Raw genomic sequence first — 52958 nt, 5'->3', positions numbered from 1 at the left:
GTCCCGAGTACAACAGCTACACAAAATGGCTTTATGTGGTGAAGGGACGTTATATAGCTTCTAAGAAACTGATTCCAGAGCGGATATGGCCAGAGACGGAGCATTCCCAAGCTGAGAGCAGAAATGAACCACCTTTCACTTTACGCTGGTCACCGAAAAGTCAGGTGCACTCACTTGGCCTTGCTGCGGACCCACTTAGCTATGCTTCCCCCAAAATATTCCAGCAGAAAGACAGCTTTCCCCCCAGCACCCCATCCCTCAGGTCAGAATACCAATTGCAGATGAAGCTTTCCCATAGACAAGTATAAAACTATCAGAAAAAAAAGAATGCCATTCAAAAGAGCAATGAAACAACTGCTCAAGCCGAGGGGGTTGGCCCTCCTGTCCCAGCTGCCTTCGTACCGTAAAACATTTTTCCTCCCTGGCTCCACTTACCTCGACGACCAACCTAATGTCAAGATTTACTGTGCCAAAAGCTCCACCCAGTTGTTGAAGCAAGCACGTATGACAACCTCACCAGGCAAGTCCCGACATTTACACACTCATTTTCTCTTTCAACACTCCAACAACTCAGACAGACAGACTCTCCTTACCCCGAAAGCCCCAGAGCTCTGCCGCAGTCCAGAAACAGGACGGAGGTTCTGACTGGAGAAAAGCAGAGACACGTCACCACACCATCACCAGGAGACCTCAGAGCTCAGGGGCTGCTTCTGGAGATGGTCTTCATTTCAAGATTCAGCACAATGCTTTGCATTTGAGATTAGTCTGCAGTTTCCTCTTGAAGAGTAAGAGTTCAGTTTTCATAGCTGTAAGAAGCCAGCTAGCCAAAATAATTTGATTTAGCTCTTTTTGTTTTTATAAACACGAGCGCTGAAAACACCAGTATTTCAACACAGAAAACCCTTGGTCGAAAAGCAAACAAACAAACGAAACTAAGAAAAAGCTAAGCAGCCAGAGACAAAAACATTTGAACTTTTATTACATTTCATTTACAAATAATGCAAAGATACAAAGACAAAAGCCTTCACACAAAAAAGAAAAGATCGAAAAGAATGTACATTGAGTTGAGCTGCTTTTTCACATCATTTCTCAGATTGCAAACACTTAAAGCCAACTTCAGTTTTCCACTTTACCTATAGAAAAACACAATAAATAAAACTTTTATGTCGCAGGGACAACTTTTCCAGAGTTCCTGTGCCACCAACGCTGTAGCTGAATATAGGATTGCATATATCAGTGAAATAATCCACAAATTAGTTTAATAGAAAAAGTTTAGCTTGTAAAGAACAGTGTATTATACTGTCTCTGAAAATGCATAAATCTGACATTTTTCCCCAAGCTCAATGAACTACGTAAAGTTGTTTTTAGCTGCCAGTCTGAGAGAGAAGCTGCCAAAAGCAGCTGTATTTAGTTTTATTAAAATCAAACTTTCCCTTCATGACTACTAATACTAATAACTTCCACCACTTCTACAAGGAATCCTTCCACAGGTGGGGGCTCCGTTAGGGTCAGAAGAAAAAGTATCTAAAAGTTCTAATTCCTCCCCAAAATCAAACCTCAATATCTACTGTCTTATTAGTTAACAGCTGACTGAAATACAACATTTTAATTACTACGCTGTATAATGCTGACTGAAGACCGGCGGACACGTATGTGGTACATTTATACACACAGTTACCTTCCGACTGTGTCGACGCTCATGCCATGAATATTCAGGATCCAGTAAGAACGTTTTGTTTAAGCAAGCCCTATACCCCCCCCAACATTTTGCCCCATAAATATTATAACTTTTATATTCACCATCTACCCTGCAAGAACGGAAGCTTTACCTATTTATCGTCTCGATCTTTAATTCTTAGAAATTCCCAACCTAAGCCGAGTTTCACCTTTTCCTTTCAAACAGAGACTCGTGACATGAGACATTAGCACGGGTATTGGAGAACCGCTCACTTTTCTGTCTGGACAAACAGCCAGAGCAGATTTTGTTGAATTAAAAAACAGCCCTTCGCATGGTATAATTCAACTCTGTTTCTATGAGCAAGTTTAAGCCTGTAGAATTTCTGAAGGAAATGCTGACAACTCCACTATTCCAGTTGCAGGAACCAGTTCTTAAATTAGATTTATAAATGGAGACCTTTCATCCCTTTTTTTCCTCAACCACGGTATAGAAAAGCTGGATGGAATAATCCATAGAAATGAACTTTACATTTCACTGCACAGATACAGCAGCTCCGAGGCCGAGTGAGACACGGCACGAGCAGAAGTCTCTCCTGAGAGCCCACAGCGCACGCGGCGCTCTCCTGGGACATCACCTCGTACTTTGCTCTTTAGAGGATCCCAGACAACCGCCTCCGCACCCAAAGCCCTGCCCTGCTTTCACCGATTTACTCGAGATTCACTACAAACATAAACCTCTTACCACCAGCTGAGGCCTCACCCAAGGCTTCCCTTCACCGTTAACTCAGTTCTGACAACTGAAGCTTATTGAGGGGAAAACTCCTATTGCACGCTGAAGAACCAAAAGGCGGATGAATCTGCACAGGTGTCACGCTAATCCTTAAAGATTTCGCAAAATTTGCATCTGGTAGACAATAACGCTCCTGGGGGAGAATACACATTTCCCTGTAACTCTGCATTTTCCTAGTTAAAAATCTCAACCGCAATTAAAAAACCTCTCGGCTTACTTGCAGCACAGGGCGCCCTTCGACAGACGTTAAACCTTTCTCTGCAGGAGGTTGTAACCATATTCACTACAGAAAACTGGAATGAATCAGAGCTTATAGCCTGGCAAATTTACATCCCAGCTATGTGCTGTCATGCAGCGGTTCCACCAGAGAACCAGAGACCAGCAGCCTCAACGCGCCGCAACACGGATCAATCCCGGCAGCATCTCCCAAGGAAAGCGGTAAACACCGGCTCCGGAGACATTTAACATACGTGAGCAGTTCTGCTCTTGCAGAAGGTTCAGCCCCCTGCAAATGACAAAAGCGAGATTTATTTATCGAAGGATTCTCTCATGTCTAAGGCAGCCCGGGAGATGAAATCAAGGTGCATTCGCATTGTTTAACTGTGCGTGTGTCCCTCGGCCTCTCGGGGTTTTGAAAACATTGAGCAGAAGAGTCAAATACCATCAGACAGCAACTGCCGTCTGCCAGCGTGTTCAACACCCACCGGTTCCCAGCGTAACGAAGCCCGCTTCGTTCTGACTCATCCACTGCACAAAACGAAGAAAAATACTATAAACCAAGAACTCGATCCAACGTAGATTAAAACCCAACGATTTTAAGACCGACAGAAGCCGTGCTAACGCAAAGACGCCTGGTCACTCAAAGCCAGGGCAGGGCTGCCTGAGCTCCCAGCCCTAACCCAGATTAAGTTCCCTCCTTGGGAAGTTTCTACCACACCGTTACCAGCACGCTAGTCCAAAGGTAGCTCAGGTCTTACTAAAACTGCAATTAAAGCAAACCTCAAGCTCAGGTTTACACTAACACAGGAAAAGCACCGTCCGTATCGAAAATCGATCTGTTGAAGAGGAGGAATCCTTACAGCAGCTCGGGAAACGCCGTCCCTTCTGCAGACAGACAGAACGGTTGGTTTGCAGTGCAGCCGGTGGAAACGGGTCATTAACGTCCCCGCTAAGCAGACCGACCGCTCAAGTTATTTTGAGTTTCAAGCTCAATAAAAGGAGAGTGGAGCCAGCGACAAATTAAACATCAGCACGTCTTCATTCCAAACCACACCTCTGCACCACGTGCCCGCCTGCAATGGCAGATCCCGGTTTCCTAAAAACCAAAGGGACAAGGTTGGCAAGAAAATGCAATTTATCCCTAATCCTGTGCAGTCCCATATGCGGCTCCCACAAATCCTATGAGTAGTTTTTCTGCTGGTAGGTTTACCGCTCTTCCCTGAACAAATTAACAGCCACCAGCTACTGACAGCCGAACCGCTCTTGGTAATCTGCTACCAAGGTCCACGAGGCCTACGGTGACAGCAAACGTCGACAACTGTCAGCGGTTTTCCCTTTGTCTCAAAAAAAAAAAAAAAAAAAAAAGAAAAAAAAAAAAAGTGTTTCTGCCATGTGGGTTTTCTGCTCCGAATTATGTTGCCTTGAAGCTGAACCAATATACTAAACTGAAACACAATCAACAAAACAGAACCTTTGTACACACCAGAAAACACCAACATGAGATCACTGTGATTCTCCAGCAAGCAGAAAATGTACGTCAGAAAATTCAACACGTAGCATTTGCTTTATTCTCCTGTAGCTACTTAACAGCCAAATTTAAAGTAAAAAGAACAAAGATAAACGAAAACAAGTGTTATTTTGGCATTTCCCTGCTCACTGCTGAGTTACGACACATGCGACCTTAAAGCAGCGGCAGGTTGAGCTGGTTATGAGGAGGCAGCCGGGGTCGGAATCCAAGCGGGGAGGAAAAGCTGCTGCCCCACTGCCGATGCGACGGCACCGTCCTTCCCAGAACCCAACCGCCAGAGCCCCCCGCTTCTCCCCACCGACACACGGCACCCGCCGCCAGCGCGGCCCTACGGTCCCGCACCGACATGTGCGAAGCGCGTCACCGCGACGCTGTTCCCAGACAAAAACCAGGGAGGCAGAACAGGTTCGCTCTATTCGAAACCCGAGGGGGGAAGGATCCGCACCTGCTCTGAGCACCAAACTGCAGGTGGGAACTCAAACCACCCGGGACAACCAGAATCGCGGCGCCAGGGACGTTCCCCCAGGCAGGGCCTCGGTGGCCGCGTGGCATCTGAACCGGAGGAAAGGAGTGCAGGCGCCCGTTCTTGCTCTTTTCTCTTTGGCCTCGTTACCTTCAGAAACCTGCAGCGCTCGGACTGACGCTTCCTGTTTCCAAAGCAGAAAACCTGCGACAGATAAAGAGCAGCGGGGTCTTCTAAATGCACCTGCGCTGCTGTGTGGGCAACGTTAGGATCAGAACTGCAGGACGAGTCTGGGGTAAGGTCGCGTGAGAAGAAATTTTCACAGCCGGTCCGAAAGACGGCGACCGCGTCAAGTTTAACGGAAATCGGGACACACAAGGGTCAGACAAGGCTCCTCAGACTCGCTACGCAATTACCGACGTCAGGTTGCCACGTAAGACTCAAACCACTCTCAGACGAGCTCCTCCCTACCTGTAGGTAATGTATTAATTACACAGCCGTGTTTTCCTTCTGCACAGATCCTCTACGCTACGGATTTGCTTCCCTTCACGCTTTCTACTGCAGAGTTTTTCCCCAGCTGCCTCTGCGGCAGCCACGGGTCAATTTACTGAAGAAAACAGTAAACGTATTTTACCCCTTTAGGCCTTTATTTTGATAAAATTGGTCAAGCCCACATAAGGCAATATACACCACAGGTAAAACCACCCCCCTCCCCCCCAACAAAATAATAAAATAAATAACACAAATGAAGATAGTACGTAATGTAGTGTTTTGTTTTGCAGTATAGAAATTCCACACAATGATTCGGTTTAAAAAGGTAAAAATGATTTATAATACACAGTTATAATGTCATCATGGTGCCCGCATAGAAAACTGACATGCAATCCATGCCTACACTGCACAGTATAAATAATATGCAACTAAAAATACAAAGAACAGGAACACTACAAATTGGTTTGGTGGTTTGTTTTTTTTTAGCTTTTTTGTTTTTTAAAAAGAACAGACACATGTAACAAACGCTACCTGCGCTTTCACATTGCCATCACAGTGACAGGGGTTCCATTTTTCAGAGGAATAAACGCTTTTTTTTTTTTTGCCTTTTTTTTTTTTTCCCCGAAAGCACAGCGTACATTGGAACCTACGGGACGACGAGGGGGCTTTCCTCTTCCTTCTTGTACAGAGGGGGTTTCCAGGGTGAGTACCATGCTCGTTAAGGGACAGATCTCAAGCCTTAATTATTAATTCTACAGAAATCCAAGCTTTTACAAACAAGCACAGTCAAGACCTTATTTTTGAGGGAAGTTTAAGTGATTCTGTCAGTTATTGGATGCTGCTTTTACGCAAACTCAGAGGGCAGCTCTTTCTTTTCATCCATAAGCGTTCTTGTCGCACGGGTTCGCACCGGTGTTTTTCTCAGGCACACTTGTCAAAAAAAACCCAATTAAACTTAAAATAAGGTAGTAAAATGTACAAATAAGTAACAATTTCTTAAATTAATTTGCAGCCTCTTTCTGGAAACCTTTTCCCCTCTTTTAAAAAAAAAAGAAAAAATAAAAAGGAAAAAAACAACCCAAAGGTTCTCTGTACAGGGAAGGTTTTGCACAGTTACAAACCGCTGGCGAAGTGTTCACTGACATGCAGAAGCAGGTTCGGTGCTGCCGCGGTCAGTCACGCATGCGGCAGAGGGACCGGAACTCGGCCCGTGCGGGTTCGTTTGACCGAGGATGCAGCAGACTATGTACAATGACAAGAGCCTCCCCCCTCCCGCCTGCCTGCGCTGCAACCAACAGCGGAGTTCTGGTTTGTTTTTGAAAAATCACAGTATTTTACAGACTGAAGGTTTATTCCTATTATTTCCCCATTGTATTGGCAGATGCAACAGTCTCGCTTGGGAACTTTTTTTTTTTAATATATATATATATAAAAACCCCCACATGTAGGGAGGGGTAGGGTTCACTCAGCAGGTATGTTTGGACAGTAACCCTTTGAGACACCAGACAGTTTCAACATCATTGAACTGAAAAAGTTATAAATAATACTACTTCTGGTTGGGTTTTGTGGGGTTCTTTTTAGTGATCTTTTTTCTTCCCATCCTCGTCCATCCCTGGACAGGAAGGGCCAGCCGCTCCAGACAGCTCTCGCCCTTCCGTGCACAATTTAAAATGAAAACGCTACTAGATTGTCAAATGAAATCAGATTACTTGTTCCAAAAACACTGGGGAACCGCTCCACGCTTACATCTGACAACTTACTAGATTGGTTTTGCGTTAAAAATCAGCCTTATGCACACACGTTACAAAAACATAAATTTTAAGGGGAGAGGGGGAGAAAAAAAATCCCTCTCACTGTGCAGCTCCTACATGATGCTGTCAAGAAACCAGCCCCCCGGGAAGCAAAATGCAAGAGCTGTTGAAATAACTGCTCCAGTTCTCAAAGGGTCGGGAGTAAAAGCAGCTTTTGCCTGCCCGCTACCGGGGCTTACGAGATGAAGCACATCTTGTCATCCAGAGCCGTCATCTGCTTCCCACGATGACTTCATCCGCCTCCTTCCTACTCCCAAAGCACCCTTCTCCATTTGCCCCGCACAAAAGGAACAAAACCTGGATATCTCTCAACTAGATGGTCCCTAATTTTGACAGTTGCATCCAGACGTGTTATTTCTTAAATTAAGGCCATTTTAAATGTCTACTTACAAGTCTAATAAACAAGATCTCTTATATACACATGTAGTTTAAAAAAAATTAGAAGGTAGCATTTAGCAACAGCTCCCTGTAAAAGTCTCCAGTGAGGAATCTCATCTCCTACTTGGATGCTGCATTCGGAAGTGACTCTGGTTTTAAAAAAATAAATCACAAACAAGAATTTACACATTGAACAAGAGCGCAATACAGACAGAAATCCCATCAAGGAACTACGTGAACTGCAAGAAGCGTATTCGACTCACACTGTACCTGTGGCTGTTTCAAAGCAAAGGAACCGAGTCCCCTATGCCCAAATTACTCCCGTTCTTTTAGGGTATCCTCCTGTCTGAAGCTACCTTTGTTGTTTTGGGTTTCTTCCCTCCTTAAATTGAAAAAGCATTAGCAATCTGAAATAAGCAGACACCAGAAGTTAACACGTACTACCAGGCTTAAATCCTGACACACACAAAGAAAGATGCAGGATAACCTTTCAGTTGCGTGGGAAGGAACAAAAAAGACACACGCAAGCTAAGAGATTGAAAGAAAAAAAACCAACATTTTTTAGTGCAAATGGTCAATGAATGGCACAAATGTGAGCAAACACGCACCCAGGTTAGAGAGATCCCAACAACGATTCTGCTCAGCAGTTTTTGCACGAGTCCCAGGACGGCGTCCCACCGATTTCTGGAAGCACACAGAAACCTAGTATAACTCATTAAGAGCAGGCCAGCTCCTCTGCCGACCTTCATCACCACTTGCTGAAAACAGCAAGGAAAAAGGAAAAAAAAAAATTTTTTTTTCGAGGGGAACAGGACAGGAAGAAGTGCTGAAGGTTGGATTTGGGTTTGGTTGAAAGTCATGACATCTGAGAAAGAACAGACACGTTTTTAGAGAAAAAAGAAATCCAGCTGATGCAGACCAAGTCAAAAGAGCAGACGTGGAACTACCATGCCGGGGGGGGGATCAACAAAACACAACTCATCTTGAAATGAAAACTCAACCGGCTCTTTTATTGAGGCTCTACTGAACAAAAATAGGTGTGGATGTTCAACCCCCACCGCATGGAAATGCTTTCCTCTAGCAGGTAGTGGTTCAGCTCACGTTCAGGCTGTTAAGCGCAACGTCGCTTTTAATTTGTTAATAAGACTCAAACATTAATTCGTAACTTCTACTGAAGAGAAGGGTCAGGTACTTCTAGGTTCTGTTACTGTGCAGACTATAGTGTAACGAAGGCAGCGGTTTAACGATAAGCCCGTTGGGCTCTTGATCGAACTTTAAACGCCTTTTTAAATTTGGGAAGAGTCCCAAGTCCAGAGATCTGGGAATCATCATCAATCCAGCCATGACACGTAGGTGACATCACCCATTTGGAGTCAACGGGCGGTCTGCGGTTTGGGGTTGGGTTGGTTTTTAATTTGCCATTGATAAAGTGTCATTCACTGGTCCGTTATACTGCAGCACAGAATATTAACAAGGACTAACAGAAATAGTCTATTATAAATTTAACAGAATCTCAACATTTTTGAGGGTACAGTGCTATTCACTGGAGCAAGCTATTTTTTTTCCCCAGGGTGAAAGAAGGAATATCTAAGTTCCTGCCACCCTATTTTGACTTATATAAAAGGAAAACATCTAGACTTGCCTTAGGCTTCCTTACTTCCGCTCAACATCTGTTTAAAATTCCAGTTAGTTAAAAATACCTATATATATAATATATATAATATATTTCTGGAATAAAAACACAAAAAAGATGTACTGTACAAGTATTATGTAGAGTGCTTCAATTGGCTGTATGTAGTTTAGCTACTTTCCTAATATCCAAATACTTAAATAAAAAAAAAACAACCAAAAAGATCATAAATAATGGTAACAGAATAAGTAATGAATAAGAATAAAAAATAAAAAATAGTCATCATGATTTGAGCCAGGCATTGCTATAGAAATGCCCTTCCTGTTGCCCAGGAATCTCTCACAAAGGAAAATTAGAAACATGCTCTGCAGGTTAGTCTCCTATATTCTTTCAGCTGCTTTAAAATGTTCTGATCCTTCCTCCATGCTAATCAAGTAATGAATTATAGTACTTTTTTGTGTGCTCAGAAATGCTATATATATGTATACATATATTTATAAATATATATATTACATATATATTTTTTAAAAAAAAAAAAAAAAAGCTTTGAAAATAGTGTTTACAGTTGCCTTTTTTGACTAGCTGGCTACAAAAGGCCATTGGGCTGCCAGGCTGCTTTTTCCGCTTTGCCAAGTAGGCGAGTTTGCTCGGGGCACGAGAAGGGGCAGTGGGTGCAGGACGACAGTCAAGGAACCAAAACCTGAAAACAAACACGGCAGATCCATAAAGGAAGAAGCATTTTACTCTACGAAGCAGCTGTCACAAAGCAGAGTCAAAACGGCCGAAGCTCCCCCAGCCCCTCCCAGAGGGTGGCAACACAGATTTGCTTTCGAATCGGTGGAGGGGGGGGGGAAGGGGGAGCCATAATCGGCGCTTCCCCCCTCCCCGTCTCAAACAGCAGCCAACAGTTTGGTACATTAGAAAGAATCTCTTTACCCTCAGCTCTGAACCTGCCTCGCCTGCCCCAAACCGCCCCCTTTCTAGTGCAAAGGATAAATCGACAACTTAACGCTGGAGCTTTGGTGGGGGGGAAGGGGGGGCTCTGGAGAGGAAAAGGCTGATGGAAACTCCTTACTCATTAATGGCAATGAGTGGAAAAAGGGGTGAAATACGGCGCGACAGGGAGTAGGGGTCTGCAGCGCTGCAAGCTTAGAACGACAAGCTTTACTCATTGTACACGTTGTACAGGACAGAGCTACCGCTCTCAGCAGCTCCTGTTCTGACACGACTGACCCATCGGACCCTCCAGTTCGGCTGGGCGCCAGGAACAAGCGTCACTCCCACGCTCCTGGTGTCCAACGCTTCACAGCCGGTCCATCCTGAACGTGTCCTCTGTGGCGGGGTCAGTGAGGACCATGTCTGGGTCATTCAGCATGTGCAGTCCATCCAAGGTTAAAGGGTCAATTTTGAGTTCATCCAGAGGGAACTGGGAATCCGTGTCAAAGCTGACGTCTCCCACTCCTGCCAAAGAGCTGGTCAGTTCTTTTGATAAGCTGGGAGGAGACTCTCCTGTCACTGCAGGGAAGAGGAAGAGAAAGATGTCAGTAGGACTGAGCAGATACATATTCGCCAGGCAGATGAGTCAGAAAACAGCTTGCAAAAATTCTGGAGTAATTTATGGAACTAAGTTCAGATGGGAAACTTCTATCCTCATCTCCAGCTGGATGAGTTGCATGTCTGTCAGAGCACCTCAAAGCCTAACACAAACCAAAATCCATATATACACCTTTGTGGGGTCACTTCAGTCTCTCTTCTCCCCCTTCAGTTTACAAGCAACCACCTTAATTTACGTGACTCTAATCAGCAAGTCCTTGGCTGAAATATGGACTGAACCACAGTTTTCTCAGTGACCTGTGCACAAATTGTTTCCAAACATCCAACTGTGACCAGATTCGCTACCATATGTGACGCTAAAAAATCCTTTGCTGGCAAGCTGGACCAGAGCAGCAGAGGAAGCTTTCGCCTCTTCTCCCTTGCTGAGACAGGGGAGCCAGTAAATTCAGAGGTGGGGAAAGTCTGTAAGGCAACTAGTGCTGCTGGTGCTGCTCTACCCATTTGCTGGGATTAACAAGAGCGTCAGGCTCCCCAGCACTGGGGGAACACAAACATCTACACAAGGTGAAACAAAACCTTCAAAGGCAACAACACCCTTTTCCTTCCTTGGCTTACTTCTAACATCGCACCACAAAGTAGAAACACCGACACCGGGATGGTTTTACTTGTGATTTTCTTACCTGTAAGAATGATGTTGGGGATGTTTCCATGGCTGGAGTAATTCAGCTGCTGCGAGTCCTGCAAGCTGCCATGACTGCCGGTAAGTCCCATCATGGCTGCCTGGGAGTAGTTAAGGGTGGAACAAGGGCTGTACAGGCTGTTGGAACTAATGGCGTTTTCTATCATATTAAACTGTTCAAGCTGAAGACCAAGGCACAAAGGAATTATTACTTCTAACCATCAGAAAATACAGCAAAACAACTTACAAAGCTCAAGGACGGGAAGTAATGTTGAAAGAGACAGGCAAACAAATTCATCTTTAGGTTCCGTTGATCAAAATGTGGTCTATTCTCACTTAACTTTCCAGAATAGTTTAATGCCAAATTCGGGGGGGGGGGAGGAAGGGGGAATGAGGAGAGGGGAGATGCAAAAATAAAATTGTTGCTTTCGATATTAAGAACAAAAGAAAAGGTAGCTTTAAAACAAAGTAAAAAAACCCCATAATTCATGCTACTAACTCAGGCATCTGCCCATCGAGCATTGCCTCTCAGAAGCCGTCGCTGTTTTTCCTGCTACCGGAGCAGATTTCACGGTGGAAGGAGTCCGTGCACTGGTTGGCCAAACTAAGGGACGCACGGATGGGTCTGCTGGCTAGGTTTGGTACCATGCACGAGCTGTTCGCCAAATTCAGGAGTAAATATTGTTACCACCTACAAGTGAATCCTTCCCAAATGCAACTATGGCCAGAGATGTGGGGGTTTTTTTAAATTTATTTTCATTATTTTTAATCCAATAAACTTGGCAGAACACCTTTAAAACCATCTGCTACAATGGCTAAGAGGGAGGAAGGGGAAGGAAGAGTGGAGGGGGAAGAAAAAAAAAACAAAAACAAACAGAAGAGAAGAAATCCCCGAGTATTGCAAACTCAAAATAGCAGAAGTAAAACTATACGGACAAAATGTGATCTCACATAAAATAATCAGAAGTTGAGCTATATTTATTTTAAGCTGAAAGTGGCCGAAATATAGCTGAAAATCTGAGATGAATTTGCTCACCTGATGGGATAGGGCATTAGCCTGCCTAGCTGTCATCTGCTGATCATAATAGGAGTCACCAAATACACTCCCCAGAATGGAAGAATGCTGAAAACAAAACAGAGTCTTTATGGTGCAAAAATCTCACAAACAGACGTACCCACGGCGTGCGAGTGACTTGAGCCTTCCGACCAATTCTTCTCAAAGTTAGTTAGCAGCACCCTTTATTATGAACCACCACTAACCATCAGCAAATTCGTAAAACATTCAGTAATTCTCTCCGACACGCGAATCCTTCCGTGTAACACTGCCTTTCGGTAAGCACAAAAATACAGTCAAGTAAACCAAACAAACTTCCTTACGGAGGACGTACAACACATAAAACTTCTGATTTATGCATACAGACGAGTGCACTAGGTAACACGAGAAATAAAAATCACTCTGCAACTTTAGCTTTTTTGTGAACTACTGGGTTTTTTTTATGTGAAAGACAAACCCCACACTGAATTAAACTGCATGTTAAATGGTGACTCGCTCACCACCTCTGCAACCTCGTGTTCACAGAACAGCCAGGTTCACCGAGACAACAACATGCCAAAATAAAACTGACATTTTAAAGTCATTTCACTTTAGCTGCAGATCAGAAAAGTTAACGAGAAAGCCCGGTAAAGCATTTTATCAGCAGTTCGAAGGCAAGAATCTCAGGAAGAATTCCTCAGCCTTGCTAATTTTACTGTCCCTTCTAGCACGACAAGCATTTATCAGTTATTCCCCATCACTTATCAATTATTCTAAAAGTGACCAAGAATTTGAGGTCAATATTTTAATACTATTCAGTACTGTCTCAAAGAATTGTCAGATATAAAAGAAATCACACAGAGATCACTTCTTATTTAAAACTGTCACAAATTCTGATACTCCAGCTGGAAAAAAAAAAAAATACTGACAAAGAGAGCACCTCTAAAAGATGGTGTCTCTGAAAGACAATTTGCATGGAGAGTTTGTATCAAACGTGGAAAAAAACTTCAGTACCTTGCATAGCATTTTCCAGCTGTTTTATCTACGCATTTAAAAAGGAAGGCTACAAATTTTCTCCTTAGAAACCTAATCAGCATGTGAAATTAAGCAAAAGCCCAGGAAGTATCAGAATACCACGGTTAAAAGCACTGACCGCAGCCAAAGATTAAGGTACTCCAAAACCGCAGGATGATGTCCACAACAGTGAACATTAAAGTTTCAGCAAACATCACATTCTAAACATTCTCCCTCCTACATCAGGAGTGTATCTCAGCGCAGCTTCTTTGCGGGTTGCATGCAAGGAAAAGAATGGAAATCTCGCATTAAAAAAACCACATCATCTGAATTGCCCACAACGTCCATGAGAGGGAACTATCAGGATAGAAGCAACCATATATTCTTTTTAAAGCAAACAAAAACCTTCGCACCTTGAGCCAGAATCCTCAGCTATCACATTATATGGACATTTTTGGATAAAAGCAGCATCAAGGAAAGAATTCACAGCCTGAGAACGAGACTCCGTGGGGGAAGGTGGCCGAAAATTCAACACACGCTGTGTGTGCTGCTCAACTCCTCGCCGAGCAGATCCCGTCCGATCCAAGAACTGCTCTGAGCATCACCGCAAAGCTCTTCCCACCCGCTGCATGCGAGGGCACGGGTACGATTTGAATGCGCTTGGAGGAGAGAGAAATTTGCCGCAGAACAGCGCTGCTGGATAACGTCAGGGCCCTGGAAACACAAGGACCTCCACGGTGCTGCATTTAAAGCATGATACTGGCAGAGTCAGACACCTGCCTCCAAATCTTTGTCAGAGAAGATCATAACGGTAACTTCTCAATAAGAAATGGTTTAACTAAACGAACCCAGCTCATCCTCAAGACTGATTAAATAGAGCCTGAGCCAAGAATAGGGTTTTATGGACAAAAATAACATCTTGATTCCCTTTCCTGGGCATTTATGATCTGTCACAGCAAGGAGCGCAGAACAATAATGACATCTTTGCAGCTTAACACCCTACTTGATGCCCTCCTTAGAAGCAGATAAAAATGGAAAATGGTTGTAATTGGAACCAGTCTTCCAATTTATCATCCGGTCCTCAAAACGACAGTGGCTGCTCTCTCTCTCGCATGAGACAGGGCCACGAGGAAGGTATCAAACATCACAAGCAAGAGCCACGTTATAACTGATAAGAACAAAAGCAAAGCACTACTTAAATTTAAAATAAACCCCACACTTTTCTATAAACCACTGGGTATCTTACTTGCTGCCCAGTCACACTTTGCTCAACTACTCAAACTTCACATTATTCAACCTGTTACTTTTTGGTTTAATGGAGTCAGGACACAGAGCTAACCCAAACAAGCAGATCGGGACCAGCCAAGCTTAACTCCATCGTGGAAAATTGTTCTCATCTTAAGCAGCAGGCCTGGCTTCAGAACCATGTGATGCTTTATAACAATTTCTAATGACAAATTTGTACTTCAGGGTGTCACATCCTCGACGTGAATCAAAGCCAGTTTGGACCGACACTAGAAATACAATTGCATTCCAGAGCTCCAAAGAGGATCAAGATTTTTTTTTTCTTTTAACTTCTGACACTTCATTTTTACAGGGGCTTTTCAGAAGTAGGACTAAACCTAAAATCTTTGCGTTCCACTATGCATTGTTCCCATCCTAAAAAGATTGGGCAAGATGAAAAATAATAAACAGGAGACCAAAATCTATTTGTGCAAGTCTATGTTTGTAACTCCTAACAAAACATACAAGCCCATATTTATTCCTCAGCTCAGAAGTATACCGGTTATTACATCTGTAAGCACTGAAACTCCCAAAGGAAATCAACTGGAAATGTCATTACTTCAACACTTCAGTCCTAAAATAATTTATCGACAACTCTGTGAAAAAACATCTTGCTAACACCATCTCCTCCAGAAACACTAGATGAGGTCTGTTTTGTCAACAGTACATCTTCTTGGGTTAATGATGTGGTGACTGCAAGAAAAAAAAAAAACCAAACCCAAGCCACAAAACCCCTGGCTTAAATTATTAATCTAAAAATACATACCATATTATCCAGTACACAGCCATTCTACTAAAAAAAAAGCAGATTTCTATCTAATTGGAGCAGTATGCCAGGTGTTAGAGGAGAAAAGCAAAGTAGTAATAAACAAGCCATTGTCAATGAAAAGCCATGCAAACACAAAGCTGAGAACTACAAGCAGAGCTTTTCAATTCATGTTTGAACAGGAAGACCTTCATATAACAAACACCACAGCTAAAACACAAGAGCAAATAGATTTGGAGATGTGGAAAGATGAAAAATAACTTCTGGTGAATGAACCGTTATGTGATAAAAATCAAACCACAGATTGCTATTTTTAGAGCATGTCACTCATCATACTGATACGCTGCAGAACAATTTAACCTAAAATTAATCAGAGAAACAGGAGCAAGTGGGGGATGCCTACCCGGTCACACCTACTTTATTCCACTCTCGTCAGGCAGTGCCAGACTGGTCCACAACAGGCATGTTCTGCTGTTGGAACCTGCCTGCCTTGACTCTCGGCAGATCACCTACAGCCTAACGGATCCTGCTATTTGGGAGCTGCCCTCATAATCACAACCGACCCAAATTTTTCTTCCGAACTGTTTTTTCTTCCCCCATTGCTTCTCTCCATGCTTAATATTTGCGACCACCACCACAGATTGCTCACTCGCCACTACTAGCTTTTTGGTTCATTGATGGAGGCAGGAAAGCTGTCTCATTCTTAATTTAGCAAAATGCAAAGAATTATGTGGGTATTTTTAAGAGGCCAATACTAAAGTAAGCAATATTAATAAACTCTTTTCCTTTCACCCGGAGTTATGGTGTCCCACTTGAAAACAGCAAAACCTGAGCAAGAGTTTACAGGATAAAACAGGCCCAGTAGGAAAAATTAGAGTCGAGTGCTTGCCGCACTCCAGTACTTTGGACTGACCAGTGGCAACAAGGCTGTGGACGAAACCAGGAAAGTGTTATCTGAGAAGTCAAGGGGGAAAGAAAATCAATGCAAAAAATCAAAATCAGATGCACTGCCCAAATGAGAACTGGGCCTGAGATTTGCAGCAAGACTGGCAACAGCTTTGCTCTACATGACAGCCTGGAGGACTAAGTGTTTGTTTTCTTTGAGCCACACACAGAACACAGCAGAACTGGCAGAAGCAGGCAGAAGGGAGAGATGTTAAGAAGCAATTAAGCAAGGGTTAAGAAAATCCAGACAGTCCTGACACTCGGATCTAGTACTGAGCTTACCAGTGACCTGTCTCTGGCTAATGGCAAGGAGAGACGAAGCTTCTGCTTTGGAACCATGAAGGGGCAGCACTTATTTAGAAAGGATCCTCCTTACAGCCTTAAACGTTAAACGATGAAACAGAAAATGTATTTTCAGACTCCGTTGTGATGCTCTGTAAGAATTTACTGCACCTCCTTTCTACAGGTGGGATTTAGGAAAAGGGCAGCCACGTGGAGCTGGTTTAGCAGCATCAGATTATTTCCGTACTGAAAATGCCCTCACTGCCCTACATGGGGGCAACCCCAAAGACTGCCTTGGTTTTAACTGTCTTGCTGCTGGCAGATAAAAATTCCCCTTCATTGCATTACACACAACCCCAGCCACAACTTGCGTATAGGATGTGGCTGCATGAGTATATACACACACAGGAAGAAAAACCAGCTAGCATGCAAGAAAGCGTGTTTACTAACCCATTACTTGCAAGCCACAAGATACAATTGCTAATTTTAAGATCATTTTCCCCAGTGTTTTATTTCTTTCCCATGTAAAAAGAAGGTCCTGATGTAAATGCATTTGGCCACACAACGGATATTTAGTGCCCCAGGAGTTATCCTGCTGCAGGAGGCACTTCAGTTTCCCCCCTTCTCTGCCCTGCCCTCCCAGCCGTATCCGTCAGCTCCTACATGATATTGCTAATTGAAAGGGGTCTACCTGGAGGTTCTGTCCACGGTACACCCCCATGAGTATTAATAGCATTCAAATAGTAGCTTTGATCAATAAAAAGGCAATTCACCAGCTATTGAAAAACTCTGGAACTGAATGAAACTGCAAACAAGGTGAGACATCAGTAATGCATGAGGCACATACAATTACAGTGAGACAACTATGGGTCAGTAATGGAGAGACTCAACTAAAAACAAACACAAGAAGCAAGGCCTGTGGAAGCACAGAGTCCCTTACTTGAGGGGAGCTGCCAGGAGAGAAGCCTTGATTGGAGACAGGAGAGGTGGGAGACTGGTTGGCTGGGGACCCAGCATTACTGCGGTACTGCTGGAGTGAAGCCTACAGAACAACACAGAATTAAAGACCATGGGATTGATGGAAGGTTGGAAAGTTATAAATTTCTGGCGTATACAGCTCGAGGAAGCTGGGAGAAACCATCCTCTTCAGCAATTCTTGGCTACGTATGAAGACATGATTACTGTGAACAATGCCGCAAAAAGGACAGAGTTAAGATATCAGCATGGCATGGTCTCATCTGACTGAACGGCTGAGAGCAGCGCAGTGCTGTTGTATAAGCAAAACTCTTGAAATATTTTCTCCCTGTTCTCAGTTACGCTCAATTAAAAAAAAACCAAACTGGTCAGCCAATGATTTAGGGAAAAGAAGTCTTGAAAGCTGGGAATAACTCAAAAGTAACGTAATTTATTCTTGAATTCAACTGCCATACCCACACATTCTTAACCTGTGTTTACATTGCTCTGGAAATCCTTCTTGTATTACTCTGCCTAGTCTTAAACAGCCTGGGTGTGCTACCGAGACTGAAGTGTATAACCATGCAGACTGAAATCCTTCTCAAAGCTGCATTTCACCCCAGGGCGTGGAACAGATCATGTCTGAGAATTCACACTGCACTTTGCAGGCTTGTATCAGTAACATTTACGTTGTTCTCAGTCGCCTTGAGAACACATCTTCAAAGATTTACCTTTTTTCAGTCAGAAAGAATCCTGGATTTGAACAAATTAATAATCTTAGTGGCATTTAAATAAAATGTTACACTAATCAACATTAGTAGTAAGTATAGCTCTTCTCACTATACTTCCTTTGGAAATTAACAGATGATTGAGGAAAACCTGCACGCCAGTAGTTCTAAGAAAAGGAGTAATTTAATCAGATAGCTTTGCAGTGTGGCAGAATGCTGTCTGACACCCAATTCTGCAAATCTCCAGAAAGTATGTCTTAACCCTTTTTGCTATGCATTGCTACTTATGCGCTTTAAGCAGACATCCAAACTACAGCAAAATTAATTTCAGTATCACTTTACAAAAACTGCATAATAGTTGTCAGTGAGACTGTAACACAGCCCAAATGGCTTTCTGATAAACTAGCTTTAAATTTATGTTTATTTATGAATTATTTCAGTTCCTTTAAAAGATAAGCACAGCACCCTAAAAGTTAAGGTCATAAAGAAGTTTAGGATGAGGAAAGCAACACAGAAAGCAAAGAATGAAAATCAGAATCATCTGTACTGGTAGCTATATGAGCATTGGAATCAAAAACCTGGGACACGTTTTGAGTGGGTCGGTATCCTTTCCACTGCTGGATTTGTCCTTCCCTTTTCCCCTTCCAACCCTGAAAGGGAAGCAGCTTCTTTCAAGAAGCACTTAGCACCAACTGTTAAAAATTTCATCCACAAATTAAATCCACAATCAAGTGCTGCTAGATCAATAGACAATGATTTCTTCTCATTCTCAAACCAGGTACTGTCACTACAACACTGCCAGGAGGACACAACAGGTTGGACAACCAAGATCCTGCAGAGAACGAGCTGTGACGTTCTTCCCTCCCTAGCCTCTAACCCTCATCTTGCTCTGCATTTTGGGTTTTCGTATGCAGAGAGAGACCCAACGTTTCGTAACAGACCACGTTAAAACAAGCAAGAAAAGAAACCTGTCCATAAATCATAGCTATGTATACATATACACTCCATTTCTCCTGGGCATCTGAATGCAGGCACAAATCCCATATTTGAAGATAATAATGTATGCTTTACAATTCCTTAAAATGAAAGGGTTCTAAATATAGAAAGCATAGAAAATACCTGGTTCTCTCCAACTTTTGGAAAATGCTTGTTAGCAGATCAAAGTTCTGTTAACTCCTCCAGCCTACAGCATACTTAGTAACACACGATGTGTTGGGGGTGCATTACGTTTAATCCTGAAAATGTATCAATGCAATGGCAGCAGCAAGGTATGAAATAAATGCTGATATATTTAAGCTGGTTTAATCAAACACAGGATTCATAAGGGACACCATTTTATGAAAACAGGGCCACCCTAAGGACACATTAAAACCAAATTTTTCTCTATAAAACATTTAAACATGGATTCAATCAAACCCATTCTACTTCAGACTCTGCCTAAAAGAATACTTATTCCAAGGGCAGTCCAGCTTGAACTCTTGACACTAAGCTGCACGCTACCAGGTTTTCTGAACAAAAGCTCATTTTCGGCAGTGCCCAAGCTTACCGAGTTGATGTCTATTCCCATTGATGGCTGGGTCTGGCTTCCCGGAGGGGACTGTGGGATGGTAGAAGGTACCGTGACGGAGAGTGGGGGGAGTTGTGTTCCTCGCTGTAAACCAGAGGTCTGCATTAAAGGAGTATTCTGAGGCAGGGTACTCGCCACCTGGGTCTGCTGCTGTTGCTGGGAAGTTGTCTGGGTAAAAAACGGATATGGGGGAAGCTGCTGCTCCAGAGACAATGCGTCCATAGCCACGGCCTTAAAAAGAAGAATCAAAATCATCCACGCTGGCACGTAATTCCCCTTAATTTTCAAGCACATCAAGTTTCACACCAAGTGAACTGTACTAAGTCAATCTCATCTTGCATTTTAAAAATGTTACCTAGAGGTTCAGAAACAGTCAGGAACATGTTTCAAAGGACTTAGTATCACCTCCAGTTTACAACAGACACACACTCTAAAAGCACAGTTGAACGTCCAGGTCAGAAATTGATAACCTAGTCAGTCACAGAGTCACCACACCTATGAAATCAATTTAAAAAAGCTAATTGAGCTCGTCTCATGAATTAGAGAAATGTCTTTTGAATTTCACAACTAACTTTAGGACAATACCATTACAGAAGAGTGTCCTAATAGATGTTTTTTCCCCCACAGTCTAGAAAAGCAGAAGTAAAATCTGTGTCCTCTACTAACCTCTCCCTTTTTACGGCTCTGAATTAATGAACATATTTAAAGAAGAAAATTACAGAACAAGAGAGGTGAAGTTACAGCCAGCTTCTCCCTAGGTAAAACAATTAATCTGTGACTGAAAATGTTTAATTCTCTCCAAGTAAGTTCCTACCTGAGTAATCGGTGACAAAGGGGAAAGCGTAGGAGACATCTGCTGTGACTGTGGTCGTCTTGAGTCTGCACTCAACGAGAGAGGACTGACGGCTGGCTGACGGTGCTGCTGGGAAGGGGCTGGTGTCGTCGTCATTCCTGCCAGGAAGAAACAAACCAGCTTAAACGGGAACACAGCAATGGTTTATTGATACTCATATGGAGGTAATTACCTAAACGATGAAAAATGAATGGCGTTAAGTGGACAACCACTTAAGGCAAAGTGCTGAATGTGCCTTGGCCAACCAGGCTGAAACTCATTAGCTAATTTGCAATTAATTTTGTCAGGCTGAAGAGCATCAGGATGAGAGGAAGATCCCTGTGGTTTATCCTGGACCAAAACCAGTCACAGTTGTTCAGGTTTGGGCACAGATACTGAATTGAAATGGAAACAGGCAGAGCAGCTTCAGCGGTTTACAGAAACCATAGGTATCATCCTTGCACACCTCCCGGGCTGCACACGTTGAACCCAGGAAAAGCACATTCTGCTCTATTTGCAAGGGCTCAAACTTCAGGAAGAAGATAACAGATCATATAACAAGACTAATCAGAGGGCACTTGTGATATTATGAAAGCAAGCACCTATTTGATGGAAAATGCAGAAGAAAAACTGGTTACACAGGACGTTCTCCATTTTTAATGGCGCATCAGTGCGTAAGAAGGCAGGAAATATTCTTCACACTCTAAAGAGCCACGACCTAGCAGGGGGTAGGGATAAACAATTCAAGTATTGTAATTTTGTTCAAGTTCAAGACAAAAATCTGACAATTTTGAAACCTCCCCTATTTTCTGCCTCACCCTAGAGGAACCGAGACACCCTGAAAAGTGATTTCAGGACAATCTAGCTAGAGAGCTGTTCTTCTAGAGCTGCCAGAAAGGAGGAATTCACAAGAGCCTGAGAGCTCCGAGGCACTTGGCAAACGTTCAAGGCTTCCAGGCAGGCTGCCAGGGAGCCAGGAAGTCCGGGCTGCCAAGGAGCCAGCAGGCAAACTGGCTCAAACTGCACGGATTCTGAAGACTGCCTTGGCTTCCCCTGTGATGTTTTCAAAATCAACACCGTCTCACGGAACATGTCAACGAACCGACAAACTCAAATGCACAAATGCGTAGTCTGAAATTGCTGGTAGTTCTTTATAACCCGACAGGTGTTTATTTCCCCACCTTTTCTTGGGGCTGTCAAGGGCATGCCTGTGCAACATGCAGAGCTCCTGCAAAAAGTTCAAAAGCCTTTACGTTTTCTGCTAAAGAGCTAGAAGATGAAGAGAGGCAAGGAAGTTTAGAAAAATCAGTTACAAAAAGCACCAAACACTGACTATGCCAATGATTAAACTATGGGATAGTCTCCAAAGAGAAGCAGGAAAATCATCAGTGAGTATATCTTTTTAATTTGTTATGTCTTCGATAGATCAGGAAGTGTTTTCAAAGCAATTATATACTTACTGGTTTGGTTTTATACCGTTTGCTTTGCTAATTATGGATACGGCAAAAAAATTTAGCCACCAGATCTGGCCTAAATCCATGCAAGTAGTTTGTTTCTTTCTATACACACAATAGCTCTCTTCGCACAGACTCACCGAGTTCTACTCAAAACTCTGAAAACTTTGTACAGTCTCTTTTGAGACCAGAAAACTGGTTAAAGGATGCTGAAAGCTGCTGACCTGCTCTGCACTCAAATGGTTAAACCATCTTCTTGCTTCACTCTTAACTATAACTGCTCAGACATAACACTACATTACCCTGATTATAATTATTTCCTCTTCCCAACATGTGAGAGGATTTTTAAGTGGGTAAGGGAATCCTGCCTAACACAGGAAATATACTTGTATTTTTTGATATGGCACCTTATTTCTATTCTAGGAAACAACTGACTGCAATTGTCACTGACATTAAAATAAACAAACACAACTGTTACACAACTGTTCACAACTGCTCGAGTGTGACCCAGTCAAATTATTTAAAAAATAACAATCACCAGTTTAGGCAATTTGCCTATAAAGTTAAATTTGAGACTGAAATTATCAGGTAATCAGTACACTATAGGTTACCAGCATGGCAAATAATGTTTGTGGTTTGTTGTTTTGTTGGTTTTTTTTTAAATAAAATTATCAGTATTGCCAAAGTCCAAAAACCCCAACAAACACAACTCAGACTCACCACGCTGAACAGCTCAAACAGCAACAGCACTTGACAAGATCTTGCAACAAAAACTGCACTGCTAGGAAGGCAACAATTTCAACACAAAGGCACCATAGTGAGAGCTGTTAGAAATTAAGGTGTGCACTTGATACTATTTCCCAAAGCCCTGCTATATTACGTAGTGTGAATATTCAGGATATTTTCAAAACTTAAGCAGTCAAGCTTAGAAAAACTAGCACACCTCATAAAGGCTCCACATCATTCTTGATTGCTCTAAAGAGAAAATTTGCTTCAGATGAAGCAAGCAATGTTCTTTCTCCAAAAGAATCCTCACACTGAAAAAAAAAGACATTCTAAACAAAAGGTCTACTGAAGATATTTCCGTAACACAAGTGCTGTTGGGGTTAAGTACAATGAATTACAAGGCTTTGGATCCTGTCTCTCCTGTAGTCTTATACAGAAAATTAAAAACCAACCAACCAACCAAAAACCCAAAAAAGCAGATTTGGGCACCAAGAACATGAGAAAAATGAAAGACAATTTGTAAGTCATATAACTAAATACAGCTTTCTCACTTTTTCGTACAGAAATGGCTTGATAAAACTTGTTTATAAAGAAATGTCAATCAAACGTGAAGCGCAATTACCTCTCAGACAAAACAGTAATATTCAGCAATGCAACTTCCATAATTTAAGACAAGCGACATGGGCAATCTGTAAAAACACCTTGGAGTTCTGATCTTACCCTGACTGGCAGTGCTGATGCCCAAGTGAGTCAGATTGGCAGCAAGATTCCCAGTACTATTGGAGCTACTCAGGGCTGGGAATGTGGATTCCTCAGGATCTAACGGCGTTGGGAGAGGGGAAGGGAAATGGATGTTTGTCAGGTCTGGCAGGGAGCCACCCGTGTTATGCGTAGCAGGAATCAGTGTTGTAGTGTTTTCCTGGTCAGCTGATGGAAAGATGCTAAATAAGGGAGAACGGAGGGGGAAAAAAAAAAAAAAAGACAAATCTCAATTTAAATTTGAGCTTGGACAGATCTTCATAAAATCTTTTTAAATAAGGAAGGTCCCATATACAGAACTATATATTGTATTTCTGATAAACCAGAGATGTAATAGCCAGTGGGTCACTCAGAGAGTTTCTGGCTTGTCTTGTATCTATTGCAGTGTTATACTGTCTAAACTGAAAACTCAAGGGGACATTCAATATATAACATTCATTCTTACAGATCTGAATGCTCTTTAAAAAAATAAAAAATAAAAATTGCTCAAAACTTACTTGATTCCTGGAACTTCACATGATTTAGGTCTTGATGACCCAGTCTAAAATAGAAGGATGACATTTTTAAAGGCAAAGATACTGTCAGAGATTAATGCTTAGGATATAGTTCAATTATTAAGTTTTATTTAGTTTAATACATTTCTACAGAAGAGCTATTCTTCTACACAAGAGCTCTGTGAAGCACTAAGGAGATATATGTCACTTTTGTTGCTTTACTGGCCCAACGAGGCTCAAATTTAAAGAGTTTCTCCTGATATAATCAAACATCCGCATGCACACATACATATCAAGTGCCTTTCTGACCTAATCTTTAGTGATTTGTTGCTAAAAATAGCATTTAATCTCTAATCTCTGCAAGGAGTTTGGTTTGGTTGACAATATTTAGAGCATTAGTTTACCTTAAAATTTTAACAAATTAAATCTCTATACTTTGAAATCTGAGATTCCTACCTTTTTAGTGTCCCAGCCTTGTTTAGAAAGGGTTTTGTCTGCCTCTGAGGTGGTTTCCTCCATTCCAGGGACAGTCAGTAATAAAACTAAAAAACAAGAACCAAAGGAATCATATCATAATATTAAGCTTCTTGGTAAGAATTTTCAGATTGGAAGTTTAGCCATTTGAAAACTCTTAAGTAACCTATTATCAATGAATATGAAACAGTGGCACTCTACTGTTACGAGATCAAAATTTAAACAAAAAAACACCAGAAGAGAATAAAATTGTATTTAATTAGCAAGGAGACATTATCAACTTCAAAAAAAAACCCCAAAAAAACCCAAATAATACTTCAAAAATTTTGGCCTCCAATGTAGTTTGCTTAGATCTAAATGAAAGAGCGTATCTTGGGAACTAGTGTTTCCTATCTTTCGCAGTTTGCAAAAGTGATGTACACTTGTTACAGCTAACAGGTGGCCAATAGGATGATTCCAGGGGGAAAAAAATCCGGACCATCTCCCCCAGGACAGAGAAATGCTGTAAAGCTGTTACTTCTCCATATTCCAGGCACATTTCTTTGTTCAAAGCAATCGACTGCTTCATCATGCTAATAACAAGGTGACAAAGAAACAGCAAAAGAAAGCCCAGTCAGAGAGATGTATCAACAGAAGCCTTTCACACTGATGACTATAAATCCATATTTATGCAATACTGTTTAAATGATCACTATTTAATGCTTTACAGCACTGGAAGTATATGGAAGAGCTGCAGAACAGCACATATGCATTTGAGAGTTGCATGTCTATCTCTGTCTGGGTGGTTGTTTAAGGATGAAATTTCTCTACACAGATTTAAAGAGGTTTTCGTGTATTTCTTGAACTGACAGCAGGAACAAGGGCCAGCAGAGGGCACCAGAATCGTTAGTGCCGGAGGGCTGTGCTGCTCCAGCTTGTAACCACAAATGTTACCAGACTACTGTTTGTCAGCATTGCCTCTGAGGGTATATTCACTATAAATAAAATCTAGATGAAGTCGCAAGACCATATTCTATCACTGACCATGAAAAGCCTGTGATCTCTACGCTTGTCTGGAAGTTACTACAAACTGCAAACCTCTAGTACCGCTGAGAGCGGTCTAACCATCAGAGTCCCACGAGCCCAGATTACTTTTCCCTGTAGGGCAAGGTCTTCGACTAACAGAATACCAGGTTCAGGAGAATGCTCTACCTCATATTTCAGTACCCAGAAGAGTAAACATGGTCCTTTGTTCCAATTCCCGTGTAACTGAGTCTTGAAATTGTTATGCATACATGTATTTATAGAAGTAGATGAACACCAATACTTGTGCATATAATCTGAAGTACAACACTTTGAATATTACAAATATTTTTACTGGTTTTCTCTGTTTACCTCTTTTCTGCTGCATGTCCTGTGACCCTCCTGAAAAGGATTCCTGTTGAGCTGGAGTCATAGTACTCTGGTGCAAGGCAGAATCGGAATTTGTCCTGAAAGGAAGGCCAAAAATAAATGTTTTTATTGTCAGTTTCTCTAAATAAAAGAATGCTTAATCTCAGATAAATGTAACCAACTCAGTAAAACCTGAATACTCTGCATTAAAAACCCAAAATCTATATATGGCATATACCAGGCACAATTTCCTTGTGAAACAATCAATTCACAGAACAAATTAGTTCAAGTTTGAAGAGCAATTGTTTCAACAATAGGATTGAGAGGAATACAGGATAAATTGGTTGCCGTAGTTAGAAGATAATTTGATATGCTTTGTTAGAATTATGCGTGATCAAATAATGCAATTTTTAAGTTGAAAGATGCTTATACATACTTCTGTTCTACTAGTCTTTGAAAAGAAAGCATCCCTGTTTTATAGGGAGGGAAAATGACTGGCGTCTTTTATAACTCAACAATTTTGGGGTATGCCTTGGAACACCTGGCAACATTTACCCTTAAAACGATCCCATTAGCTGACACACTTTAAGTTTAAAAGCAGGTCATCTAAAAGAATAAATATAACGGAAGAAAAAAAATGCATGTGTAAATTCAGGAATTCATGGCAATTCAGATGCCCAACTGCTTCAAGGAACAATAAAGGCCTTTGTAGTATCAGAGAACACAGTCCAACTACTAAGACATGCGTACGATTGTGCTACTAACCTTCTCCAGCTTGTGTCTGATGGAGGTGACAGATACACAGTGCCATACGGACAGCTGTCCACGTGATTCCATCAGTTAAGGGGAAGAACACCACTTTCTCACTTAAGTAGGAGGCCTATATAAAAACTTTTCCTAAGAAATAATTCAAATTACCCTGTCAGAACCATTAAGCTCACATGAGAAAGCCAAGCAGACCCCCTACAGGAAACATACATACATTAAAAGGACACTCAAAATATTATCTGGATTGTTGTAATGTTCGAGCAACAGGACAACCATCCTCCTTTTCCCTTTCTGACCATCTAACTCCTCAAGAAGCTGTCACCTCTCCACGCCCCTACTCACGCAGCCCCTTTAGCCCCATCAAGCCAGTCTGATTGCAGCACATTTTAAGCCAGTCAGAAATAATAAGCTAATTCGTTTTCACAAATGGCAAGAAGAAATAGCGCTTAGCAAATGCTAAACTGATGAATCAACTTGTAATAAAATGCACAATAAACTGCAAAGAACTATTCTGGTTTGGATTTACTCAGTTCTGAAGGGAAACTCAGTTTCACCAAGACTGCTTTGCCTTTTCCATCAAAGGATCTCAATCCCTCTCAGCTTCACGTGTATCATTATTCCCACTTAGAGCTGAGGGAACAGAGAAAGGTAAATGCTTACTTTACAGAATAGTAGGTATTTATAGACTAGATCACAGTTCAGAAAAGGCAGATGACATTGACTGCACGGAGACGGGAAGCAACTCCGCTGACAGGCGAGGAGGGGAGGAAGCAGGGAACTGTAATAACTGAAAACTGTGATCTTGTTGAAAAGGTTCACTGGCAGCTCATAAACCAAAGGATATTTGTCTTCCATGTTTATCCACAGAGAGAGGGCGTCGATGGGGGGAGCCAAGACGGTTTCTGTCACGATACACTCTGTCCACCAGACCATGATGCCGAGTTGTCCTGCTTGTGTCCAATCCCGACGACTGAAAAGGAGTCTGAGAGAGACACGTGAAATTACAAGCAGGAAAACACACGCACGAGCTCCCAGAACCTATTCATATTGGATGCAAGGCTGTCTTATTCTAAAGAATAAAACTCAAAAAAGATATGGACAAGTGTAAACATGTAAATTTTTCCTCCAACAACATTTTCACTATAGCCATGGAAAGCAATTACCAAGGCTATCTCTTCCAGACAGAGATTAGAGACAAGTGAAGGCAGACCATGCTAGATCTGCCCTCTCATAAATCAGCACTGCTCTCCAACCTTCGTAATCTCTAAAATACCACCAGTGAGTGTGGCATGGAGCCTACTGACAACTGCTGTTTACATTCCCTCCGTGTAGCATGCAGCATGCATCCAGAAGGAACATGCTGACAACCAGAGCTTAAACTACAAGGGCAGGAGATGCAGGAAGAAGATGCACAGTGAGCCTAATGTTCACCGGAACACACCACGTTCTCTCAAAACTTCCTTTCACCCCTCCTTTCAGCATAATTGTGTTAAGGGGACACTGATAGAATTAAAAGAAAAAGAAAAGCAGTTTCCTTCCTCCTCTGTCTAGAAAAAGTTACAGCATCCAATATTTTTAAAGTGATTTTCATTTTGTTCAGGTTGCGTGGTGAATCTAGGTGGGTTGATTCCACTTTGAATCTTATTGGTGCCGCTATCTTGAGAGCGTTTACTTGTCAGCAACTGATTTCAGAGAACAAGGATGGCAGAGAAAAGACAGGGAAGATAAATTCCCAGGCGAAACTGGAAAACTTCTACATTTCCAAAAGCCCTTTTCAGTGTATACCTGCGGGGGGGCGGGGGGGGAGGAAAGGAAGTACCGAATGGTCAACCTCTACTCGTACTTCAACAGCAATATATGGGTCTCCGGGGGAAAAAAAAAAGCTACAGAGTCTTCCACTCCTTGCCAATGTGAACAGCTTTGCTGAGTCCCTCAACACCATCTGTTTGGAAATCCAAAATTTCCTCCTCCATTCAGGTGCTGCACGTGGCAAATGCACTGTCCTGTCTGCCAAGCCATGAAACCATCTGGCTTCCACATTAATCTTTTTTCCTTTTCTTTTCTTTTTTTTTTTTTAAAGTGTCCAGCTTTGGCTCTTTAAATGATTATTTCTAAAAAGTTTTACATTTATTTTTAAATGTTTTGTTTGTAATAACTTTTTAAAAAGAGTCTTTCTACTATTTTAAACTCCTTTGTATTTAGCAAACATTAGTCTCCTCTCCCCCTACGCGCACACAGCCTGTGTTAATATAAATGGATGCAAAGTGGCTGTGGTGGTTATTTTCTCGTTTCAGGGCCAACACTTTATATGCAGCAGAATATTGCTTAGGTCAACATGGGAATAGCAAGAGAGCACAGTGACTTCTTACTGTACTCTCAGCCATTAAGAACATGGTGTTTTGCTTCAGTTCCCTAGCAAGTATGACTTGCACAAAGACTTAGAAACCTCAAGTCATAGCATCTCCATTTTAAGTAATTCAAATTAAAACAGGTTGGTTTAATCTCTGCTGCAAACACTAAACAACAATCTGGTTCTACCTAACAGGCACCACACAGAACTGGGAATATTCATAATTCTAAAACACCACAAAAAAGGTCTCAAACTCTTCTTTGCACTGTTGATACATCAATTCTACCCCAAGAGGCAGCAGAATTTGCAAATACATGCGTGCTTGGAAGGTCAACAGGAGAAGCAATTTCCTATGTCAGTGGTCTCAACCACAATGTACTAAAAAAGGAGAAGCCTGTCTGAAGCACAGAGAATGCAGACCTCACCTGGAATTTAAAAGGAAGCCAATGCATATTAGTTGAATACAAAAATAGTTATGTCTTCCCTTTTTTTTGGCATAACTTCCATATGAAAACACAATAAAAATCTAATTTGAGTGCAACGGTGGCACAAGTAAACATGGATCACGTCCCGGCACAGGGCTACAATTTACAGAGCGAGGAATTTTTGGGCAATGCTGTTCTCTGGCTTTCCAGGAACAAAGATCCCAAGTGAATCCCTAATTTGCTTAGGGAAATCAGAAAAGAATACAAACACCTGAGAAAACGGGTATCACCTCCAACAGGTCTGGCTTCTCTCGGCAAGCATCCCATGACACTTACTCTGAACCAAACACCAGGCAATATGTCGTCATTAAAATCCCCATCCCTGCAGGGCACGTGGTGTTTAACTACAGTAAACTGGGATTAAAAAAAAAAGAACAGATCTGAGCATCAATTTTATGTGGAAAATGAAGAACTACAACCGTTTCGCTTCCCTGAGAAACATTCAAGGATTTGAGATAAGAACCAAAACTCCACAAAACATTAAAAACCCCCTACACACTCACAGACAGGAAGGAAAAAGCTCAGTGCTCTACAGCAACAGTGTCCCTTTAAGATTTATCAAGACTTAAGAAATAAAAACGAGCAAGGTGGATGAGAGGGAAAGTGAGGAGTGGTACCTACTGACAGTTTACATTTCAGTGCCTCCTGGTGACAAGCAGCATTTGGGTAATCATTCTGCCTTTCCCGATGGAGTTTAACATGCAGGCTAAGTGCACATGCTCAGAGATTGCTTAAATCACAGGCCAAGACAGTGCCAAATAAACCACCGTCTGCATCAAATTAATCCCCCATAAATCATAAGTAATCACATGACAGATCACAGCAAGTCCAGGGAGTCTGTACAGGAATTATTATGCATGTTCCAAACTGGGATGCATGGCAAAACCTGTATTTATGTGACAGACCATAACTCCTTTGGAGCTGGGACGGTGAATCAAATAAATACTGTGCATACCAGAAAAAGTGTAACATGTGCTAAAATACGTATCTACCTGGGCAAACAGTACACCAGTCCTAAATACGTATTTGCACAAACCTAAATACTTGTTTACCAAAGAGACAGGAACTGCTCCAAAGGCTTCTGCCAGAGCTCCGTTGTGCTGTAAATGCAAAGAACCAAGATTCTCAGACACTAACGCTCTCACCGGAGACAACCAGACAGCCTTCACCTCATTGGCACATCGTACAAGTATCTTTTGGCAATTTCATCGTTATCTTAGCTTAAAACTGAAAAACCTGCAAAGCATTCATCACTGATACAAATACACGGATTTATTTTATTGCCTGTCACCACTTGTTATCTGTAACAGTATCTACTTTGGATTTTTGTGGGGGTGAAAAAAAATACGTAAAAACTTGGAGTTTAAGGACAATTCATTTCCGTATCCTCCTCTAGTCATTCACAAATTTTTGAATACTCACTTTCAAGCACTCTGTTAGTTTCAGGACTAAAAAAGTCTTTGTAATAACCATCAGTAATGGCCATCAAGCACAAAACTACTGAAATACTATTGCTTAAAAAGAATAGGAACTATGAACCTCCTCAATCTTAAAGAGATCAGACACTTGTAGAGTAGTACTAAGGACTTCATAACATTACAAACCTCTGCACTGTATTCCCTAAAGGCAACCAAATTAAAACAGACATTTGCTGCTCCTCTTGCACAACATTCAAGCTGTTAACCTCCACAAATTCAGCTGTCTACGTGTATTTCGAAATGCATAGTTAGAGGACGTTATCAATAGTTTCTCTGTATTTATTAAGTCAACCTTCATCAGAAAACCACAAACTGCAAAATTTAATTCTTACCACATCCTCGTGAGAGAAAATACAAATGTTTCTGCTCAAAAAAAAAGGAAAACTAATACAGAAATTTTCATTATTTTGAGCACCCTAAATCAACTAACTATAGAAATCAGGAGTCCCAGAAGTATCCATCACTTACTCCTCTCCCCTATACAACATCTTCTGTCCAAACATGCTTACTAACAGCAAAACATTCATATAAAACACTGATTTTCTGTTTATAGTGCATTACCCCTGGAGTCACAACTGCAGGGGGAAAAAGCAGCCAGTACATCCCTACATTTACTCTTCAGCCAGCCCAAAGCAAAGTGACTATTCCAATACCAGCCTGTGTCCCATTCCCCCTCCTCCTCTCCTAAATCCCATGCATTACTCCCGTGGAACATGCACGCTGCCGTGGGGTACCTTCTTCCACACCCCCATCTCCCAGCACTTTCCACATCCCCTTGCATTATTTGCTTCCACTTTTGCTTTGAGTCTACAGTATCGTCACAAAAGATTTCATGAAGAATTTGGTATTGAACAAAAAAACCCCCCCACCACCATGAATGTTCGCTGACAAAGAAATTGCATCGCCTCTGCGTATTCTTGACACAAAAGCATCACAACCAGGGACTAATATCTAACACTAGATATATACAATACAAAAATATCCACACATCCCATACAGGACTATGTTCCATTCCAAAAGAGCAAAAGTTTTTAAAACAGGGTGATGTGCTGAGGCCACAGTGCTATGTCCTGAACGTGCAGCTACTTCATGGTCTCCTGTGAAATTAAAAATAGCATACAGGCACAGCATTAATCAACAAAAAGAAGGAAACATCCTATGAAACTCACCTGGAAGGGCAGATCCATGGCACTGTTTCCAATCTGATTCACATTTGGCAGCGACCCACCGTAGTACTGGCCACGACTCTGTCCCAGCTGCAAATATTGGGTTTTCTGCAGCTGTAACTAAAAGAAAAGGAGGAGGAAAGTGTAAGGGCAACTCATTTATTTTTCAACTGTTTTAACTGACTCAACTTGACACCGTGTCCGTTATGATCGAGAATGGATACCATCTATAAACAAAACAAATTCAACTTCTGTGGGTGCATGGCAACCTTCTGTGGCAAACTGCCACGTTAGGTCTTGTGCGATAGCGTGAAGCAATGGAAGAAAAATCAACTTTGTAGTTCAATTTCCAACAAATAACCACCATGCGGTTCTTATGTCACCTGCTATTCTGAAAACCAGGATGTAAACCCTCGTGTCAGTCTGATCATGACTCTAATATCAAAATTAGCCAGCTGTTCATGTGTGTGATATACACATTAAAAAAGTCATCTTCCTTTAGTATATCGAGTATACCTTTTGTCCATTCACCCTTTTAGCTATCTAGGTAACAGAGATGATGCAGCTTTCCACCATTAGATAAGTGTTCTTGTTTCTTGCACCAGGAAAAGCTCTGTAGAAAGGGCAGACACAGGTTTTCAAAGAGAACCCAACCAACCAAAGAAAAAAAACCAGCAAAGAATTCCTTACTGAACTCAGGTATACATGAAAATAAATGTGACAGTCTGCAAAGTTTCAATAAATGCCAGATATCACTCTTCAGTTCTGAATGACACCTCTACACTAAAATATCCTAGTACGCTTTCCCATAGCTGTATACGTTTCTGGTGTCAAAGTGTGCAAGAAAGTCATTTCTTTTATACTCAAACATCAACTTACTTTCATTGTCACTTCTTTCAGAAGACTAAACTGTCTCAACAGCTGATTAGTAAGAGCTATGACTTTTTATTAATCTTTTGTCAGTGACCCTTCCCAATTTTTTATTTAGTAGTACCAATATTTAAAATAATTTCTCATTCAATTCTGTAATGTTCCCACTCAACACATCGAGATTTAATACCACACTGCCTCCAAAGTCCTATTTTAGACTGATAAAGCAGAATTTGCAATCATCTGAACACAACAATCCTGCTCCCAGGGATGTATCTTCCAAGGGCTCAAGAAACTACAATTAAAGCAGCAAAGAAATGAGCTTACATAAGTTCCCTCTCCTCCCACTGTGGAGGAGTACATATTTTATAATGTATGTTGTTCCTCACTAGATGTCAACTGGCTGTTTTTGCACTCTGCAATGCAAGAACATTCCTAGATTGGTAGCAAAGAATTGTTTAAAGACTAAATGTTCAGATCTTGGACTAGATGCAGGTTGGTTGCTAAGGTACTGTAGTGTGTACATCAACAAATCTGGTTTAGTCTCATTCAAATACATCTGAAAGCCTTTGCCTTGCAATGCCAGAAGTCTGAAGAGCAAAGTTTGGAAAAGTACTAGAAAACACGGCATCCCCAAAACTGGATGTTTACATGGGTGTTTTTGTTTGTTTGTGGTTTTTTTTTTTCTTTACACTTTTCTTGAAGAAAGGAAATGGCAGGATGGAAGGAAGCAGCCCTGCCTCTACAGCTTCAGCACAAAGGCCCTCAGGTTGAACGAAGATGTTTCTAGCAAGGCGAAGGAAGAGCCAGCACCATCTGTGGTGACATGGTGATCTATGCAGTCCTCTGGTAAAACAGTAATAGCATGAGGGATGCTGAGCAGTGTTGACAGTGAAGATACCACGCTGCACACTGATAGCACCGAGACAGGACAGAGAGAAAAGGGACCAGTCTGCTTCAAGTGTCTATCATGCCGACACTTAGGTATATATATATTCAAATAGTCCCTGAACTGAGGAGGAGAAAATGGGATCACCCCAAGGAAACAGTGCATGCGTTCTTCCAACTTTAAAACTATCCCTAGGAAAGCAACTCAAATACCCTTTATTTACAGAATCTCCCCTAGAAGCCACCAATTTCCAAAGACACAGACAGCCAAAATCTTTCTGCTTTAGCTGAGAGACCAAATTAATCCAAAACTTAGGAGACAGTGCTTAGAGATGAAACCTTTATGAACGGGCGCTCTCAAAAGCCTCAACTGTTTGGGCAGGATCCCAGTCACAAGGCGGCTGATGGGTTTTTTTCTAACCAAAGGGCAGATAAACCCCCTCAGCCTGAAGACTTATAAAACATTCACAGCATGTTGTATCAAACAGTTCAACAAGATCCCATCTAAAAAACAGGAAAGGCCCCCCCCCCAGCTTTTCTTTTGCAATCTTTTGACACGCAATTACAATCCAGTGCTCTCCAAGCAATACGTGAAATTAAGAGAAATGCTCTGCGCTGGTATCACTTAATGAGTCACAGCCCCTCTAACTCAGAGCTGCAGATCGCTAAAAGCACAATATCAGAACTAGCTGTGCTTTTTGCCTGGCCCGTACATATGTTTTTGTTGTTAAAAAAAGGCTTGCTTGGGATTTGTGCCAAACATTGAAGTAACTATTTCAACAGGTGTTGGTTTCTTTTAAAGAACCTACTACAAGACACCCAGCATGGGGGGTGTGTGGGGTGTGTTGCTTTATGTTTTTTAATGTTTTGGCCTCCCCCAGTACATACCTGCCTCAAAGCATAATGTAACTGGGAGGTCACCACTGTTTGTCTTTCCACTGCAGTTAAACGTGGAAATGAGGAAACACAAGAGAGCGAGGACTAAAGTGCTTCTCAAAAACGAGCTTGTTAAATGGCTTTGCTGTATCATTAATTTTAGTAACACTACCTTCGATAAACAGTTTTGGAGATCCGTGCCAAAAATAAGAAAACTGATTGCTTGTTATTGCTCTCGTCGATCATTACACCAGTGTGTAGATCTGTATTTGTTCCTCTCTCCAGCCTCCTGCCTTCTAACGGCGAGCGGCCCCCAGACTACGCCGTTTATAGGAGACCATCAACAACTGCCACTCGCAATCTATGAAGATCGAGTGTAAGCAGAGCAGGCCAGTTTGCTGAGCGCCTCAAACGTCCAGCTTTTTACCTGGTGAGACAGCAATTTTAAGTTCTGCAACGTTAAACCTTGCTGTCGTTCCGATGGGAGATCTCAAGTGTTTCGAAGCAGAGGATCGGCAAAAAAACCCTGAAAATTTCACTGTCGTGCTTTGAGATAACTCAGGAGTCTCTGGGCTTACTAAGGGGACCTGTGCACAAAGAAGAGCAGCGCTGAAAATGAAAAGAGACACGGGTTGCAACTAAAATGAACACTTCCTCCTCTTTCTGTAAAACTACCTTGTGAGGTAAATTAAGTGTACTGGGGATTAGGTTTGAAGAGGGGGATTGTGGGGTTTTATTTTAAAAGTAAGGAAAAAAAAAAAAGGTCTTTTCTTAATAGAAAAATTCAGATTACTGTTAAAATGTTAACAAGTCTCATGACAACTCTAGCTTTATCTCCTGGGGTTAGATTCAATTAGTGGCAACTTGCTCTCTATACAAATTTAGATAGTGAAGTACGATAATGAATTACTTAGTGTTCACCAGATATATTAATTTCTTGAACCACGAGAACTTAGTGACTGTACATTACAGCTTTTCCATTTATGCATTATGTGGCCAAGATAACAGTTCCTTGACAGCTGAAAATATCGCTAAATATTCCAGTTCTTTCCTGAGAAAGCTTTTGGTAAGGAAAAAGCTTCTGCTTGTGAAACCATTTTATTTCTGCCTGGCATTCTTGTTCAGAAATAATGTTTCCCAAACGACAGACCCTAACTGAATATGTAATTTTCCCCTCCACCAGCATTTCTCTTATGCTACTTAAAGAAAAAAAAAATATTTTAAGTTAAAATCCAATTCAATTGTTAAAAATCAAACACTTCTGCATAAGCAGTTTTCTAGAATAGCTGAAAATGTTCCCCAAATAAAAGGTTGATACACAGTTGGTTCGCCACATTTGAAGTTAAGTTAAAACCAATAAATTTCTGCAAAGTTGCAAGAGTAACAATCTGTGAGGCAGGAGCAGCATCTGTACAGCAAACAGGAAAGGAATCATTACCTTTCCACGTAGTAATTAGGAATTTGCAAGCAATCGCATTCTTAACTCAGCCAGCAGTTGAGTAACATGACATGACCTTACTCTGGTTAATGGAGCCGGACACACACAACTTTGGTAAGAAATCAAAAATATTAGATTTAACATAATTATTGACTTGCTAACAATGGAACATTCTTCCAGATACTAGTTTTTATGTGAATCCATTTACATGAACTACCTCAATTTTTCCATTTAAATTGGGTTAAAATGTGCTGGACATACAGCTGTGTTTGTAGGGAGAGATTCAAGTTATACAATAAAAAAAAAAAAAAAAAAAGAGAAACCTATCCCTAAAAGCATATCCAGTTTTCCTACAGACATTTCTAAGTGTCCAAAATATGCAGATGTGAATCAAAGGAAGCATTTATTAAAATTCAACACTTCAACTTCTCTAAATTCTTCTCCAAAAATTCTGGGCAAATTACAAACTTATGGACAGAACTCAAAATTCAACTGTAATCGAACGGCAAAATTGATACTGGAATGAAGTCAATCAAAATCCACTATAACCATTTCATTTTAAATGCCCTTTTTAATACATAAAAATTTGATTCCCATAAGTGTCATAAAAGGGTGGAGTGACCTTTTGATAAAAAAAACCCTAAGATATCTGATGAATACAGGAAGTAAGATTTCATGATAACTGCTCTTCTGCTGGTTTGCAGTTTCCATACCAAGCTTTCTTATAAATTTTAGGTTTTGACTTTAGAAACCTTTCTCTTTAGCGTGTTGAGGCTAATAAGCAGCAAAACAAGTGCAGATTAAAATTAGAAATGTCTTATGAAAGCTTACTTGGAAATTAAATTCTGTTTAAAGGATTGACTGGAAGTTTTAGAGACTGCATTATAGGTAAATCCTGTTGTTCAAATCAGTTCAAAGTTTCCCAGTTGGATATGTCTGAAATTTCTCAGGAAGGCTTTCTCCTCAAGCAACCAGAGGCTGGACCTGCCACAGGAAAGAATGTAGAGTTGCCTGGAGTTTTTGAACGGACTGGGATTGATTTGGCATCCTCAATAACAAGTCACTGCTATTTTCTGATCTCTCCCCAGGAATGAACTCACAGCCCAGCTCTCAGTAGAAATGTCTGCCTCAATGAAAAGGCACTTTTAGCACTATTTTTGGCGCCTCTGCAGAAGAGCCAAAGAAAGGCAGTAGAAATCAAGTGCCCTTTCATCCTCAGAACTGGACTTTTCAAGTTACACAGGTAGGGCAGCGAGAGAGAAACGTTCCAGGTCGAGTGTGCACGCTCTGCCTCTCCTGTGAGCGAGCAGAGGGCTGAGACTCCCAAACTACTAATCTGGCTTCTGTCTCCAGCATGAAATTAAACACGAAGTCAAACAAACCCTCAAGACAAGTCAGTGAAGTGTTTTCTTCAAAGGCAGATTTCTTCCCATTCACAATCCTTATGTTGATAAGAAAAGCAAATACACTCTTAAAAAGAAAGATAAGTTAACATCAATTTAATGATTCACAGTTATTGCGTTTAGACTTAGTGGCAATATAGCCGCTAGCTAAAAATCACTTAATTACCCATCTAACTATTAAAAGTTCTTTATGTTTGTGTCCAAGTTGCCAAAAACTATCCAATAATTAACTAACTGCTCTGACCACCAAAAGAGTTTGGCTCCTTCCTTCACCTCAAACTAAACCTTTTCTGTTAATATTCTGAAGTTTGTATTAGAATTGGAATTTTAAAAACTCTGCACTTGCTACCCAACCAATTTCTAAAACTAATATACATCAAAATAGCTGCCCATTTACTAAAACCACCCTCCATGAAAGCTGTCTAGAATTTATTTAATTAAATGAGGACGGATTCATAAATCAATAAAAGAGAATCCAGGTAAGCCCAGGAAAAGAAAATTTAAATGTTAGCCACAATTTCATGAATTATAGCAGGTATTCAGCTGCCAGTCCCTCTCTACATCAACAGACTCAGACTCAATCTCATTGAAGCCAAGAACCTAAAATTAATATCAATAACGAGAAGACACAGAAAGTTATTAGCAGAAAAAAGTTTCATGAGGCACGGAGGATGTAGTTTTATAATCCAACCAAGCAGATCACATTGTGGAGAACATGGTCCCAGTGCTCTGGTTGCCTTGTCTTTGCCAGGAAAGCTGTCTAACCTTGCCCCTCTCCTTGCCCCAGAACTCTTATGACCTGAAAGAAATCTGGTTAGAGAAGCTGAACCAGCAGAAAAACTTTGTGGGTTGGCTTGGTTTCTCTTAACTTGCTCGCCCCACAACCAGATGAATTTTTGATAGCAGAAGGGAAACAGGAGAGAGCAGCGGAAGCCAACAAAAGGACGAGTTCTTCAATATTTGGACTAACTCAGCTATATGGTCCAATCTCACGTTGTATTTCAGGGCTGCCTACTGACGCTGATGGCTGAGCAAACCTCACCTTCACTCTCATGCAAGCTGGAAGGGATGAAAAGAATGAGTCGAGTGAACAACAAGAGAACGGGGCCTGGCGTTACAGCGACCCGTCATTTCTGTCTTCCTTCTGCCACCAACGTTCCCCAGGATACTAGATGAGCAATTTGTCAGGGGCAATTGCTAGTTTTCAGGTTACTCAACATAAAATACGAAGGCTCTGTCAAAATTACCAACTAGGGTCTGAAGTACCCCTTCTCCTTGAGTCAACTGGACCTATGCTATGAGTGTATAAAGCATTTTAAAAACTGAAGACCTGCTGTTGGGTTCCCCCCACTCCCCTGAACTACCACGTGATTCAAATCAGACATTCAAAGCATCAATTTCTTCTATTTTACTGCTTGCATCTTAGTTATCCTTCTATAAAATGAGAGTAATCACACCAGAAGACCATTGTAAAGATTAAGTTGGTTTTGAACTACTCAGACTCCTTAACAGTGTAAGGCGCAGAGCACTTCCCTGAGGGTTTAATTATCCTACCAGCAAACCGAAGTTTGACGGGTGCACTCTGAGGCCCAGAGCTACGCACTGAACAATGCAGATAAATCAAGATATTTAACAGTCTCCCACAGTAAGCCACCATCATCTATTTTTGTGCCCAAAGAGGCAGGGGTCTCCATCTCACTAGGGCAGAGGTGAATATATGATAAATTAATTAATACTGCTCACGCAGGAGATTATGAAAGATTGGAAAGACTTTTTGGAATGCTTGACTTTTTAATCTATATAATGCTTTTATAGTTGGACTACAACTGATAAGTTAATACTGACTGTTTTTATAGTGCTATCAAGTTTTTGACAATTTATTGCAAATAATTAAAAAGACTTCCATTATTTAGATGTTACAGATTAAAATCCACCTACACATTTTATCTAATAGCTGAATAGGTGGCTAAGGAAGAGATAGATGCCTATTTGCAATTTTAGCCCTTTACTTTTGTTTTCCAAGTAATTAAAAATTAGATGATCAAATCTAATAACATCAATACTTTCCCTTTCATCTGAGCATGCACCCGCAGAAGCGTGTATGTCATAGATGTTTCTTTTCAATCCAAAGTATGTCCTGATGGTCAGGGGAAGTAAGTGTTATGCTGTAGATCCACTTCTTTTAAATTGTCTTTCAGAGCACCTAATGCTTGCTCTGTCTAATATAAAGAAAAAGGTGCAGCATCAGAAAACTAGAGTTCAGGTTCTTTTATCAAAAGACACCGATTCTCTAGAAAAAGGCTTGGCCACAGAGCTAGATTAAAAAACGTCTAGAATTACACAGAAATATACAGTCTATCAGCCCCTTAAAGCTAATGCACGTTGTAGATATAAAAAGGGAACTCTGAAAACTGTCTTCCTCTAAAATTCAGAACACATTTAAATGTGCCTGCTGTAAAGCGACACTGTTCTTTTATTTCTGAATAATCAACCATTCATGGCAACAACGAAAAGCGAACACGGCGCACAGTAACGCTAGAATAGAAAAAGCGTAGCTAGCTTCTTCACAACTCTTCCTGGCTAATGGAGACAGACTACACAGACTAATTTATCAAAGAAAAAGAAAAGAGAATCCCTTGCATTTCTCTCTCATTTGGGCTGTCACAATCAGGAAGAAACACCATCAAGCCAGATTTCTAAAGTAACTTATTTCCTGCAGTTTCAAGTACCGATCCAACAGCAGCGATGGATCCAAATGCACAGCTGTTCCTCCCAGGAAGACTGGTAAAGGAAATGAAGTCTGAAGTTTAGAGGAAAGGTATAATCCGCAGTGATAGCAGCTGCTCTGTCTGGGTCACTTGGGATTTAAAATATTCCATCATCAGCTTTGTAACAAAATGTGTTGCAATGGTGTGTGTTTTTTTTTTTTTTTAATTTTAGTATGGTTTTATTTTCATAAAAGTGAAGAGTTTAACACTGGCTACAAACAGACAAGTGTGGACAACCCAAGCAAAAGTTTCCCTTGTTGCCTCTGCCAATCATATTTGGCCTTCTAATGCTATTAGCATCCTAGCGCAATAGATATTGCAGAGAAAAGTACTACCAAGCCAAAACAGGAAGCCAAATGTCTACTACAAACTAAGTGAAAATTACCACGAAAAAATCCAGACATATGGTATGAACTGGATTTGAACCCATGCTTTTAGAACTGCTACATCATTGTTTACTCTTCCATCCCCATAACTGTCAATTAAGTCACTGTCAAGTATTTGTTCCATTATCACATCGACATGTCAGGACACAAACAGAAAAACTCTGCAGGCCAGCCAAACACAGTCATTAAAAATAAAAATTCAAGAAAAGAAAAAAAATGCGTTTTTCCTGCTTTTTTTTTTTTTAAGGGAAGGAATCTGTTGTAATATATGGGAATTTAGCAGCTACAAAAGAGCAACAGCTTTGTTTCTGCCACACTGAAACACTTCACAACCAACTCTTTACTCATAGTAGAACTGCAAACACAAGCCCAGCACTGTGCTTGATTTTTACCAGTGGATAGCTACAGTATGCCACCAAATACACTGTTCAAGGATCCAGGCGTTTCACAATGCACTAAAACACCCAAATTTTCCCAAAGACTTCAGAAATAGACAACAAAATGGGAAGTGACACATTCAAGGACCAGAACCAAAGGCATTCTGCCACAGCACTTGAGCATCCCAGCTCACATTAACTCAGTGCGAGGGTCTGCACAGAGGGAAGGGGAAGCAGAATGCTCCCCCTCTATCTCACGGAGCCAGAGCCTGAAAGGAAAGAGGAGCTCTCCCCACACACCATGAAAAAATAAACTGGGAATCAGAAGAAAGGGTTTTCATCATTAGAGTAATGATATTTGCTAAGCAGAGCAAAGGGGAGAACAACATAGCTAACTGCAGATTTTATAAACCTGATTAAGCTTAAAGGTTACCTGACAGCATTACATGTAGGCTGCAATTCCAGTTGCTTACCAGTAAAACCGTGAGGCCTCAAAGGGTGTGCATCTGCTGGAACACCCGCGTGGGTCCCTTGCAGCTGCATAAAAGCGTCTACAAAATTAAGGCAGTCGTGAATGATTCTGTGCTTTGAAAAGGAGAAAGGAGATGATGGAATAAGTTCTTATCTCTAGTGTTCACGACAATGCTAGTCATTTGAGGAAGGTATTCCTATTAGTTTATTTTCAGGACTATCTAAAACCATTTAATTTTTGCAGCTAGCATGTCCATAAAGCAAAGAACTACAATCACCTTCTCTCCATTTCAGGAGGTGCAGCCGTTATCATAAGTTCTTCCTCATTGAAAAACAATCTTGGTCACCTGGCTGATTCATGTAGCAAAGAGCAGAGAACAGGAGAAAAAGCAAATCGAAAAGATTAGACGTAGCCCCAGCCGACACAGCTGAGGCGCAAAGCGTCACTACTATAAACCAACTTAAAATAAACTTCTCCCAACTGGTAACTGTAATGCTGCTTTGCTAAAAGCATTATAGTCCAGTCAAATAAATTTCATTCATAAGAGCTGAGATATATATTGATCAGCAAAGCTTAAACAGGAATCATCTGAATCCTGGCCAACTAGCGATCACTGCACTTTTAGCACTCCAAGAGAGCCAATTATTACTCATGAGTTCATGATGTTTTCTTCACCTTCCTGTTGAAGAGATTATTTAAGACCTCAAATCACTTAACTGGATTGTTTTGTCCTGTTATGAGTCATCTACAAATTCCAAGGCACCATTAGATTCTCCTTCAGGAGCTGCAACCAACTCCCCAGATTGCCTCAGCTATAAAATTCTGAGGAAACGGGGTTATAAAAATTACACACATACTCAGACCTCTGCCCCCAGATGTCTTCTAGAATTCATGTGAAAGTGAAAAGATCTCACCCCCTAACGTACACTTACTATTTATAAACCACCCCAAATCTGCATTGCACTCCGGAACAAAAATCCTTTTTCTTGTGCACCCAAAGAGAACAAACCAGAATGTTCAACTTTTGTGGAGAAAGGGGGAGGGGAGAGGGAAGAAGGCAGTTGTTTTTCATGCTGCAATCTTTTTTTTTTATTATTATTATTAATAATAATTTCTGTTTTACACCAGCAGAACTTTGCATAGTGGCACTTCTTTAGGCATTAGCTGCATTTAACTTTCTCCAAAAAATGAACTAACATGAACTATTCGATATTTTGGGGTTCGAGGGCAAAGAATCGGTAAGAACACACCTTGCAGAATTTGAATAAATAAAGTAATAATAATAAATAATAAACAATAAAATTTAATACACAGGCTGTCATTCTGTGTTTAAAAACACTTTGCTATTTCTGGTGAACAAAGGTTTACTGTTTAAAACTTAACAGTCACAACTGAGTAGCAAGTAAAAACAGGATACAGCACAACTAGAGACTTAAAATAGTGACTATTCTTCAGAGTTCTGCTCTATCACTGGGCAGAGCGCCAAGCTAAGCTACAATATGAACCAAACCTGATTTGCACTGCTTTTAAAAACAAACCAGCTCCCGTGTCAGTTCTGCAAATGCCACCCTTCTTTTCTGAAAGGGCTATAAAAAGAGAAAGGCGTTTATGTTGCTGATAATTCAATGTAATACATCAGCGAGGTCTCGTACTTGAAGCTCATAGATTATTTGATAGCAAAAAGAATTCTTTGCCTCTCTGATATATTTAAATCTAGTGCGACGCTCTCAAAATCTATTTATTTTCATTATCGTTATTAGCTGAGTACTTTTAAGAACACACTCGTTCTGAGCAGCCCAACGTATCTGTTTGCTGGTTGATGGACAACACTTCAGAGAACAACGGAGAACGAGTGCCCAGGCTAAAAAATCGTTCCTAAACCATCCACATTCCTCCTATTGAAATGTCTCAGAAAAGATGAAATAAAAGCAGAGATGCCCTCATTAAGCACGATAAAAATAGCTTTTATGTTCCATTTTTTATTTTTAGCTAAAGAATGAAAATTCAGTTATGTAACCCTACAAGTTTCGTAAATTAGGAGACAAGCAGGGCACGTTTGCGCTCTTTGGAGCTGATCAGCGATCGGGAGAGCACCTAACTCTGTGCCGACAGTAGCCACAAGCACAGCTGGTTCAGTTAAAAACATATTGGTACAGAATAAACATGTGATTTAGCCGCTGCTGAGGCAGAGAAAGCCATTTCACAATGACCTTCAGTCCATGATACCATTTAACACTTCACCAGTCCCCAAAACCGCCATGGCCTTTGCAGCATGTTCTTCTCTCCGACAGTTCCTCCCACTGCAGCTCAACCTTAAGCCCTCCTATTACAGCTCAAGAAACCATGTGAAGCTCTTAAGATGAGGCATCAGACAATTCTCTAGGCATTAATAATATCTGCCATCAGAGTCAAACTTCTTTGAATGCAAAAGACTCGTCCAACGTAATCATTTCACTGCACAAGAGAAAAAAATCTAATTACAATGAGAAGGTCAATAAGACATTTGAATCTGAGTAGGCTGTTGGAAACTTGTGCAATATTTAAGATAATATTTTTGCTCTTCCTTCACTAGAAGAGAAATGCCACAGAGGTGGCGAGGGGGAGCAGGGTCTTGTGGAATTGTGATTAAGACTGCAACAAGGACAAGCCTTGTCCATTGCTCGTACAGAGAGAACAAGGAGAAACCCAGTAACACCACTCCAATAACTGGTGGCTGCTGAACGGATGCCGTGAATACGATCTACATAAGAATTTGCAAGGAAAGAAGAAGCTGAAAAGTCAGTATATTAAACAATCACTGTCTTCCCTCTGGCCACTGAGGTTGGTTTTTTTTCCCCCTTAATGCAGCTTATGGGTGTTGAAACACCACTTAAGGACTCTAGAGATAGAGAAATCTTCTGCACAGCTTCTCATCGTTACAAGATGCTGCTTCTACAACAGGTCTAAAGAGGCACCAATGTACAGAAAGGCAAATCACAAATAACTGATACGCTGAGTTGAGAACTATCACCATCTGCCTGAATATACATATATTTTGGAAAATCAGCTCACATTCCCTCCCCTTGGAGACCTCAGCCGTCCAAGGAAAATAATACTAACATAAATAGTAATAGCTGGGTATCAAAATTAATTGAAAATTCATTTAACAGAACTGCAGTCTGCCATTAACACATCTTACTACTATGCAGTGATAAGTAACTACACTAAAAAACACGAGCGAGTAGCCCAGCAGGGATATCACAGAGGATATTTTCCTAGTCATCAAGAAAAGTGATAGACCAAGCAGGCAAGAAAGTAAAATACACATTAAGAAAAATCTGCCTGTAAAATACAGACTTTTAGACAAGGATCATGAAGTGCTGTAGAATTAATACTGAAGCCTAAAGCCAGAACACAGCGTTTCATTCTCCTCTACTTCATTATTTTTGTGGGTGTGTGGTGGTGTTGTTTTATTGCAAAGGATTGTTCTCGTACAAGGGGAAGAATTTTCAGTTCTCAAGAAATAATTTGCAAAACAAGACTATTATCAACACTCAGTTACAACTTTATAAAGTACCAATGAGATCATACAAAAACATCCCTGGTTGACAAATACGCACTTTTGCAATGCTCATTTGGCTCAGTAAGTACCAGTGGAGATCTTGACAGAAATCTTATTCCTGGATATCACTTACACAGCACAAAACATGCTATGCAAACCATTTAAATCAAAGCACATTTTAAACATGAACTCCTACGCACTATCAGATACGCTGATCTTAGCTAATGAGTTAATACTCACAAGTTTGGCTACCACCTCAAGTTTACACCACAGCCCTTGGGACTGCGTCTGTTTATTGAAATGCAAGTAGTTTAGACCAAAAGAAAAAAAGGGAAGCAGCACCGAGGTTGCAATCAGTTGCCGTCGCAAAATGAACACTGCTGCAAGCTTATGCTCACAAAAAAAATCTACCAGATTTTGACAGTTTGCTTCTTTTCACCCACTTACTCCAATTCTGTCAGCTACCATATATCCTCGACCACAAAGCAACAGCTACTCCAGCACATCTACAAAAACACCAGGGTAAAATTCCAGCCATCGCAAGCAGAAACGTTATTTTAAAAAAGAAAAGCTTATTTTATTTTTTTACGATACAGTATTACATTTGCTGAAAAGTGCCCTGAAGTATACTTGAGTTTCAGATCCTACAGTAGGCACAAAAATACCGATGCCAGTGTGGAACGTACCATTAGAGACTGATCAATGCTGTTAGGGAGACTGACAAAACACTCCTTTGCAATTAGAGATAACAGATAACAGATAACCAAAGACAAATATTTACCCTTTAGGACATTTTGTTTAAATCCCTGTTGATCATTTTTGAGAAGATGCCTACTTTTTGCCATATTAGCATTTTATTACCACTACAACGAAAGCCTCTAGAAATACTCGATAATTTCTTACAGTACAATTTAGATGTCTAGTCAGAGCAGGAAACTGCTAAAGCTCACTTCAAAGAAACCCCAAACCCATCTAGTTTAATACGGTCAACCCCTGACACAACCCACTGTGGGCACAGCCGTGCCGGAGCTTGCACTAGCACGGCGCTGGGCAGCCACAGGACTGAAAGAACACATGAGCTTAAACGTGCACGATGCTGCTGTCTCAGCAAAGAATCGGGGTCTTGATGCTGATAAGGCACGGTATGCTTCATAACTAAAATCAATGACATTGATAAATTGATTATAAAACTGAAAATAAATGGTTAGTGCTAGAAGTAGCGGTTTGATGAGCAGCAGATTAAAATAAGCGTTGTTTCCAAATTAGCACAGGTAATCCAAGATGGTTAGGAAAATAAAAATGTATTTTACATGATTAAAAAAAAATCAAATAAAACGTCACCTGATTGAGAAACCTAACTACAGTTAAAACTGCTTTTCAACACCGCATCCTTACACAATTACATTACGCGCCTTCCAGGGCTTAGGGGTTCCCCCCTCCTTTTTTTTTTTTTTTTTCCCTTTTGCACTATGCAAAGAACAGCTCTTTTCTGTTTCATCTAACAGGTACCAAAGAGAGTTTGTGCATAGGCCACATGGCTACTAAAATCATTTTTGCAATACAACATATTCTTGAAAAATACTTTAAGGAACGAGTCCTGTCGTACCGTTTTGTGGTTTAATGCTTTCCTTACGCAGAGGATGCTCGTTTACCTCTGCCCGTCTACTGATGCCAGCACACGATTCAGATTAACACAGCATCAACTCCTGTTGACTGATGGTTTTGCCATGTCTGTAACTTCTACAGGAGGTTTGCAGCTCCTCCATTTGCAACTGTAACTCAAAGTCATCACAACTACATACTTCTGTTTCTAAATACAAGACCAAGAAAATCAGTATCTAGACCTAAAACTTTTCAGCATCTGAACTACAGGCAAAGCTCCCCTCTGCAAGAATGGCTTTGCAGCTCGGCAATTCTCTTTGAGGAAAGACCCCAAATCACCCTCAAAGAGCTGGAAGAGCTGACTGTACATAACCTCGAGAACATATTGTTACTAAATCAGTAGCATCTATAAATGCACATTACTGCAAATGTTCTCCACCGCTGAAGTTAAAGAAAACTTTGAAACGCAGCACACCGCGCTGAGTTCTACGCATTCATCCTGTGAATTACAATTTATACATTGAAATATAGCAGTTGTACGATCACAGTTTCATGTGCCTACAGATCCTTCACAGCTTTCCTACATCATCAAAACAGACGGACTTGGCCACTACACAGAAAAAGACTTTGTCCGAGAGCTCAAACAAGCAGGTGTAATGCATGGTAACAATGGAATAATAATTTTAAAAGTCATTGTCTCCTTTATAAACCAAACACAACAAAAACCTGATGGGGTTTACCAGAAGGAACATTACGCTGCTGACTGAAGTATGCGAGTTCTCCAGCATGGCATATCAGAAGCCGACTCGTGTGTTTACCTTGGACAGCTCAGACGAGTTAGGGAAAGCTGACTGTTGCACAAGAACAGAGATTCTTTGTGCCCCTGCGGGTAGCTCACCTCTGCATTTTCACTCTCTGATTTACAGTATTTCTTTCAAAGAATTAACGACGCTGCATCATTATTTCAGCACGTTCAATGCAGTTACTCGCCCAGCCTGTGTCTGTCAAAAGAACGACGACGGCCACAGCCAGGGGTACAGATGCTGTGATTTGGGGAACGTTATTTGGCAGTATGGAAACCAACTGACTTGGTTCTGTGTCCTGCTTCACCAGAGAAGTCAGAGGGAGATCACGGATGAAGCCTAAGTGACCAGTTTCTTGGCCTGGAAATGTGCAAATATAGGGGCCAAACCCTGTATTTGGGAAAGTAACAAAGAAGAAAAACACTGTCTAGAGCTTGAAGTCAAAATTAACACTCCTGTTTTGAGAGAAAAATCACAATACTATTAAATTGACCAAAACTACTTCCAGCTGAAAGCATTAATCACCATGCTTGGAGGGCTCGGTCCTGATTTTGATGCATTTCTTTAATATCTTTCAGACATTCAAAAATACTACATTACGTAGTCAGGAATTTCTTTTTTATCAAATTATTTAATGAAAACATGCTGAAGATATTAGGAAACATTGCGACATTGTGTCATCAGCAGTAGCTTTTCTCATTTTTAAAACCGCAGATTAGCATTCCCGATGTAACTGAGCTTTTAAATACTGTTTTGCATATTATCTACATTGAACGATGATCTGTGAATGTACAAAGAGACATTTTGATCTCTTCTGCAGCCAGCAGGAAGAAGTAAATGAGTGACTGTCTCATACCTAAGTACAAATTTTGTTACAGGGAGGCATGCCCCTGTCTAAGTTTTACACAAACATACAAACTATGGGGGGTTTACTTAATTTTTATTTAATTTCACTTCAGTTAAATGGCCATCTATGGATAACTATGCCATTACAGTATATTCCAGTTGAAAACATTATACTAAAATAGGATCTTCATATTAAAAATATTCAGGTTGAAAACACAAACACTGACTTTTTACTTCACATAGTTTTCAAGAACTTGAAAAAGCAACACAGGCGCACACAACTTTTGGTAACACCTAAAAGTATGCAAGCAAACCCTGTCACGGCACCATCACACAGATTGACAAAGCATTGAATTATGTACTTTGGAACACAGAAAATAGATTTTTAAATCACTGAGGAAGACGGGTTATTACTAAAGATCCTCTTTTGAGGAGTGCTGTTAGTAGTAGCTCACTGAGACACCTTCTGCAAGTTGTCTACACGGGCGGCTTTGTGTGCAGGAAAAGATTGGAATTCCAGCAGTGCTGGAATTTCACAGAATGTTTCCAAACACCACCATTAACCTGGTTTTTCTTCCATTTTCACTCCAGTAACATCAACATCAGCGCAGGTCTCCAGGCAGGTGGGGCTCAGTGAAGCCAGGTTTTTTGGTGTTAGGATTGGGGTTTTTTTGGGGGGAATGTCTTTTTTTTTATTTTTTTAAGGTAAGACTGCAGGGTCCATAAGAGGGAGCTCAAACACAGCTCCAACTGAAATCCATCAAAACTAAGTGACTTTAACAATATATATTAAAAAAACAATCCTGGAAACCTCAGAGCATCTCCAACTGAAAAAGAAGCACCTTTAAAATGCGGGTCACAAGCTATGCCCAAATTTTCTTTAAAATCTTCTATTCTCTAGCATTTGAAGAACCTTACATCGAAGAGCTCAGCACTATCTGTGTTATCCTGCATGTTAATGTTTTGTTAAATACAATCTTAAAGAGCAGCAACAGCCTTGCATGAGCAAATACATGCAACGCAGCAAGCACCACTGGGCTGTATTACAACAGAAATTGAGAGAAGGCCCTGGTAAACAACCCATCCTTAAACCACAGAAATCAGTGCAGCTCTAAATTTTCATGCTTCACATAAAAAAAGGAAAGCAGCAGAACCACAAGGAAAATACAGGAGTCAATGTCACACAGAAAAAAAAAAATCCTCCCCCTCCTCTCACCCACTTTGTTACTATGGGACTCGCAGAAATCTCTGGATTATAAACACGAAGGTCCCACTCACAAGACAATTAAGCAGCTCCAGTGCTTCTATCGGCCACCCACCTCCACGACTCTTCACAAGGTCTGTGTCTCCCAGAAAAGCTAAAACGCATTCTTGAATTTGCCAGCTGAAAGACAGGATTTTGTTGCTCCTGAGAATAGGGGAACACTTTTGAAACCAAAGCGATTTATTTTTCAAAGGAATTCTTTTTTTCTTTTCTTTTTTCAACTGAATGGTGAGCACAATAGAGAAAGAAGGAGTTAATATCATGCTCTGTTTTGTCCTGGGCAAGAAAGATGTATCATAATTTAAGAATCTCAGACCAAACAGCATAAACAGGTGGAAGATTACCAAGTCAGAAAGCAAGCTCAGAAACAGCGTGCGTATGCACAAGAAATGGTGGAACAGTAGTTCTCTGCCTCTGCTACGATCAGTAACTAACAGTAAAACAGACAAGATGGTAAACATTGCAAAAAGACAATTACTAATAACGAAAAGGCAACAGAAATTTTGGGCTGCTTCCACAAACTGAGTAACGCATTTTCAAACTGACAGCAAAGTGCTGGTTGCCAAATGAAAATGAGAGCAAACAGCAAAGTTGTGCTTAACCCCTTTTTGCTTTTATACTGCATTTTAAACACAGATGAAATCATGGAATTTAGAAGAAAAAGTCCACAAAGGAGACATTTTACTCAGCTATTTGGTCAGTGTTTCCATCACTTCAGTACCCAGAATCCTCAGACAACTTATTCATCTTGGGTCCTTTTCTCAGTACCAGGTTCTTGAAAATAAGATAGGTTTCCATCTGCAAAACCTGGATTAGGAACACTCAGATTTGCAAGAAACTGAATTAGGATTCCGACTTATCTCGCTGAAGACGAATGCTAAACTTAAGAGTTAACTGAAGGACAACCTGTAACTGCAGACTTCAAGAACACCCAGCTCTGAGTGGCAGCCAAGGACTGACCATCAAAAGGCAAAACCCCGGGGCACTGACTTACACAGGTAAGGTGCAAGAAACAAGATGACTCCAGCAGCTGCAAACATCTCTAAATCGTCCTCACTCTGCTCTCAACTAACTCTAACAGTGACTCTGACAGCATCTTCTATGAAACATCAACAAATAGTTTAGCATGAACAAAGCTTCGGCCTCACACCTTGCCAGGCGGGAGCTGACAGAAGCAGCATGCCTTTCTATTACATCTGACTAGCAGCAGCAGCAGCAGCAATTCAAAACAAATATTTACCCTATCCTGACACAGAGGAATAAAAGGAAACATTTTACTGCAAATCCAACTCTACGTTCTCTTGTTCCCATTCCTGTGAGGGTTCAGCCACAAACAAGATCGTAAATTTTCTTTAAACAGTTAAAAGAAAAACAAAAATATTGACACAAGCAGGTGAAACAAGAACCGTACAGAAAAGCTCTGGCATCCCTATACCTAAACCAGAAAAGGCATCTGATGTTCGGAAAGCGCATTCGTTATGCCCTTAATTTCTGCTGATGGGCTTTGCAGAGACATCAGAAGGCAGGGAGGATTTGGAAGTGCAGCAATTTGTGCCTACAACAACTGGAGTATAACAGGAACAACATTAGTGACACCGAGTCCAGCGGCTCCCGCCAGGTCTCTGCACACCCATGGGCGCTCTGTGCCCGCACACCCCCGCAGCGGGGGAACCGGGGCCTGGGGCCGGAGCCTGCCCCGCCGCACCTGAAGGAGCGGGGGATGCTCTGCAGGGCCCCGCGGGAAGCGCTCCTCAGGGAGGCCGGGACCTCTCCGCCCCAGTCTGGGCCTGGCCCGGGGTGAGGAACCGGGACCCTCCTCTCAGACCCTGGCGAAGGAACAGGGACCCTCCCCTCAGACCCGAGCCTGGGGAGAGAGGGGTTCCCCCGCCACAGAGGAGCCCCCACCCAGCCGGGCCCGCTCCGGCGCAGACGTGAGGGGGGCTGCCCCGCCCCTGCCCCGGCGCAGAGCCCCCCCCTCCCCCTCCGACGGGGAGACTGGGGACTGCCCCCCCCCAGGGCCCTGCCCCGGTGCCCCGCGGAGCGCACCTGCCCGCCCCCCGCCGCCGCCCCAGCCCTCCTGGCGGCAGGTGCCGCTCTTCGGAGGATGCTCCGGGGCGCGGGCTGGGCCCGGTGGCGGAGAAACGGGAGCGGCAAAGGGGTGGGGGGTGGGGGGGAAGCAGCGGTGGGGGCGGCGCGCGGCCCCCCGCCCCGCACCGAGGGCGCCGCCCGCCCCCGCCAGGGGGCGCTGCCCGCCGCCCCGCCCGCCGCGCGCCGCCGCTGCCCCAGGGCCGGGGGGCTCCGTGGGGGGCGCCGCCCCTCCCCCCCCCCCGCCCGCCTCCGCCGGGGGAGCGCGCGCCGGGCAGCGCCGGGGGCGCGCGCGTGCGGTCAGTAGCTCCGGCTCACCCGGTGGGCGCGGGTCAGGCTCAGGTCCTTCATGACCTCCTCGAAGGCCGCCGTCTCCTCCGCCTGCTTCTGGTTGTGCAGCGCGATCTTCTCGCTGAATTTCCGCGGGTTGTTCGAGGCCGCCATCTTCCCCCGTCCGCATCCCCCTCCCCGCGCCGGAGGGGGCGAGGCGCATGCGCCGGGCGGGCCGACCGGGCGGGCGGGGGACTGCAGGGCGCCTGCGCCACGGCGGCGAGGGGCGGGAGGGGGCGGTGAGGGGGCGGAGGAGCGCATGCGCGGCGCAGCCGGCGGCGCGCGCGGGAGGTGGTGGCCGGCGGCGCGCCTGCGCAGCAGAGGGGCTTCCCCCGTCGACGTGCGGGGGGAGGGGGCGCGCAGCACGCGTGCGCGCTGCCGGCCGGGCGTCCTGAGGTGGCGGCGGCGGCGGCGGCACTGGCACTGGCGTCCCTCCGCTCCTGCCGCTGCTCGCCCCTCTCCCCTCTCCCCCACACCTCCCGTTATCGCCTCCCCGGGAGTCGGTTCGCTTGGGACCTCAGCATCCTCCCCCGGAGGTGGCGGGCATTCCCGCCGTCGCGCTGTCCCGGCGGGCTGGTGTCTTCGGGCAGGCCCCGCGCGTCGCGGCTGAGGGCGCTTCCCGCCGAAACTCGGCGCGGTCCGTGGCGTCGCCTCCGGTGTCCTGCGCGGCACACCGAGGAGGCCTGGCAACGGGAGGTGTGTGTTCGTGTGTTCCCTCTGGGCACTGACATAGGAAACTCCCGATCCTGAAGTGGGAGGTAAATCCCAAATCTCTAAAACGCCAGGTATTTTTCAACCACCGAATTTAAAAATCTCAATTTTACTTTTTTTTTTTTTTCCCTATCTAAAGTTACTGAG

The 52958-nt window shown here is 42.1% G+C and overlaps 1 protein-coding gene across 4 annotated transcripts; it reads right to left on the bottom strand.

Annotated features, from left to right (window-relative positions):
• Window positions 1-952: 952 nt before the first annotated feature.
• CRTC1 (CREB regulated transcription coactivator 1) lies at window positions 953-52282 on the bottom strand. 4 transcript variants are annotated; one of them, XM_075736330.1, is made up of 14 exons: window positions 52089-52282; window positions 32155-32271; window positions 27517-27654; window positions 26670-26731; window positions 25908-26002; window positions 24516-24601; window positions 24063-24106; window positions 23527-23747; window positions 20609-20745; window positions 19774-20025; window positions 17486-17587; window positions 12258-12344; window positions 11223-11403; window positions 953-10503 (listed from the first exon to the last, which is right to left on the bottom strand). In XM_075736330.1, the coding sequence occupies exons 1-14, from the start codon at window positions 52212-52214 to the stop codon at window positions 10292-10294; spliced, it is 1860 nt and encodes a 619-aa protein (XP_075592445.1). In that variant the 5' UTR covers window positions 52215-52282; the 3' UTR covers window positions 953-10291. The 4 variants fall into 4 exon arrangements, with proteins under 4 accessions (XP_075592445.1, XP_075592446.1, XP_075592448.1 ...); XM_075736331.1 differs by having other exon boundaries at window positions 11223-11322; XM_075736333.1 differs by lacking the exon at window positions 17486-17587 and having other exon boundaries at window positions 11223-11322; window positions 52089-52281.
• Between the last annotated feature and the right edge of the window lie 676 nt (window positions 52283-52958).

This window comes from Balearica regulorum, chromosome 26, assembly GCF_011004875.1.
Source record: "Balearica regulorum gibbericeps isolate bBalReg1 chromosome 26, bBalReg1.pri, whole genome shotgun sequence".
NCBI classification, from domain to species: domain Eukaryota; kingdom Metazoa; phylum Chordata; class Aves; order Gruiformes; family Gruidae; genus Balearica; species Balearica regulorum.
Note: the sequence above shows the minus strand (reverse complement) of the source record. Positions and strands in the feature narration are given on the sequence as shown.

Excerpts from the sequence above, each read along its gene's own strand:
- CRTC1 (XM_075736330.1), bottom strand. The coding sequence starts at position 52,214 with ATGGCGGCCTCGAACAACCCGCGGAAATTCAGCGAGAAGATCGCGCTG. Across the intron at positions 32,272-52,088 it reads GCCTGACCCGCGCCCACCGG|TTACAGCTGCAGAAAACCCA; the intron begins GTGAGCCGGAGC and ends CTTTTCTTTTAG. Across the intron at positions 20,026-20,608 it reads CTTTGTCACCGATTACTCAG|GCCGTGGCTATGGACGCATT; the intron begins GTAGGAACTTAC and ends CTTCTTTTTAAG.